Source organism: Saccopteryx bilineata, chromosome 7 (genome assembly GCF_036850765.1).
Source record: "Saccopteryx bilineata isolate mSacBil1 chromosome 7, mSacBil1_pri_phased_curated, whole genome shotgun sequence".
NCBI lineage: Eukaryota > Metazoa > Chordata > Mammalia > Chiroptera > Emballonuridae > Saccopteryx > Saccopteryx bilineata.
This window is the reverse complement of record NC_089496.1, coordinates 73,946,818-74,016,197: the sequence shown is the minus strand read 5'-3', so window position 1 is coordinate 74,016,197 and position 69,380 is coordinate 73,946,818. Positions and strand designations below refer to the sequence as shown.

At 52.3% G+C, this 69,380-nt stretch overlaps 3 protein-coding genes across 4 annotated transcripts in view; 2 read left to right on the top strand and 1 right to left on the bottom strand.

The window, feature by feature from the left end:
• Window positions 1-15,631: 15,631 nt before the first annotated feature.
• On the top strand, window positions 15,632-52,428 carry TMC3 (transmembrane channel like 3). The gene is made up of 22 exons (XM_066240384.1): window positions 15,632-15,714; window positions 17,005-17,151; window positions 23,405-23,480; window positions 25,754-25,835; window positions 27,739-27,845; window positions 29,489-29,587; window positions 29,688-29,830; window positions 30,723-30,870; window positions 32,148-32,191; window positions 32,746-32,893; window positions 34,942-35,051; window positions 38,263-38,341; window positions 39,636-39,881; window positions 40,964-41,092; window positions 41,343-41,410; window positions 42,428-42,556; window positions 44,138-44,248; window positions 45,209-45,334; window positions 45,884-45,962; window positions 47,099-47,141; window positions 48,977-49,262; window positions 50,017-52,428. The coding sequence occupies exons 1-22, from the start codon at window positions 15,632-15,634 to the stop codon at window positions 50,849-50,851; spliced, it is 3,318 nt and encodes a 1,105-aa protein (XP_066096481.1). The 3' UTR covers window positions 50,852-52,428.
• A 3,607-nt stretch (window positions 52,429-56,035) lies between these two features.
• On the top strand, window positions 56,036-66,117 carry STARD5 (StAR related lipid transfer domain containing 5). 2 transcript variants are annotated; one of them, XM_066238362.1, is made up of 7 exons: window positions 56,042-56,208; window positions 56,786-56,835; window positions 57,193-57,325; window positions 59,999-60,116; window positions 60,864-60,957; window positions 65,405-65,536; window positions 65,753-66,117. In XM_066238362.1, exons 1-7 carry the CDS (start codon window positions 56,110-56,112, stop codon window positions 65,802-65,804), a joined length of 678 nt encoding a protein of 225 aa, XP_066094459.1. In that variant the 5' UTR covers window positions 56,042-56,109; the 3' UTR covers window positions 65,805-66,117. The 2 variants fall into 2 exon arrangements, with proteins under 2 accessions (XP_066094460.1, XP_066094459.1); XM_066238363.1 differs by lacking the exon at window positions 57,193-57,325 and having other exon boundaries at window positions 56,036-56,206.
• A 40-nt stretch (window positions 66,118-66,157) lies between these two features.
• Window positions 66,158-69,380, bottom strand: part of IL16 (interleukin 16) — a 94,517-nt gene continuing 91,294 nt past the window's right edge. Inside the window, exons 16-19 of the mRNA XM_066238353.1 lie at window positions 68,002-68,103; window positions 66,963-67,221; window positions 66,602-66,724; window positions 66,158-66,502 (exon numbers count right to left, since the gene is read on the bottom strand). Coding sequence (XP_066094450.1) covers window positions 66,309-66,502; window positions 66,602-66,724; window positions 66,963-67,221; window positions 68,002-68,103 — 678 coding nt within the window. The 3' untranslated portion in view covers window positions 66,158-66,308. The remainder of the gene's footprint in view (window positions 66,503-66,601; window positions 66,725-66,962; window positions 67,222-68,001; window positions 68,104-69,380) is intronic.

The window sequence follows — 69,380 nt, the reverse complement described above, 5'->3', positions numbered from 1 at the left end:
TCTGTCTCTCTATCTCCCTTCTTCTCACTTGGAAAAAGAAGAAGAAGAAGAAGAAAAAAAAACTTATAGAACTGTATAGGGTCCCCATAGGATGATTTTAAAGGAAAGTAATTTTTGGAATTATCTGTTTACCAGACAGAAACACCCAAGTGAGCACGTAACTTCAGTGTGCGGGTTCTAAATCAAGTGGTAAGAAAGTGAAACTTAGGTAGATTCGGCCAGATGAGAAGTGACCTGTTGGGGAAGGACTGAAACCCCCCCACCCACCCAGTGTGACATGGACGTGACAAGGGTTAGCCGAGGTCACAAGCCCTCATGCCCAGATTAGTGCCCTAATAAGAGGAGGGAGACCAGAGCCTTCTCTCTCTTCCACACAAAGACACAGCAAGATGACTGTCTACAGACCGGGGAGAGAGCTCTCACCAGACGCTGAACCTCCTGTCGCCTTGATCTTGGACCTCCAGGTTCACGAAGCAGTGAGTATCTGTTGAATCTCACAGTCTGTGACATTATGTGACAGCAGCCTGAGCAGACTAAGGTGACAATATATATAGGGGAGGGTGCATGTATGTATTTTTCTGGGGAGAAGCCATAACCTGCATGAATGTGAAGGTGGTTTGAAGACTGAATAGGGGAGTCAGTCTGCTAGAGCGAACCTCACATTTCACTCCCTTCATCAGGGAGATGCCCAAGTTCTCTCCTTAGACCCTCCCTGCTTCTCTGGCTTCCGAGACGAGCCCTTCTCTGTGGCATCTTTTATTCTGCAGCACGGAAAACCTAGGGGCTGGTCAGAGAGGCTCTCGGAGCTGGTGGCAGCTGAGTGTCAGGAGGGAGAAATCCGCTTTGCCCGTGAGAACTCTCTTTGTAGAATGAGGTGAGCCATGGGTGTGGAGAGAGCGTTAATAGTCACATCCTGCCCCAAGGAGTGAAGCGAGTAAACGCAAATGAAACGGCATGTTCCAATAAGAAGGAAATACAAGTTGAAGAAAGACAATTGGCTGATGGACATATAAGAGATGATGTGTTTAGTTTAGCAACTGTGATGGTATTTTCCACCTAACAAATGCTCTAAGATGAAAATGGCTGTCTGGTGTTTGGGACACAAATGCTCACTCTTGGTCCTGGCTGGTTAGCTCAGTCGGTTAAAGCATCGTCTCCAAAAGACAAGGTTGTGAGTTCAATCCCTAGTCAGGGCACACATGGGAAGCAGCCAATGAATGCACACAACTGAGGGGAACAACAAATGAATGTCTCCTTCCCCTTTCCCCCTTCTCTCTATCTCCCTTCCTCTCTCTGTCTCTCTAAAAACAATCAATAAATAAAAAACTAAGCCTTGGCCAGATAGCTCGGTTGGTTGGAGCATCGGTCCAAAGCACAGAGGTTGCTGGTTCGATCCTCGGTCAGGGCACATACGGGAACAGATTGATGTTCCTGTCTCTCTCTCTCTCCCTGTCTATAAATGAATGGATGAGTAAATGAATGCTCACTCCTGAAATGCTCAGAAAGGCCGCCTGCGGCAGCCTTTTGATAGTACAGTTTGTGACTCAGTATCAACGTCTTTACCGTGTGCATGCTGTGCAGTTAGCCTTGGCCCTCAGGGCACCAGCCTGGTGGGAGCTTACATCGTGGGCAAAGGTTTTGCTCTTTTTCCCAGCTCTCCGCACTCTTGTCTCCTACTTAATGACCAGCCGCTCTGTCCCCTGCCCTCAGTGCACGTCCCTGTCCTTCTCCTGGTTAACCCTGCAATACACCCTACCCCTGTGAGATGTATTCTGGCGGACTCACCTGTCCACCCATGGGCCTGTGGGCTCACGGGGGCAGGGAGGGGTCTTGTTCCTCCGCGTTTCGGCACTTCCCAGCATACAGGAGGCCCTCTCTCTCTCTCTCTGGAGTAAAATAATGAATCCGTATCATTGCACAGGTCACTGTACCAGTGGGGATCCCCTTCCAAACGGCTGCATGGAACCCGCCCTGCTGGATTCCGGTTAACAAGGTGCGTTTGTGTTTCTCACGAAAAGCGCTGACCTCTCGGCTGCTCCTCTGAGCTGAGTTTCTGTCAGCCTCGTGTTCATGGTCCTATTGAGAGTGAGTGCAGAACTGAATTTTGCCACAAGATGGCGACGTTCTCCTAGTCCTGGAAACATCCCAGCTCCTGGGGATTCCTGTACAGTACTTAGAACTTTAGAATGAAATACCTTTATTTCACATCCAGACTCTGACCCCATAGATTAACTGGAAGAACTGAGGTGCAGGGAGGTCACAAAATCAGTGTCAGCAGATGGGGAGGAGAGGGTCTCCTGCTGACCTTAAAGAATAAACGGCTACAATGTGACTTGCCTGTGGACAGGGCCACATGGCCAGGGACCGGTAGGGCCAGACTAGTTCAGGGGTTTAGATGAGATTTAGAGGAACTCAAATCAACCGGTTCCCTATGGGGTGAAGGCGACACCACCGTTCAGTCTCTTTACCAAGGTGGCTCAGCACCTCCCGGACCCCCCGGGGATCGAGTGGAGGGCTGAGTAGTAGGGCAGTGGGCTGGGACCCTCCCTCTTCTCTCTGGCCACCACACCCCAGGCACCTGTCCACCTGCCACACTCACGGAGCGGGCGTGGTCTGGAGTGGCTGGTCATGCCAGGGAAGCACCCTTCCCGGTCAGGGTCACAGTGGCGGGGAGACAGTTCTGGCTTCAGTGTGCTGAGGCCAGCGTCCGCACTTGCACTGTCTCTGGATCAAGGTCAGAGATGGTCACTGCATTTATCCTTATTGTATCAACGTGAACCCCAGGGACAAAGAAAAACAGTTCACTTTGTTTTTATTTCAACTCCTCCTTTAACAGGAGCTCGTGTCTACAGCCTGCGGAGTTCAGGAGTAGCAAGGAGGGCACATTGTGAAGGACCAGTACCCTGTTCCGAGCCGTTCAATCACTTGGTTTCTTGTGTAGATGAATCCTGGATGGGCCCATGTGGCCGGCCCTCTCCACATGCCAAGTTGTGACTCTGCTGTTTGAAGGGACGCCCCGGGCTGGGGACTGGGTCTCCCATGATACAGAGGCCAGGTAAGTTACAGTGAAAGGTCGGCTGTGGCCTGCCCGTCCAATGGATTGATTATCCAGTGGGAAGTCAGAATTCTATTACAAGTGTATAAAAACTGTTTGAAAAGAAGCTTGGGGCCCTGGCCAGTTAGCTCAGTGGTAGAGCATCAGCCCGGCATGTGGAAGTCCCAGGTTCGATTCTGGCCAGGCACATAGGAGAGGTGACCATCTGCTTCACCTCCCATCCCCCCTCTCACTTCTTTCTCTATTTTCTCCTCCTCTCCTGAAGCCAAAGCTCTATTAGAGCGAGTTGGCCCCAGTCACTGAGGATGGCTCCATGGCCTCCGCCTTAGGTGCTAACAAATGGCTCCAGTTGCAACAGAGCAGGGGCCCCAGATGGGCAGAGCATCGCCCCCTAGTGGGCTTGCCTGGTGGATCCCAGTCTGGGTGCATGTGGGAGCCTGTCTCTGCCTCCCCTCTTCTCACTAAAATTAAAAAAGAAGAGAAGCTTGGTATGTGATAACTGGCTATGTTTGCTAACAGTGGCTTTATCGTGGAGCCCGTACTCCGGAGCTGATAGGTCACAGCAGGGAGGCAGTCCTGCCACTGTCAGCGGTTTTGTCCTGTGCTGACACCGGCCACTGCGGGCAGGGAGACACCCAGCTATACTCCCACCTGTTTATCTACATTCGGCCCAGCAGGCGCTGTAATTGCATTTACTTTATTTTCTAAACAATTTATACCAGGATCATTAAGCAGCAGGAACAAGCAGAGGTCAGAATATGTGAGTGGCCCTGGCCGGTTGGCTCAGTGGTAGAGCACTGACCTAGCGTGTGGAAGTTTCACATTTGATTCCTGGTCAGGGCACACAGGAGAAGTGACCGTCTGCTTCTCCTCCTTTCCCCCTCCCCCTACTCTCTCTCTTTCTCTTTCTCTATCTCTCTCTTTCTTCCCTTCAACTGATCTGAGCACATTGGACCCGGGTGCTGAGGATGGCTCCGTAGAGCCTCTGTCTTAGGTGCTAAAAATAGCTCAGTTGTGAGCATGGGCCCCAGATCGGCAGAGCATCAGCACTAGACGGGGTTTGACAGGTGGATCCAGGTCAGGGTGTGTGCTGGAGTCTGTCTCTCTATCTCCCCTTCTCTCACTTAAAAAAAAAAAAAAAGATGAAGAAGAAGAAGGAAAATATGTGAGAGTGACACTTTGTAGGTTTAGGCTGGCCACCGAGGTCCCCTCCATGGGCTCACAAAATCATATGAGACAAGGCTGTCATCCTCTCAGTCATTCCCTGAGCCAATATTCTTTATTTTTTAAATTTAGTGAGAGGAGGGGAGGCAGACAGACACTTGCATGTGCCCTGACTGGGATCCACCCAGCAAGCCCACTAGGGGGCAATGCTCTGCCCATCTGGGGCCCTTGCTCCGTTGCTCAGCAACCAAGCTCTTCTTAGCACCTGAGGCAGGGCCATGGAGCCATCCTCAGCACCCGGGGCCAACTTGCTCCAATTGAGCCATGGCTGCAGGAGGTGGGAGAGAGAGAGAGAGAGAGAGAGAGAGAACTGAGAGGGGGGATGGGGGAGAAGCAGATGATCACCTCTTCTATGTGCCCTGACTGGGAATCAAACCTGGGAAATCCACACGCCAGGCCAATGCTCTACCACTGAGCCAGCTGGCCAGGACCTACATAAAGTATTTAGAACTCTTCTGCATTAGAGATATGTCTCTTCTCCCCCAATTATTTATCTGTTCACCCATTTATTTATATGAACTCACAGATATTTATTTCATACTCTGTGTTTTAATCCACTACTTCGTTCTGTTGCCCCAATTATTCCAGCTGTGGCCACAGGGAGCGCCCTCGGACAGTTCCGGTGCCCTTTGGCACGCCCCGTCCGTGTGGACTTCTCACGGCCACTTTCACCCTCTGGCACTGTAACATGTTCTGGACTCATCTTCCGTGTTTCTCACCCCAGTGATAAAACCATCAGTTCTCCAAGGACCCTGCCTTTTCTTTGGTGAATGGTATTAGAAACCCCATCTGGGTACAAGATGTGCCCAGTGATCCTGGGGTGTGGCTGCTTCCTGGTCCTCCTAGATGACACTGTGAAGAAATATCCGTGTGCTCATTTGTCAAGAGTCACTTGACTGAACTGTGGGGGTCTGTTTCAGACTCTGTCTGTCCCATTGCTCTGTCGGCCTTTCATGAGCACCATACTCTATCAGGCTTCCCCAAACTACGGCCCGCGGGCCACATGCAGCCCCCTGAGGCCATTTATCCGGCCCCCCACCACATTTCCAGAAGGGGCACCTCTTTCATTGGTGGTCAGTGAGAGGAGCACTGTATGTAGCGGCCCTCCAATGGTCTGAAGGACAGTGAACTGGTCCCCTGTGTAAAAAGTTTGGGGACCCCTGGATGACCACAGCTTTATAGCTCAGCCATGAGACCTGGTAGTTAGCGTCCACAAGTTTGGGTCTTTAGTATCGTGTTGGTTAGACCAGATCCTTCACCTTTTTATATAAATTTGAGAGTGAGTTCACTGATACACACAAAAGCTTGCTGGAATTTGAGTTGGGATTTTACTGACTCAGTGAATCCGTTTGGTAAGAATCGATATCATAATAGTGAGTCCGTCTGTGTACATGGACTGTGTCTCCATTTACTTAGACCTCTGATGATCCTTATTCATTCTGCTGTTTTTCACATACAGATCACATACATATCTTGACAGATTTATGCCCCAGTGTTTCCCATTTGGATGCTATTGTCAGTGGAATTGTTTCTTAATTTCAAACTTCTGTTGTTCATTGTTGGTATGTGGAGAAGCAGTTGAGTTTGCGTAATGACCTTGTATCCTGCAAGTTTGTTGGACGTGTTTATTGGTGCTCCGGCTCTGTAGACAAGACTCAGACATGTGGGTAGAAACCTCAGAACAATGATTTCAGATCCGTATAAAGAGGCTTTAGTGACCAGGGCAGCCCAGAGGTGACTGGGCAACCTCGGGAAGTGAGGACCTCCCAGCCCCTGGAGGAGCTTGGGCAGGAGCTGTGTGGTCATGTGGAGAAATGTTACCGTGGTGACTGAAGTGTCAGTGCAGGAACTGCAGTAAAGGTCACAAAGACCCCGTCTAACCAAAGACTGTGAGCCTGTATGACCAGAGGAGGCCAGGGAGGCTATCACCACAGATATGAGAACGCTTTCGGATATCTGCGTGCTGCGGAGATGGTGCTGATAGTCAGGGAAGAGTGTACGCGTGTTTTTGTTTTGTTTTGGTTTTTTAAGTGAGAGGAGGGGAGATAGTGAGAACAGACTCAACCAGGATTCACCGGCAACCCCCATCTCAAGCCAATGCTCTGCCCATCTTGGGCTGATGCTTGCAACCAAGCTATTTTTAGAGCCTGAGGTGGAGGCTCCACAGAGCCATCCTCAGCATCAGGGGCTTATGTGCTCAAACCAATTGAGTCATGGCTGTGGGAAGGGAAAAGAGAGAGAGAAGGGGGGAAGATGGTCACTTCTCCTGTGTGCCCTGACTGGGGATCAAACCTGGGACTTCCACATGTTGAGCCAATGCTCTACCACTGAGCCCACCGGCCAGAGCATGTGCATGCATGTTTTAATACTACAAGGTAAGCCAGACTCCTCTAGCTGGCTCATTCCATTGAGGCTTCAAACCCAACCTCTGGAAGGAGCCAAGACTCCGTCCTTCACCTCTGTCCCTTATCAGAGGAGCTCGGGAGGCGCCTCACTGGGGAGCCTGTGTCCAGAGCAGCTTGTGGGGTTCCAGCAATCTCCCGACATGGGAAGCCGGAGAGGGGTCGGCAAAGAGCGCTGGCGTTCTTAGCCAGGTGGCCGAAACGATGGAGCCACTGGGAGAAATAGGCCATCAGGGGAGGGTGTAAGTAAGGGGCAGAGACAGGGAGGGCGGCCCTCACTGTGGACCTGCTGGGAGCGCCAGGTCAGAGAAGGACAGGAGGGAGCCGCGTCGCGGTTGTAGATGATGTCAGGGGAGCATGGTGACCCGAGGCAGGCACACAGGCGGGAAGAGGGTGCTGCGTATGGGAGGACCGGGCTGCGGGGCGAGGCAGCGGCAGCGGCAGCCGGTTTGGGAGGAGGTCCAGCTGCGTCGTCGACGGAGGAGATGGTTTGGAGCTTCAGGCAGATGTTGGAACCCCTGCAGGCAGGCGGGACTCCCGCAGTGCAGGCTTCCTGTAACGAGGACGGGAGGAGGCCACAGGTTTTCTCAGAAGTGTGACAGGGAGAGAAGTCTATGGCTTGAGCTGACCAGAGCCATGGTGGCGAGGTACAAACAGGCTCTCAGATGCCTGGGACGGGGTCCGATCCATCTTGTGCCCCCAGACCAGCCAAGGGGCTAGCACCTTGTGGATGTCAGTCCGCATTGATCGGCTGGTGAATTACTGAGTGAATGAGGCTGCACTCAGTGAATGACTGGGTGGGGCTCTCTTCAATGCTTGATGCAAACCTTCATTCAGCTTTAATCCGGCAATGTCTCCTGGGTTTTAGGAACCCATTGGGCCACAGCTTCTGAGGGCCTCATTTCTTGGACCAGCCCAACCTCAGCCTTGGACCTGTGTGTTTTCAGTGCCAGGCATCTGCATGTCCACCCCACCCTGTCCTCTGCTCTTTCCCGGGGTCCCTGCAGGTGTGGCTGGGAGATATGACTGGACAGTCAGGGCTCTGGTTCAGAACCTGTGTGATTAGAGGAAGGTGGCAACTCCCACCTGTCCCCAAAGGCCATTGCAACTCATCATCCCTCCACTATATTCTCAGAATAGTAATCTATTGGCCCTGGCCAGCTGGCTCAGTGGATAGTGTGTCGGCCCAGTGTATGGATGTCCTGGGTTCGATTCCCAGTCAGGGAATACAGGAGAAGCAACCATCTGCTTCTCTCTCCCCTTTCTCTCTTTCTTCTCTTCCCACGGCCAGTAGCTCGATTGGTTCAAGTGTCGGCCCCGGGCGCTGATGATAGCTCAGTTGGTCTGAGAGTGTCAGCCTCAGGCATTAAAAATAGCCCAGTTGATTCGAGCATCAGCCCAAGAGGGGTTGCCAGGTGGATCCCAGTCCAGGTGCATATGGGAGTCTGTCTCACTATCTCCCCTCCTCTCACTTAAAAAAAAAACAAAACAAAACCAAAAAAGAATAGTAATCTATCTCTCAAGACCCAGACCGAGCACTCTTCCTTCCCTCTCCTGCCCTCCCACCACTCAGGCCTCCCTGTAGCAGAGTAGTTACTCACTGTATCGTGACTCTGGCTTTGTCTGTGTGTCCTCCCACTGAGCATCAGGCTGCTTCAGGAAGAGGATCGTGTTTGTTTTGTTTTGTTTTTCACTTTGTCCCTAAGGAAGTGCACAGGACCAGTCACTGGCCGGGTCATTAGTAATGCTTATGAAATGTGCTAATTCATTTCTTACCTCCTCCTGTTCCGGCCAAGTCAGCTCACCCAGAATAGGCCAAGTGTGAGGACTCTACTTTGGCCTTGCTATTAAGCTGGAAGGAAGGGGACAGAGCAGAAGGACCAGGGACAGTGGGAGAGGAGAAGGTGCCGAAGGACTGCTGTTGGAGATGAGAAGGAGGAAGACCAGGAAAGGGTCAGCAAGCATGGCTTTCAGAATAAGTGAATCCTAGATCTCAGCAAGCAAACCACGGTTCATTTTCCCCCCTCGTGCATCTGTTGACTGCCTCCTCTATTTTATGGCCATTTGGAGATCATTTGAAGTCCATTCCGTAATTGTTCTCTTGCTAAGCTTCCTTTATGCAGAAAAATGATAATGCATTTAGGATGCTTTCAAAAGTCCCTGGAGCAAATTAATTAGTTTACAGGGTTGTGTCTAGTAGGGTAAACCGACCAGGAAAAACACAGGCCCTCTTTGTTAGCGCTGCAGAGTGAGGTCACTAGGAGGGTGATGTTTGCAGGGTCCTAGCAAGCTCCACCCGGGGTCCCTGTTGTGAACTGTGGCCACCGAGACACGTGGCACCGGGCCACTCTTCCAAGTGTCACTCTCAAATCAGCCGCACTGTGATGCCATCCTCAGTCCCCCTGGCCCGGCCATGTGCCAGGATTTTGTTGTCTGGGTAGTGCAATTTAACTTAAGATTTCCAAGTGACAGCATTCAGCGGTACATTTCTGTTTCCTACCACATCATGTGAAGTCTGCATTAACCACGGTTTCCAGATGAGCACAATAGAGACGCCCCAAGATCCTGTTGTAGTTAGCGATAGTCTTTCAACCACCAACCAGATTTCCTCCTTCTGACAACCGTCCTGGGATTGTCCACGGCGCAGTCCGGTCGGGAATCAGCCTGTGTTCTGGAGCTTTGGGAGCCCATCCCCGTGTCCCGGCCTCGGCAAGCTGCTTCCCTCCCACAGCCGACGGCGGTGAACGCGGCACCCCACTCGGTTCTGTGTGCGTAACAGGCCGCTGTTCACATTTGTTGAGTAGAGTCAGATGCTTTTTGGAAGGGGAGGCATTATTAGAGTACTTCCTGTAGCTAGATTAAAGAGCACACTGAGTGCTGGCTCATGCCGTTGGGCAGATTTGCACTAGACATTCTTTGCAGATCCTCTGCGTGGATCAGGTTAGTTGGTTTTCCAGAAGTCATTTCAAAGCAAGCTTTCATGATGAAGTTCAAATGACGTTTTAATAATGGGTCGGAACTTGGCCATTGCAAATCACCAAGCTCACGACAGGTTAAGTGAGTAACTGAGCGTCACGTGACCCCCCCGTGGCATTCTCAGGGTGTCTGCTCCATTTCAAGCTCATTTGCAGCTGGTGATGTGGGGCGGATGCAGCAACAACACCATCATTTGTTCTCATGTCTCTGCAAATGCGATTGTTATTCACATAATTGGAAGCAATCTATTCTTGGGCATCTTGTCTGAGTAACATTTCCCAGACCCAAAGCATATTTCTAAACTTCAGACAAAAGCTTTTAAGAGTCACTGGAACAATATAACAGGCGTGTAAATATATCTCAGAAATGGAAACGTCTGTCTAGTAAAAATCCAAAGCTAAAAACTTGATATCTTAGAAGAGGGAGCCTGGATGGGACTCAGACGTGCTCAGAGCATTAGTGTCTCAAAATAGAATTCATTTAGCAACGGGAAAAAATTGCTTTTTTGATGACATAGAGAATGAATGTGTTTATTCCTGTAAGCTAAGCCATCTGATGGTTTTTGTTAAAACCTCCTAGGATTTATAACAAAATTTTACTGCTCCTTTTTTTTTTTTTTAACTGAAAGGATTCATATGTTATACAAACAGGTTTTCCCTTCATTACCTTCCTCCTTCCACAACAAACATCCTGTCAGCATTGGTCTAGGAAAGCATAGTTTTAGCTCATTTTGACATTGGATCCTGATTTAAAAATATATATATATATATCCGAATTGTAAGCCTCTGAGGGATTTTTAGTCATTTTATCTATATACATTTGCTGGCAAACTTAAAATCATTTCAACATGTCCAAAGCCTCTGATCAGAAGTCAGAGGAAGTCAAGTGCATGCGGGGGCTTTGTCCCTTTGTGTCCCCTGGCCTCTCTTTCTCTTTGTGTCTCAGCTCTGGGAGCCTGGGGAGCCAGAGCCCCGGCAGGGACTGGGAAGTGAATCTGAGCCCCTGGTGCAAGGAGTGAGAGGGGCATGGACAACCTCAACTTAAACATGGATGCCAGGTGGCCTCCAAAGGGAACTTTTGAAAGTCAGACCAAGGAATCCATCAGACAGACAAATCTGATTATTTTAAGAACCCATTTTACCAACAATCATAAAAATGCATCCCATTAATCCCTGGCTGAAGATAGCACCATTGGAGCACATCCTATGTGTGCTCAGGCACTAAAAATAGCTCAGTACTTGAGCATCAGCACCAGTTGAGGGTTGTCGGGTAGATCCTGGTCAGGGTGCATGTAGGAGTCTGTCTCTTTGTCTCCCCTCCTCTCACCTAAAAAACAAAACAAAAAGAACACATCCCATTGATACCATGTAAAGAGAGTGACTTTCTTTAACAACATACTTAATTTTTTAAAATAATAATCCCTTTGTCCAATAATTTCACTTCTGGAAAACTAATTCTAAAGAAATGATGTTTTCTCTTATAGCAGAAAAAAACATCACTGGTTAAAAAAATATATATGTGTCTGAGGACAAAATGGATGTGTAAGAAATGAGGCAAAATTGCCTATTATGTGTTTAGATACAATCTTCCACTCAGTGACCCCTTGGTTAAATATGTCACAAAAAATTTTATTAAAAGCATGGAGATTATTTTAGATATAAAATTTATGGGAAAGTTTTTTTTTTTCTTTTCTTTTACTTAGAGGCAGGGAGGCAGAAAGATTCCCACATGTGTGCCGACTGGGATTCACCCAGCAAGCCCCCTACAGGGCAATGCTCTGCCCATCTGGGGCTGCTGCTCATTGCTCAGCAACTGAGCTATTTCAGCACCTGAGTCAAGGCTACATGCCAGGGTCCAGCCCCGGGGGGAGGATCCAGGGGCCCCACAGGAGGAGACGGCGTCGGCGAAATCGAGTGAGAGAGCCGAATTCTTTTCTTTCTCTTTATTCTCTGGTTAGCATTTACTGCCAGGCATCTCTACCAAAATGCTAGTCTAACATTACTTTTTATGCATACACACTGAGTTACAGTCACATGATATTTTGAATACATCATTGTTTTAGTTTCACTATGGTTACATATTTTTAGATAACAGTTAATTCATATCTATAAGCTACAAGTCAGGTAGTAAGTCATTCAAAGTACAGTTATACAATAGTAATAATAATATTGGTACAAACTTCTAAAAGATTAGTACTAATTAATAACTCTATTTTACTCTTGTTGTGAGTCAAGGGCACAGAAAGAGATAGCAGACGAAATCATCAAGGACTAGCAGAGGGCCACCGCTTGCTCAGGCAAATAGCCTTGAGTTCATGCAGTGTCCTAATTCTTTTCTCACAAAACTACAAAAGGCTTGCTATTAAGAAACTGACATAGTATAAAGAGTAATTTTTACTTAGAGATACATAGAGTGCACCTGCAAGATAGCTAGTAGCAACATAATATCAGAAGGCATTAGTTGCTATTGCTGCTATGAATCCCACCACATAACTCTCTTGGAAAATACAAAAATCTCATGAGAATGTTTTACTGAGAAAAGCCCAGCAACTGTCTTCAGTGACAAGTCTTTTAACAAGACATTCTTTACTAGCCAGCTGCATTCCTATCCAAGGCCACGCAACAGGCCACTCCACTACACTTTACCTAAGATTCTAATGTCTAGTTAAACTTTATTTATTTACTATATTCATATACTAGCTAAGTTCTAACTATATTCTTTCTAACATGATTAATAAGAAGAAATTCTCCTACAAACTTAACCCTTTATGAGGGATATCATGGCCAGCCTCTTATGTTTATGAGCCCAGTTCAAGGGGCTTACAGGCTTTTCTGTGCAACTTACACCTTCTGTCTCATTTCCAAAGAAATTACTACAAATCTACAGGGAAAGCACGGTACTATTATCCCTGTGCTACAAATAATAGCACACACCCAGAAAAGGGGGGAATATAAGGCCAGATTAATTCAAAAGATTAAAGGGGGGAGTATTGTTGTGCCTATCCTTCGCGGTGACTTTGTCAACCCGCAGCTGTTGGTCTTACTGCGGTGACTCTATCTTCTTTTTGCTGTGACTTTGTCAACCAGCAGTTGTGGATCTTCTTCTGCTATGACCTAGTTAGCCAGCATTAGTGGATCGGCTCCTGACAGCTACAGGGTCATCCTCAGCATCCCCTGGGGCCAACTTGCTCAAATCAAGCCATGGCTGTGGGAGGGGGAGAGAGAGAAAGAATAAGAGAAGGGGGAGAGGTGGAGAAGAAGAGGCAGAGAAGCAGATGGTCGCTTCTCCTGTGTGCCCTGACCAGGAATCAAACCCAGAACTTCCACACATCTGGCCAATGCTCTACCACGGAGCCAACTGGCCAGAGCTTTTAAGATTTATGTAAAAGTTAAAAGAAATGCATGTATACAGTAAAATTGCAAAATATATATGTAACAAAAAACATAGTTGGTAAAAAGCTAGCAGTGAATGTCACTCAGCAATATTGTTCTAGGTGTTTCTGTTTCTAATTTTCCTACTCTTTTCACCTTTTATTTAATGACTACATATTACTTTTGTGATAAAAAATGTTTAGAAATCTACATTTCTTTCAAGTTAGGCAAAAATATGGGATGATTGATTTATAGCAAAAGTAGTAATTATTTCTTAATTATCCTAGTTAATTTATGGTTTGGATATTAAAGATAGTTAAATATTTTCAAATAAATACATTTTAATTCAACCATACTATCAAATAGAATTATGTGAGTAAATATTAAAATAAAATACATAATTTGTTTTTAAAAATCCCTGTAGTATCTCACAGTTTGCTATGACCTCTTTCTACCCCCAAAACACAAATATATATATATAGAGACAAAAATGTTTAAAATAATTAATTGCAATAAAATTAATATAAAATATTTTAAATTTTGAATAAATATTCCAAAACAAGGCAGAAGGACCTCTAGAAAAAGGATGAAAAGAAAATCTTTGAAATGTTTAGAAATCGTCCATGTAAATAAAGATCTATAAAACAATTCCTTCCCAAAATAGAAATAATTCTATTATATATGCCATTTTGTCCATTCGATAAGCACAAATTTTATCTAGTGTTACTAGACAGGACACCAGACCAAATGGCCTCAGGCAGGTTGGCAGACAGGTGACCCAGCCGCAAAGGCCCCCAGGTCCACCTCTGGCAGAAGGCCAGACGTGGCACCAGGTTCTGCTTCGTCCCTGTGCCCTGAGCCCTCGGTCTGCACATCTTTCTGATAGCCCATGAGCCTCAGGACTTTGCCCAGGGCCCTGGCTGGCCTCTGCAATGAGAGCTGGCTGTTGATTTGTGTTGAATTCATGGAGGAATGAATGAATGAAGTCATTCTCCTAGGCCACACCCTGGAGGTGCTGGTGGACCTCCTGCCCGCTGGGGGCACCGCCTCATCAGCTGCCTCACCCATCTGCTGAGTCTGCTGTGCCTGTGAGGCAGCCTGTTCAACAGAAGAGGCCATTTCTTCTTATTCTGCACCTTCCCACTCAGTTAACGTTCAAGCAACTTGACTGCAAACCAACCACCCTTGTGTTAGAAAAGAGAGGTTTAGCCTGTGAAACTGGGGGAAAGTCCTGGACTTGGCGTTGTGTTTTTGGGCCGAGAATCCCGGTTTGCGGTCGTTGTTTTGAATGACTGGAAATGGGAACCTACTGGTGACAAGGACTCTGGTGCCGTTCTGGCTGAGGAAGGGGAGAGGAGCTGCTGTTCTCTGCTCCAGGCCCAGGATGGGCTGGCATCCCATGTCACAGCAGGTCGTCTGGTTTCAGACTATCTGCATGATTATCTAATCACCTTTAAATTCTTGTTTCCCACCGCAAAACTCTAGACAGCCTCTTGGTTTCTCTTAGCCTGCTAGGATCATCGTTCTGACTAATGTGACCAACTTAGTAAATGTAAACTATAATAAAATGTTAATTTGACCATTATTAATATCATACTGAAGTATTTAGGGGTGACGTGTCATTTCTGGAAACTACTTTTAAAATGGTGTTGGGGAGAATATATAGATTGAAATACAGCAACTGTGGCAAAATGTTACCAATCAGGGAATCTGGGATGAGAATAAACAGTATTTGTGGTACTGTTCTATCAACATTTCTGCAGGTGTGGCTTTTTTAGAACAGAAAACAAAAAGCTGATAAAAATACATAAAAACTAACTGTTCTTTTTTTTTTTTTAAGTGAGAAGAGAGGAGATAGACAGACTTTGGCGTGCGCCCCAACCGGGATCCACCCGGCAACGCCCATCTCTAGCTATCCTCACACCAACCGAGCCATCCTCAACACCCAGGGCTGATGCTGGAACCGAGGCACTGGCTGTGGGAGGGGAAGAGGGAGAGAAGGGGGAGAGGGAGGGGAAGAGAAGCAGATGGCCACTTCTCATGTGTGCCCCGACCAGGGATTGAACATGTCAGGCTGACACTCTACCCACTGAGCAACCCAGCCAAGGCCAAAACAAACTGTCTGACTGTGTCTCTCTGGTCCGATGCTGGCGAACGCAGTTGAGAATCCGATTCCTTCTGGGCCTCTTTCTTGAGAGGTAAAGGGAAAAGATAAGCAGTGCTTTGTCTTCTCCTTACATGTTTTGTGAACACCAGGCACGGTAACCGACGTAGAGTGTTTTGCGAACCTCAGAGCCCTGCCTGGGCACAAGCGGTCACAAATGTGATTACTTGGGCCAAGCCTTCCGCCTTGGCTGTTCAGAGTCCCGCCAATCCCTGCTGCCACCACCGCAACGTTCATATTCATAATTGACATATTCATGATTGACATTCATATTCATGACTGGCCTCTGACTTCTCCTCTGCTCAGCACAGCTGCAGACACAGCCCTGCTTCCGAGAGCAGGGACAGAGCAGCCTGCGGCTCCCTCCATCGGAGCAGACCCTGCCTGCTTCCCTAGCGCCCCGCCCGCCCCTAGTCATCACTGGGAACTGGCAGCTCCCATGAAGCTCTCAGAGGCATCCCAGCACTACAGAAGCATCCGGAGGAATGCCAGCCAGCTCTACCAGGAGTCCCTGTTGCTCAGGTGAGCCCGTCCTGGCCCTCTGCTGGGCCACCAAGGCAGGTGTGTGGGGAAGGGGAGCCTTGCTTGCCTCTGACCAGAGGACCAAGTTGTGTCCTGCTCTGTGCTCCTTCAGGGTGGACTCGGAAACCCCCTTCACCAGGTTCTGCACACTTGGGGTGGCAATATCAGCAAGTGCACAGAGGGAAATGGCTCTACCTCCTTCCTGACCAGGGGATCCGCGTCCGAAAGTGTGGAACCAACCTGGCTTTATCGCCGGCCAGACCCACAGACACACTTGATCTGTTTCTGTTAACTCAATCACAGTGTCGACAGAGAGGAGACAGCACTCTGTCTTAATAAATCAGGCAGCATCTGCTGGGAAAGGCTTCCAACTGGTTAAAAGTGGGGGAGTCTGTTCAAATTTGTTATATATTTCTAAAGGTATGTTAGATCCTCCATGAATTTAGAGGAATTGGACAAAATTCTTCTTTGAATAAGTGAAACAATCTAAATTAGAAAAAGCAATTTTTTTCTCTTTTTTTTCTTTACATGTGTCGTTGATCAAGTAGCCATCACAGAACACTCCTGTGTCCTCCTGCCAAGTTGCATTGAGATTAGTATATTAATTGTAATTGGGAATACATGTTGCTACATGTTGAAAAATTATTCTCCTAGAGAGTAACTATTTCCCTGATACACTTGTCTAGGTGAATTGGCTTAGCTTGTTTCTAGAGAGTAACTATTTCCCTGATACACTTGTCTAGGTGAATTGGCTTAGCTTGTTTCTTGTTCATAGACAGTGCTGCCGGGTCTGCCTCTGTTCTGTCAGATTTCAAATGAATTCAAGTAGGAATGCGGATAGAGGTCCCTGGGGGACAATTCGGTTTCTGTTTATTTCACATCCAGAGTGAGGGAGCAGCAAGAGTCCTGTCTCTATCTCTACGATTAGCTGGCTCTCTCAATGTGCCTGGAAAAGACATCATTTGCCACCAAAGGTGCTGTTTTGAGGAGTCGTTATCAGCCCCCTCTTGTTTCTTTATATGACGTGTTCTGAAAATATCTTTCATCCTGAGAAACCATTCACTTTTGCTGTCCCAACGAAGTGGTGGAATCCAGTGAAAAGTGTCCCCGTGGACAGCTAAACCACCGAGTTCTCTCTCTCCTTCCCCGAGCCCTCCACTCTGCACACACCCGTCCAGTCCCTCAGCTCAGAGGACCTGGGGCAGTGAGGGCGAGGTCTCTGCTGGAAGTCTTTCTACTAATCATCTCTCCCTCCACCCCTACCCCACACCCCCGCCCTGGTCCCTCCAGCAGCCTGGATGGCAGCTTTAATGCCGACGAAACTGGGGACAGCAGTGACCCAGAGCAGATCTTCCAGAACATACAGTTCCAGAAAGATCTCATGGCAAACATTCGCTGCAGACCCTGGAGCATGGGACAGAAGCTGCAGGCACTGAGGTGAGGGGCGCGGCCGCTGTCCCTGGTGGCAGCAGCTGCCCTGGCCCTGGAGCCCGGGGAAGGCCGTGTGCGGGGCCAGGCGCCCTCGCTGGCTGGGAGGGTCCTGCTGGTCTGGGCCCGGCCTCAGGGCCCTTGCCTCCTTTTTGTCTGTCTGGGCTACCCGTGCATGTTGGAGGGAAGCTTTTGGTTTCCTGTCTCCTTTTCAAACACTAGATTTTAGCACTGTGTAGAGATGGACAAAATAAGCAAACTTACTAGAGACGGATGTATAATCCAAATGAAAATTAATGTTAATTGTACGTGTTTGGTAAAAATTTCCCTCTGGTGGAAAAATCTCCATGGGAAGCCAGATGTCTGTACTGCTCGGAGCCTGTGGGGGTTGCTCACATAATAATAGCAGAGGGCTGAGACTAGAAGGCAGATTGCCCAAAACGGTAAGTACCACCTCTGATCACTGGCTATGTGATGTTGGCTAGTTTTCTTAGTTTATCTGAATACCAGCTCCTTTGTCCTTAAAGTTGGCGCGACGGGGAAGAGCAGTCCCCACCCCCTGCGGCAGAGTTCCCCAAATGTCTGCTGTTAGCAGCCAGGGTGCTTCCGGAGGCTCAGAAATCCCTGCGGCCCTCAGACCTCCTGAGTCAGGGGGGGTGGCCGCAGCCCCGCGTCTGTGAGGTGCACTCTGTCTGATTCCTTCGCGTGCTCAGGTGGGAGATGCACCAGCACAGTTAGTTCAAGGATTAAATGAGATGAACACCTCAGTGCTCAGCATTGCGTCTGGGATGTCGTAGTCATTCCCTGCGAGTGACTAGTGACCAGCGATCCAGACGCCTGAGGTCACAGCGAGGGAAGTTAGGTGAGTTAGCGGCCCTGCTGACCTGAGCTGCGGCAGTCCCCGAGACCCGGGCACATGCTGTGTCTGGATTAGAACCTGGCCCTAACTTACTGTTGACTGCCCGTCTAGATGCCAGACAGACAGTGCTCTCTCCCCCGTCTGTCCTGAGGCTGGTGTTTCTTCCCCTGAAATCACACCCTGTGAGATCCCCACGCCTGGCGCTGTCCTTCCAGTCTGAGGGGTGGTGGTGGTGGGGAATCCGGCCTTCAGATGGCACAACATGTGGCTACTGAGGTCCTGTCCGTCATCTGCACTCTCAGAAGCTTCCAGTCACCCTCCATGTCTGCGATCAGCTCTCTCTCTTCTCTCTCTCGGAGTAAAGGGGCGCTTTTCAGATGAGAAGACAGACAGAGACATCCCATGGTTCCCCTCAGGACACATGGCCTCTGAGTGCTGGAACTGAGGTTCAAGTCTGGGCTTCGAGCCCGGCTCCAGTGTTCCAGAACTCTACCAAGATATCGACACTGGAGCACTTTATCCATCCTTCCTTCCTTCCTTCCTTCCTTCCTTCCTTCCTTCCTTCCTTCCTTCCTTCCTTCCCTCCCTCCCTCCCTCCCTCCCTCCCTCCCTCCCTCCCTCCCTCCCTTCCTCCCTCTCTCCCTCTTTCTTTCCTTCCTTCCTTCCTTCCTCCCTTCCTTCCTTCCTTTCTTCCTTCCTTCCTTCCTTCCTCCCTCCCTCCCTCCCTCCCTCCCTCCCTCCCTCCCTCCCTCCCTCTCTCCCTCTTTCTTTCCTTCCTTCTTTCCTCCCTTCCTTCCTTCCTTCCTTCCTTCCTTCCTTCCTCCCTCCCTCCCTCCCTCCCTCCCTCCCTCTCTCCCTCTTTCTTTCCTTCCTTCCTTCCTTCCTCCCTCCCTCCCTCCCTCCCCCCCTCCCTCCCTCTTTCCTTCCTTCCTTCCTTCCTTCCTTCCTTCCTTCCTTCCTTCTTTCTGTCTTTCTTTCTTTTTTTTCCTCCCTCCCTTCCTTCCTTCCTTCCTTCCTTCCTTCCTTCCTTCCTTCCTTCCTTCCTTCCTTCCTTCCTTTCTTTCTCTTTCTTTCCTCAGGAGGGGATATAGAGAGACAGACTCTTGTATGCACCCAACCGAGATCCACCTGGCAACCCTGTGTGGGACCAATGCTTGAATCAACCAAGCTATCCTCAGTGCCTGAGGCCAATGCTTAGGCCAACTGAGACACTGGCTGTGAGAGGGAAAGAGAGAGAGAAGTGAGAAGGAGGGGAAGAGATGCAGATGGTTGCTTCTCCTGTGTCCCCTGACTGGGGATCAAACCCAGGATGTCCACTTGCCAAACCGATGACCCATCCACTGAGCTAACCAGTCAGGGCCCAAGCACTTTATTTAAAAAAAAAAAATGTGTCCAATTAGAATTTTTAAAATCATACAGAAATGCTGATGATTCATGAGTATCTGAACCCTAGGATTTTAAGCATTTTTGGTCTGCAGGCCGATTAGAGCAAGTCAGTTCTCTGTCCAGGCACTTAACAACAGAAGAACAGTCAGGCCTTCCGCGATGAAGCCTGCCACGCTCAGCCAGGCGCTAAGTGGCCCACTCCACGGTGCCAGCCAGCTGGTAAGCTCTGGAGGGCAGCTTGCCCTCTGAGCACCTGCATTTGTCATCTCTTGTCCCACATGTCTCTGCTGTCACCTTGAGGAGCTGCTGGGGCCAGAGTCACAGGTGACACTGGCTGAGGCTCTTCCCCGCGCCCTGCAGACGGGACGCAGAACACTGAGCCCTGACTACTTGGGGAATGCGGGAGGGGCGTTGCCGACACAGAGAAGAGCAGGGAGCTCAAGCCCTGGCTCTCAGACTTGACCACAGCCACCTGTCTGGGGACAGAGCACATTTTTCTATGCCCTTGTGGGGAAATGGGGTCAGTGCCGTTGGAATCAGCACTGTTCTATGGCTCGCCTCGTTTAGGTCCGTTTTCACTGCTCCCTCCATCCCCATGTCACCCCTTGGTCACAGCACCTGCCACACACCTGAGGCTATTGTCACTTTAGGGCCCTTTCCCCCTTAGCTGGTGGGCTCTCTGAGGCAACAACTCTGTTTCATGCGCCTCCTGTAGGCCATTATGCTTGATCCAAGCACGTGTGCAGAAAATGTTCACAGGAGAGACGTGAATTACTGTTTTATTGTGAAGGCCTCACTCTTTTAGATGCAGTGTAGGGTAGGCCGTCAGCCTTCCCCTCACCTGCACATCTGGTTCTGATCAGAAGGAAGCCAGATTATCCGGGCTGTGAAGGTGGGCTGGCTGCAGCATGGGCAGACAGGTCGAAGTCCCTGTGCCCGGTTAGGCAGTGCTTTGAAGGGACCACACTGTTTATGACAGGCTAGTTCCTGTCTCTCGGGGAAGAACCCAGAACTGGTGGGCGTTTCTCAGAGGCTGCCTGGGACCGACAAGCAAGAACGACCTGGCCAGCTGGCTGGTGGGACTAACACATGGAGTGACTCAGGAGGACAGAGGCCATGGACACTGACGTGGTCACCCAAGTGGTCAGCCTCGGGTGACGAGAGTCTCCTCAGTGTAGTGTTGGATGAGTCCCCTTGACAGTGACTTTCGTCTCTAAGAGTCCTTGACGTCAGTCTGTCCCACGGCATGGACATTTGTTTTCTACCCCTGTTGTTCATTTAGGTGTGACTTCAGTCCGTTTTTAAGGATTAACCATTTTTCGTCGAGATGTCAGGTCAGCCCACTGAAGGGTCAGTTAGCATGGCAGTGGTTTGCTTGCACTAAGTTGGGTGCTCTGTGGCTGTCTACACACAATGCTCTTGCTCACATTAAGCAGACACCGCCCTTTTGTTGAAGTGGGTTCTCTGAAGCTCAGCCTTCCCCTCCCAAGAACTGAGTGTGGGAGGCTGGGGGCCCAGATCAAGGGGAGCAGCCGAGAACTAGTGTCCGCTACCAGGGTCTCCAAACTGCTGAGTCCCTACACCAGCCGGAATCAGGGAAGGGCTTTAAGAAATTCTGTCGGGGCCCTGGCTAGGTTGCTCAATGGATAAAGTGTCCCAGGGCGCTGAGGTCACAGGTTCAAGCCCCAGTCAGGGCAGGTGCGAGAAGCTATCAGTGAGGACACAACTAAGTGGAACAACTAAGTGGAACAAGGAGCTGATGCTTCTCTCTCTCCCTCTCTGCCTATTTCCCTCTCCTTTCCTCTGTCTCTCTAAAATCAATAAAAAAATAAAAATAAACTCCATTGTAGTATGGTGATCACCAGAAGGAAAGGGGAGGTGGAGGAGGTAGAGGGGGGTAAGGGGCAATAAATGGTGATGGAAGGGGACTAGATGTTGGGTGGTGAACTCACAGTAAATATACAGGTGATGTGTTATAGAATTGTACACTTGCAACCTAGATGGTTTTCACCAATGTAGCCCAAGTAAATGCAATTTAAGTGTGTGTGTGTGTGTGTGTGTGTGTGTGTATATATATATATATATATACACACATACATATATAGGTCTACCGGAAAGTTCTGTCCGTTTTTGGAATAAAACAAAATACAAATTTTTGTTACTGTCAATAAACTTTATTAAATAGTATAATTGCCATTATTATTAATGATTTCTTGCCAGTGTGAGGGCAATTTGTATATCCCATTTTTGAAAAATGTTTTATCTTATGATGTGAAAAATTGAACCAGTGCTTGTTTGATATCTTCTTCATTTTTGAATTTTTTGCCCTTCAAAAAATTTTGTAAGGACAAAAATAAGTGATAGTCGGAGGGTGCTAAGTCCGGGGAATATGGTGGATGCGACAGACATGCTTCTGTAGCATTTCTTCCTTGTTGAAATTCGTAAAAATTACAGTGGCGTAAATGAACTTTATCAGTAGCCATGGGTACACTATCACTTCACACATAAGACTAACGTGAATCAACTTTGTTTTAATTTGCTACGTCAGTATGTATACATTAAGTGATAAAAATAGAGAGGCCCACGTGTGCCAAATAAACATGTGCTTAAGTGTCAAAACTTGTGAGCCTGACCAGATGGTGGCGCAGTGGATAGAGCGTCGGACTGGGATGCGGAAGGACCCAGGTTCGAGACCCTGAGGTCACAGGCTTGAGCGCGGGCTCATCTGGCTTGAGCAAAGAGCTCACCAGCTTGGACCCAAGGTCGCTGGCCCCAGCAGGGGGTTACTCGGTCTGCTGAAGGCCCACGGTCAAGGCACATGTGAGAGAGCAATCAATGAACAACTAAGAAGTCGCAACGCACAATGAGAAACTGATGATTGATGCTTCTCATCTCTCTCCGTTCCTGTCTGTCTGTCCCTGTCTATCTCTGCCTCTGTAAAAAAACAAACAAACAAACAAACAAAAAAAAACTTGTTGTGATAGAAACAGAACTTTCCGGTAGACCATATATATATATATATATATACACACACACACACACACACACACACACACACACATAAAAGAAATTCCATTGTAACTGATCTGGATATTCATCATTTGTATGAATTAATCCATTTAAACAGTAAAGAAAATCTGTTTTCCCAGTTTTATTGAGAACTAATTGACGTATATCACTGTATAAGTTTAAGATGTGCAGCAGGATGGTCTGATTTACAGGATTGTGAAATGACTACAACAGGTTCAGTTAACATCCATCATCTTGTGCTGATACAACCACCACAACAAAAGTTTTTCCTTGTGATGAGGACCCTCGCCCCCCCCCAACCTCCCTGTGCGCCGGCCACGTGCGGGCCACTGTCCTCACGCTGCACCCAACAGCTCATCTTATATATCATATAAGTCAGGGGTCCCCAAACTTTTTACACAGGGGGCCAGTTCACTGTCCCTCAGACCGTTGGAGGGCCAGACTATAAAAGAAACTATGAACACATCCCTATGCACACTGCACATATCTTATTTTAAAGTAAAAAAACAAAACGGGAACAAATACAATATTTAAAATAAAGAACAAGTAAATTTAAATCAACCAACTGACCAGTATTTCAATGGGAACTATGCTCCTCTCACTGACCACCAATGAAAGAGGTGCCCCTTCCGGAAGTGTGGCGCGGGCCAGATAAATGGCCTCAGGGGGCCTGATGTGGCCTGCAGGCCGTAGTTTGGGGACCCCTGATATAAGTGCTTCCTCACCTTATAACGGAAAGCCTTTTCCCGCCTTCCTCCGATTCCACCTTCCCCCTTTGGCAACCAAAAGTCTCATCTCTCAGAAAATACTTTCTAAGGGTATTTTCCAGTTACCAAAAGCCAGGAGCTGAGAGATTTGCTGACTCTACCTCCCCAGCATGTGGTCCTAAGTTGGGGGCCCCTGATCCTGTGGGACGTTCACATCTTGGGGGGGGGGGGTGACTCGCATGATGAAGTTGCGCTCACTGTCCTGTCTTTCCTCTCTCAGACGAGCGAAGGAGATCGTGCTGAGGTTTGAAGGGAGGCTGACCAGGACCCGAGGCTACCAAGCCGCAGGTGCAGAGGTAAGGAGTCCCGTGTGGGCGTCCCCCTCCTGTGGTCTCAGCAGGTGGCACCTGCCATTGCACCTGTGTGAGCCGTCAGTCGTGAGCGGATGCAGAGCGGGTCTGCTGGGCGGGGAGGTCTGCACTTCCTCACACCTGGGTTGTAGTCCTAGATACTGTCACTTCCCAGTTGTGTGACCCTAGTCATCAGAAATAGGTCTCTTCTGCTGAGAGAATGACTTCACATCTTTCCTGACTTCACCCCACCCACACAGACAGGTTTTCCTCACCAGATTTCTTATAATGAGAAAGGCACAGGCCTATGCTAATTGCCCGTTTTATAATACAGTGCTAAGGTTTTTGTTCCTAATTTTTCCCATTCAGTTTACTTAGAGCTAAACTTCAGTATATATGGAAATTAATCTGTCTATAAAGACATTATAATAATTTTCATAACTGTTTAGAAAACTAAAAAAAAATCACATCTTCTTCTGGGACCCCTACGTCTCAGTAGAGTGTCTTTTTTAAAAATCTCACGTTTCAGTCATTGACTATTTAATTTTCACATCAGAGTAATTATAAGATGTTTTGGCTTCTGTTTTCACCTCCCACCTCAACAAGGATTTTTCCACGTTGCCGTGCGTTTTTTCTCTTACCGTTTGCAATGCCTTTGCCGTGGAGAAGCGTGGTGTTTGCTCCCACGCCTTCCCGAATCCTGGTCATCAACAAATTGTGCTTTTCCATCCCGTTTGCCTCTAGAAGCTCCTTCGGCGCAGTTGCTGGAGGTTCCCCTACCGGTGTGGGCGTCAGGGCCACTCCATTAGTCCTCCGTTGCTTTTTTTTTTTTTTGTATTTTTCTGAAGCTGGAAACGGGGAGAGACAGACTCCCGCATGCGCCCCACCGGGATCCACCCGGCACGCCCACCAGGGGGCGACGCTCTGCCCACCAGGGGGCGACGCTCTGCCCACCAGGGGGCGATGCTCTGCCCCTCTGGGGCGTCGCTCTGCCGCGACCAGAGCCACTCTAGCTCCTGGGGCAGAGGCCAAGGAGCCATCCCCAGCGCCCGGGCCATCTTTGCTCCAGTGGAGTCTTGGCTGCGGGAGGGGAAGAGAGAGACAGAGAGGAAGGAGGGGGGAGGGGTGGAGAAGCAGATGGGCGCTTCTCCTGTGTGCCCTGGCCGGGAATCGAACCCGGGACTTCTGTACGCCAGGCCGACGCTCTACCACTGAGCCAACCGGCCAGGGCCCTCCGTTGCTCTTTAAGCTGAGCGTGGCCCCTGGGTCCTCAAACGTCCCAGACACGGGGGGGGGGAGGGGGGGTTCGCATCTCCGCCTACAAGAGCCTTGCTGCTTCATTCTGTGCCGTGGATTGAAACCCTCACACAGTTTTAAATTTAAAGAGCACACTGAGTACCATGGATTGAACCTTTTATCTTGTCAGATGAGGACATCATCTCCGAAAGAAAAAAAGTAACTTTTCCCCGGGGTGCAGCGTAAGATGGGTGACGGCGGGGCTCGAACCCCGGTCTCCGACCTCCTACCCGAACGCTTCTCGCACTCCGGGTTCTGCAGTGGTCCCCAGACGCCAGCGCCTCCCTACCCGACCCTCCCAGGGGCTCTGGGCGCGTGGGGGTGGGAGGTCAGGAGACGCCGGTCCTCTCTCTGGGTGGCAGGAGACAGCAGGGACACTAAAGCAGCCCGCGTGGGTGTGGCCGGCAGAACGGGAGAGGCCAAAGATGACTGCCCAGCGGTGACGGAGGGGGGTGTTTCTGGTGCAGAGAAGCCCTGCGCCGTCGCCGTGGGGCGGCCGCACTCCACGTGGGTTTTGAATCATGAGCAGCGGAGGGACAGTTCCAGGCTCTGCTAACGTTCAGGTTTCCCTGCGGCCGCCACCCCGGCCTGGGCAGACACGTCCGGGACGGCGCTCCCCCCACGTGTCGTCGGTGTCAGAACCAGGTGCTGCCTGCGTTCAGGGCGCTGTAATTGCATTTGCAGCCATTGCTTCTGCAATGATGTCATTTGCTTCCAACACAAGCCCAGATGGTCTGTGTGTTAAAATGAACAGCCTGCCAAGGTTGTGTCGGGAGCAGGGCACACAGTCCGCTCCGTCCTCCTTTGAGAAAAACCACACACACTTGAACTTTTAGCGATTGCATCTTACACGTGAAGCCCTGATTCAGGGCATCAGGTGTGTGTGTCTGGGAGCCCCTCCACCATCCGGAACCGGGAACCCGTAATCATCGCTGTCCTAATGAATGCAGAGCGCCCCAGTCCCTCCACTCCACTCCTTCCAGCTCTGGCGGAAGCTGGCTCGGCTGGCCTGCAACTTCGTGGTGCTCTTCGTGCCGTGGGAGATGAGGATCAAGAAAATCGAGAGTGAGTTTGCCCCTTGGTAGAGCAGGACTGGCGGGGGTGGGGGTGGGGGTGGGGGGCTGGCGCTCACCCTGCGTGGCCTGGGCTCAGGTACCCACGGCGGCCTGGGCTGGACATAGGACAGTGGAGTGGGAAGCAGTGTCTCTCCCCCCCACCCCCGGATGACACAGTCCCCATTCCACTGTGACTCCGCTGTCCTCTGTTAGTTCATTCATTAGACCAGAGAGATTGGGTAAGAACTAACACGGGCAACTGCAAAACAAAAGTACAAAAGTTTGCTTATTCGTAGCCTCTTTGCCTCCTTCTCTGGAAGACTGCCCTTGGCCTACATTGTTCCACATGGTGGGCCCATGTCCCCTGGTCCCCCTGCCCCGTAGGAGACCATAACTGACTGAGAGGACCCTCTGTCCATGGGGGACCAGCTTGCCCCTGTGGGTCAGGCTAAGCCAGGCTCCCGCTGAGACCAGTCCTCACTCGGTGCCCTCCCCTCCTCCCCGGCCCTTTGCCCCTTTCTTCCGAGAGCCCCGTCCTCAGCCTGTCACGGTTCCTGACCCTGTTCCCCAGGCTCTGTGTCTAGAAGACTTGAGTGTAGACAGAGCAACTTACTGTAGTTATTTACCCTGCAATGACGCCACCTAGTGGAAGGTTAGAAACTTCCTACATGTTGCATAATGGGGAGTATGTTACATAAACAGGAAAATTCATTTAATTGAACAATAAAGTTCATTTTATAGAAGAACATTTTTATATGTAAAACATACACTTGTACCATATTGAAAACACAAGATGCATGCTTTGAGAGATGCCAGTTACTCTAAAGAGTAATTCTAGTGGTGATTTTAATTGAGTGATGGTGGTGATTGTTTTTCCTTTGTGATGTTTTGCGTCTTCCTAGTTACCATGACAAGCATAAACTAGACTTGAAAAAATTCAAGAGAGGTTATTTTTTTAAAGTATGATACAAGTCTGCCTGCTCCAGAAATTCATCAAAGTATCATTCACACCCTCATTTTACTCCTTCTATGCTCCCTTCTAAGTAAAAATTTGTTTTTAAATACACTATTTGAAGCCTGACCGGTGGTAGTACAATAGAGAAGAGCATTGACCCAGGATGTTGAGGACCCAGGTCCGAAACCCCTGAGGTCGCTGGTTTGAGTGCACGGTCATCCAGCTTGAGCGTGGGATCATAGACATGACCCCATGGTCGCTGGCTTCAATCCCGGGGTCACTGCCTTGAAGCCCGAGGTTGCTGGCTTGAGCAAGTGGTCACTGGCTGGGCTGGAATCCCCTGGTCAAGGCACATATGAGAAAGTAATCAATGAATAACTAAATGCCTCAACTATGAGTTGATGTTTCTCATCTCCCTTCCTGTCTGTCCCTGCCTGTCTCCCTCTCTCTCTCTTGCTAAAATAAATAAATAAACAAACTATTTGAAAATAAGTTTAGATGTACAGAAAAACCATAAAAAGAATTCCCATAACCCTTCATCCAGTTTCCCCTAATGTCAACATCAGGAAAATTATTTCCGTTGAAGCTAAGAAAAATGAGTCCTTAGAAAAATCCTTGAAATTCGCAAAACTATACAAAATAAAAAAAAGATACGTGACAGTCTCAAAAGATGCTGATTCTTCTGAACTATATAAAATGTTGTAAATTTGGTCAAAGTATTTTAGATGAATATGTCATTATGGAAATTATTTTGTTAGGGATTTTTTTTCTCTCCATAAATGACTGGTATTTATTCATGAGCGTCTTGATCCATATAAATGACCATTTGGGGGAAACACCTTAATTTGGTGCAACTCTGGCACTTTTAATAAGAAAAACTGCAGTGTTGCTTTAGGGAGAACTTCCTGCATAGCAGGGGCTTTGTAGGAGCTGTGCTGTTTGTCTCATCTTCCTCTAGGTCATTTTGGATCTGGGGTTGCCTCCTATTTCATCTTCTTGAGGTGGCTGTTTGGAATTAATATTGTGCTCACGGTTATGACAGGTGCTTTTATTGTCATCCCAGAGGTAAGAACCAGCAAGCAAATGCTTTATCTTGAAATTAAGACCCTGGCTGGTTGGTTCAGTGGTAGAGCATTGGTTTGGCATGTGAAAGTCCCAGGTTCAATTCACTGTCAGGGCACACAGGAGAAGCGACCATCTGCTTCTCCACCCTTTCCCCTCTCGCTTCTCTCTCTCTCTCTCTCTGTCTCCCTCCCTTCTCTCTCTCTTCTCTTTCTGTCTTCTCTTCCCCTTCTGTAGCCATGGCTCAGATGGGGCAAGTTGGCCCTGGGCACTGAGGATGACTCCATGGCCTCATCTCTGATGCTAAAATAGCTCAGTTACTGAGCAACGAAACAACACCCCAGATGGGCAGAGTATTGCCAGGGCGAGGGTTTGCCAGATGGATCCTAGTTAGGGTATATGCGAAAGTCTATCTCTCTGCTTCCCCACTTCTTACTTAAGAAAAAAATTAAGAAGATAAACCCTTAGAAAAATCCTTGAAATTCTCAAAACTATGTCACGTAAAAAAAGATACACAAAATTGTGTATCTTTTTTTAGAGATGAATAGTGCCATTGGTTAATAAGCACCCTTAGAGCACTACCATAAAGCAACCGCTGTCGATGTCCTTGTGGGGAGGGTGATCGTGCGTCAGACCAGGCGGCACACATTGTCCTGTAAGGGGCCACATAGGAAGTGTGCTAGGCTTTGTGGGCCTGACAGCTTCTGTCACAACTCCAATCTACCGTGTTGTACAAAAGCAGCCACAGAGAACACACACACACACTAACGAGTGTGGCCATGCCCTTGTCCAGATACTGAGGTTGAGCTCTGTGTCATCCTGATGTGTCACAAAATACTGTTCTTCTCATGATTTTTTCCTAACCACTTAAAAAGGCAGAACTCAGCTCACAGGCCATACACAAACAGGCGAGGAGCTGGATGTGGCCTGTGGGCCAGCCCCCATTAAAATAAAACCTATTTCTGACCCTGGCCGGTTGGCTCAGCAGTAGAGCATCGACCCAGCATGTGGAAGTCCTGGGTTTGATTCCCGGCCAGGGCACACAGGAGAAGTGCCCATCTGCTTCTCCACCCCTCCCCCTCTCCTTTCTCTCTGTCTCTCTCTTCCCCTCCCGCAGCCAAAGCTCCATTGGAGCAAAGTTGGCCTGGGCACTGAGGATGGCTCCATGACCTCTGCCTCAGGTGCTAGAATGGCTCTGGTTGCAGTGGAGCAATGCCCCAGAGGGGCCAAGCTGGGTGGATCTCGGTCAGGCGCATGAGGGAGTCTGTCTGCCCCCCCCCCTGCTTCTCACTTTGGAAAAATACAAAAAAAAAAATCTATTTCTGAACTAAACTTCATCCTCAAAAAGTAGATGAAAAAAAAGTAAAGGGAGCCATTTCCCAAGCCATTTGGGAAACCCAGTGACCTCAACAGCTCACCAGTAGAAGCCACGTCCAGCCCAGAGACAGGACATCCAGGCAGGCCCTGAGTGGGCACAAGGAAAATCTGGCCACTGTGACTAATTTTCTGTCAGTGAAGAGCAAGCAAAAGCCCACCCCTCGAGACCTCTTCCATGTAGCCCCTCTCGGCACGTGGAGGTCAGCCGCCCCTCTCCTTCCGGCCCCTCCCACCAGAGCACTATGTGATTCCCTGTGCTCTCTCCCCAGCTCATTGCAGGCCAGCCCTTTGGAAGTACAGCCAGCAAGAGCATCCCCAAGGTGCATGAGGCATCGGCCCAAGACCTGGACACCGTCTGGTCCCTGGGGGTGAGGCTCGGCCGGCCACATGCCCGTCCAGAAAGAGGGAGGGAGCGACCACAGTTCCGGGCCCTGGGCTTCAGCGCTGACCCGAGCGCTGTCTTCGCAGGGTTACCTCCAGTACTCCGTCCTCTTCTACGGCTACTACAGCCGGGAGCGGAGGATCGGGAGAGCGGGCTACCGGCTGCCCTTGGCGTACTTCCTGGTGGGGATGGCCGTGTTCGCTTACAGCTTCATCGTCCTCTTGAAAAAGTATGGCTGCTCAGTTTCTCAAAATGTGCGCTAGGGGTGATGTGTGAGGTCTCGTGATCTCATCAGTAACCCCCATAAAGTTAAGGTGTCACTGTACCCATTGCACAGATGAGACCAACGCAGAAAGGGATGCTGATTTTAACTAACACTCACTGAATGCTTGCCGCTCTCTGCCAGGTTCTGTGTTGCCTCTGGAAAGACCAGAATCATATGGACTTTAGCAGTTCTTGTAGTTTTTGTTTGTTTGTTTTTTAATTAAGTAAGAGCAGGGGAGGCAGAGAGACAGACTCCTGCATGTGCCCTGACAGGGATCCACCCAGCAAGCCCCCTGAGGCAAGATGCTCTGCCCATCTGGGGCATTGCTCCATTGCTCAGCAACTGAGCTATTTTTGGCACCTGAGCCAGAGGCCACAGAGCCATCCTCAGTGCCAGGGGCCAACTCACTCAAATCAATTGAGACATGGCTGTGAGAGAGGAGAGAGAGAGAAGGGGGAATGGGGGTGGGAAAGCAGATGGTTGCTTTTCCTGTGTGTCTTGACCAGAAGTTCAACTTGGGACATCCACATGCTGGGCTGATACTCTACCACTGAGCAAACTGACCATGGCCAGTTCTTGTAGTTTTGGACAGTAGTGGGTAGAGTTACCCTCAGTGGGTCCCCTCCTGTGGCCACACACCATCAGTGACCTCCTGGCTACCATGGTGGTGGAATCTCTTGTCAAATAGCATCACCCAACAACAGGCATTGCCATTTCTGCACTGTTCAAAGGGGACACCGTGGGGCTGAATCCGTGGTGCTGTGACTCACACAGTGGCTCGTGTGGACACAGCAGCCCCGAGGGCTGAGCCTGTTCCTACGCTGCCCTCGATGGCCCAGGTGGTCCTGTTTTGTAGGATGGCGAAGAACTCCCGCACGAGCCTTGCCAGTGCCTCCAGGGACCACTACACCTTCTGCTGGCGCGTGTTCTGTGCCTGGGACTACCTCATTGGGAACCCGGAGGCTGCGGAGAGCAAAGCCGCTGCCATCGTGAACAGCATCAGGGTGAGTCAGGCCCACACAGGTGGCCGAGGGCGGGGCCTGGAGTCTGGGCTCTTCAGACCACAGCCTGGACTCTGAGAGCTGCAGGCCCTCTGCCAGACATCAGGTAGACCAGGACAGCCAAAGGGAGGTGATGTGCCTCCCACCTGCCCTACCATTTAACCAAGTACAGAAAGGAAATATTCTCTTCATTCTAATTTTTGTATTGCATCTTTCTGAAATTTCAATCTGTGTGGTTTTTTTGATAATTTGCATAATGGATTGCCACCATATTGCACATAGAGAAATTGTAAATGAATAGGCACGTATATGTGGGGGATATAAGCTATGAGTATGAACTTAGGAAACAGTGCAATTAGTCTGACCAGGCGGTGGTGCAGTTGATAGAGCATTGGCTTGGAATGCTAAAGACCCAGGTTTAGAGACCCGAGGTCACCGGTTTGAACACGGGTTGCTGGCTTGAGCGTGTGATCATAGACGTGACCCCAGGTCACTGGCTTGAGCCCAAAAGTCACTGGCTTGAAGCCCAAGGTCACTGACTTGAGCCTAAGGTTGTTGGCTTGAGCAAGGGGTCACTGGCTTTGCTGGAGCCCCATGGTCAAGGCACATATGAGAAAGCATTCAATGAACAACTAAGGTGTCACAATGAAGAATTGGTGCTTTTCATCTCTCTCCCTTCCTGTATGTCTGTCCCTGTCTCTCTCTCTCTCTCTCTCTCTCGGAAAGAAAGAAAGGAAGGAAGGAAGGAAGGAAGGAAGGAAGGAAGGAAGGAAGGAAGGAAGGAAGGAAAGAGAGAGGGAGAAAGAAAGAAAAAGACAGAGCAGGAAAGAAAGAAAAAGAAAGAAGGAAAGAAAGAGGGAAAGAAAAGAAAAAGAGAAAGAAAAGAAAGAAGGAAGGAAGGGAGGGAGGAAAGGGAAAGAGAGAGAAGGGGGAAGGAAGGAAGGAGGGAGGGAGGGAGGGAGGGAGGGAGGGAGGGAGGGAGGGAGGGAGGAAGAGAAAGGAGAGAGAAAACAGTGCAATTAAAGCCTTCAGAGACCAGGGTCCACCGAACAAGCAGGCACCACAGTGTGCCCCCTTTTGATCACTTCACACAACTAATTTCCTCTCCCATCTCTTCCTCCCGAGCTCCAATATCCATTTTCCACCTATTATTATATAAAACATTGATGTCAGTAGACACTTGAAGGCATGGTATAAGTCACTGGATAAGTAATTTCTGAGCATAAAATACACCCAAAGAGTTTTAATTGATGACAGTGCCTTCTGTGTCCTTCCCGAAGGAGGCGATCCTGGAGGAGCACGAGAAGCGGAAAAGCAAAAACCTGTATGTATGAGGCCCGCGCAGAGCGCATTGAGACGCCGGCTTAGTGAGGCGCAGAAACCGCCAGATTGCTCCATCCAACTCCCACACTCTGTCGGGCAGCTCGTCTTCTCCTTAGAATCAGTCCTTCCAGTAAAGTGATGTGGCGAACCCCATAATTTTCACTACCATCATCTGGGCATGCTTCCCTCCTCCCTGGGCCCAGCTCAGGGGCAGAGGGCTAGAGCTGACCAGCTTCCTGTTCTTTTATGTTCTTTTAGTTTGATAGTAAAACTAGCACCACTTTCTAGTTTGCTAAATTCTACAACGACTAGTTGTATTTAACAATATTCCCCCCAAAGTCAGAGGACACAAATTGTAACAAATTCGTGTTGACGAGCCTTCCAAGGTGATTTCTCAGACCTGACGTTCTTCTCAGTGTGACTGATAACACGAAAGGGTTGTTCCAGGGAGGAAGGCAGTGTCCCCAAAGACAAACGTGTCTGCTCATCCGATATCCCCATGGCCCTTTAGCCCGTGGTGAGTGTTCCCGTCCTCGTGCCTGCCTCTCCCCACAGAGCAGTGACCATCTGCCTGAGGGTCGTTGCCAACATCCTGGTGCTTGTCTCACTGGCCGGGAGCATCTATCTCATCTACTTCGTGGTGGACCGGTCCCAGAAGCTGGAGCAGTCAAAGAAAGAGCTGACGCTCTGGGAGAAGAATGAGGTACCCACACAGAAGTTGCAGCCCTTGGCCCTGGCCAGTTGGCTCAGTGGTAGAGCATCAGCCCTGCATGAGGATGTTCTGGGTTTGATTTCCAGTCAGGGCACACAGAAGCAACTATCTGCTTCTCTCCCCTCCCCTTCCCTTTCTCTCTCTCTCTCTCTCTCTCTCTCTCTTTTTCTCTCTTTCTTCTCCTCCCATAGCCATGGCTCTATTGGTTCGAGCACATCAGCACTGGGCACTGAGGATGGCTCCATGGAGCCTCTGCCTCAGGCGCTAAATATAGCAGCTTGGTTGTGAACATGGCCCATGATGGGCAGAGCATTGGCCCCAGATGGGGTTACCAGATAGATACCAATTGGGATTCATGCAGGAGTCTGTCTCTCTATTTCCTCTATTTCTTTCTTCTATTGGAAAAGAAGAAAGAAAGAAAGAAAGTTGTGTCCCCTCCATCCCCATGGCGTTCCTTAGGTAGGTGAGCTAGAAATGCTGCCCAGACCACCCCAGGTCCCCTGTTCCGGAGCGGGTGCCACTGGGACTCGGAGCCAGCCTGGTGGCAACAGGCACGGCCAGACGTCACTGGTCTCAGGGGGGGGGAGATTTTGAGTCAAAAACAGCATCCGGCATTTGCATGCTCTTCACCTCTGACCCTTTCTTTGCCCGCTCTGCTTTTCTCGAGTGGTGTTTCCTCACGGACACGTTTCCAGAAACAGAGTCACCCGCAGAGCGACGCTCCGGCGGCGTTGCTGTCCCCTGGGCGTGTCAGCGCTGGGCCAGTGCTGCAGCGCTCACCGGGTGCCCGTGTTTCTAAACACAAATCATGCCTCCCAACCAGCTCCAACCAACAACTTAAGGAAAAAAAAAAAAAAAAAAAAGGAACCTTTTCCTCCATTTCTGTCCAAAGGAAGGTTCAGGACAATTACATAATTCTTTTTTTTTTTTGTATTTTTCTGAAGCTGGAAATGGGGAGAGACAGTCAGACAGACTCCCGCATGCGCCCGACCGGGATCCACCCGGCACGCCCACCAGGGGGCGACGCTCTGCCCCTCCGGGGCGTCACTCTGCCGCGACCAGAGCCACTCTAGCACCTGGGGCAGAGGCCAAGGAGCCATCCCCAGCGCCCAGGGCCATCTTTGCTCCAATGGAGCCTTGGCTGCGGGAGGGGAAGAGAGAGACAGAGAGGAAGGGGGGGGGGGGTGGAGAAGCAGATGGGCGCTTCTCCTGTGTGCCCTGGCCAGGAATCAAACCCGGGTCCCCCGCACGCCAGGCCGATGCTCTACTGCTGAGCCAACCGGCCAGGGCCACATAATTCTTCATGTTGGTGACAAGGCGGCTGTCCTGGGTGCCGGGTTCACTGCACCTGGAAAGACAGGGAGGCAGAAACAGCACAAAGCGCCCTGCCCCCACGTCTGTGCGCAGACACACATTGTCCCTGGGGTTTAAAGCCAGTGTGGAGGTGATTCGACACATCCCATTTTTTATCCTCAGGGCACGATCGGTTTTCAGTCCGAGATTACCTTAGGTAATCTTTCCCCATCCTTCTCTCCTTGTATGCCATTTAGGTGGGTTATGTTATTATGGGTTTGGGTGTGGATAGATAAATTTCTGAAAGATGTTGCCAGAATTCTCTCTCACTTTAGCTCATGCTCCACACACTGGCGAGTCTCCTGCATGCGCCACGGGTGCAGGGACCAAGGGCTGGGCCTGACTCTGACGTCAGTCTTCCTCGTACCGGTGACCATCAGTCACCTCTCAGCTGTCCCTTCTCTGCTCCTGAGAGTTGCAGGGGTTTCCGCCTCCCACCCAAGGTTGGGGAAATAAGCGTATAAAACCGTGGTCATTGGAAACTGGCGGGAGAGCTGGCACACGGCACACCTGGGTGTGTCCAGGCTGAGGAGAGACCCTTGACGGAGTAACCCGTGACGAGGTGGCCTTTTGCAGAAAGCTAATTAGTAGAGATTTGAGGGCAGCTTCCCACGTGAGGTCAGGCGTGAGGCGAGCAAGGCATGGCTGTGGCACCCGGGGCTTCACCTGTGGCGCTCTCTCGGCAGGTGAGCGTGGTGGTCTCGCTCGTGACCATGCTCGCGCCGTCAGCCTTCGACCTCATCGCCGCCTTGGAGATGTACCACCCGCGGACCACGCTGCGCTTCCAGCTGGCCAGGTACCGTGGCCTTGTGGGAAATGCTGCTGTGCCGCCCTGTGGTGGGAGCCCAGGTCCCTCGGGGGCCAGGCCTTGCTTCAGGCCCCCAGAAAACTCAGCACAGAACCTCTCCTGCAGATGCATCTCAAGATGAGCAGGGTGCACAGGAGAGAAGGGGGCAAGAGTCGGAGGAGGAGGCCGGGGGTCAGGGAGGAGGGGGCGTGAGGGAGGAGCTGACAGAAACAGCAGACACAGGAGGAAGAGGACCGAGATGACAGACGTATGCCCGGTCCCTCCCCACAGGGTCCCCGTGGACTGAGGTGAGAGAGACTCCCGTGCTTGTCTTGGCAAGAAGCCAACCAAAAGCTCTTATAATTTCTCAAACCACAAGCTCTCGGGTTCTGTGGCTAAGCCAGGGGGCACACAGGCTGGGCAGGGGTCCCGTGGGGTGAACGCAAACCTGAGAGACAGCAGGCCGGTTGGTCTGAGGGACATCCTGGGAGTCACCCACTGGGGTCAGAGCAGCCAGCACATGTCTGCCTGAGAAATCACTCCCTCTGGGCTGGTCTCCTCACACATAAATTCAACCAGTAGGTTTCAGGGAGGACGGCCGGATGGAACGTGGGCAGCAGGTGCCCTGCTGGGCCCTGCTTGCTTGTCCCGAGACCCCCAGGGCCATGTCTGTGTCACCGCATTGGCTCTCCGACACTGAGCACATTCTACAGGACAAGCTCCTGTGACCACTTGGGCGGGGTCGTGCCTCCTCAGTGGTCGGCAACTGTTTTCTCCAAAGGACTGGAGAGTAGCTCTTAGGTGTTATTATGGGTCGTGTGGTCTCTGTCGCACCTGCTGAAACTCTGAGGCTGCAGTAAGGAAGCGGCCACCAATCCACAACCTGTGACCGAAAGGCAGAGGCGGACTAAGCTCGGTTGAGGCCCCAGGAGCAAAAGAAAAAATATTGGGCTCCTTAAAAAAAAAGAGAGAGAGAGAGAGAGAGAGAGAGAGAGACGGGCAAAATAAAAAAATATATGTTAACCATATTTTTAAATAAATAGAAAAATATTATGTACTATTAATCTTAAAATTGCACATATGAAACCAAACTTGGTGTCATTAGAAAAAGGTAAAATAGGGGTTTTGCGGGGCCCTTCGGAAGTCGGGGCCCAGGAAGCGCGCCCGGTGTGCCCCGGCCGTGAAACCCACCTCTGCTGAAAGGTTACAGCCATCCCTTACCACTGTGTTTACAAAGACAGGGAGGCTAGGACTTGGCCTGGAGGCCGTCGTTCACCACCCTCTGAAACCGTCATTTCAGACCTTGAAAAGAGCAAGAGGCTTTGGAGGCCCCTCCGGGCAGGGCCTCAGTCTCGAGTCTCGGCCGGTTCTGTCCGTCTGGGAGCCTGGTCTCCCCACTCCGCCCGGTGTGCACCTGGGGGTGCAGGGCCACCCTGGGTCGAGTCTCGGCTGGTGCTGTCCGTCTGGGAGCCTGGTCTCCCCACTCCACCCGGTGTGCACCTGGGGGTACAGGGCCTCAGTCTCGAGTCTCGGCCGGTTCTGTCCATCTGGGAGCCTGGTCTCCCCACTCCGCCCGGTGTGCACCTGGGGGTGCAGGGCCGCCCTGGGTCGAGTCTCGGCCGGTGCTGTCCGTCTGGGAGCCTGGTCTCCCCACTCCGCCCGGTGTGCACCTGGGGGTGCAGGGCCGCCGACGCCTTCCTCTGCAGCCGGTGGTGGGCGGATCGATGCGGTTATTGCATTTGGTCTAATAGCAATCCTGTTACACAGATTGGCCTCGTTACTCATATTCAGAACTAGAGAAACGGAGGCATCGAGAGGCATGCCCAGAGGGCTCCTGTTGGTAACCAAGGCCAGACACATTATCCCAGCGCCATTCACTCACCATCATGCCGATGACCTCTCAGCGAAGTGACCAGAGCTCCAGGGCACAAGACAGCGGGGCCTCACTGCCTTCAGTTCTTCCTGAGCCGGTGTCCACCCAGCTGGCTGGGACTCTCGCCCCGTGCTAGGGACTGTGAGCACCCAGAAGGAGCGGTCTGAGCAGGATGCCGCAGGCAGGCCTTTCACAAGTGCTCAGGGAGCCCCAGCGCGGTCCCAGTGGGGCCTCACTGCCTTCAGTTCTTCCTGAGCCGGTGTCCACCCAGCTGGCTGGGGGTCCCGCCCTGTGCTAGGGACTGTGAGCACCCAGAAGGAGCGGTCTGAGCAGGACGCCGTAGGCAGGCCTTTCACAAGTGCTCAGGGAGCCCCAGCGTGGTCCCAGCGGGGGCCCAGGCTGCCCGCTCGCTGTCCCCCTGCGCTCTGCTCACGCCTGCGCACAGGTGGCCAGCTCTGCTCCTGAGGATGGAAGGGGGCTTTGGGGTGGGTGGGCCTCTCACAGTTTCCGTTTGGAGTCTCCTGCACCGTCGAGCTGCTTTCTCTGTTCCCTGAACTGGCTGTGGTTTTCTGGTCCTCAGCGTGCCAGCCGCTGTCCCTGGGAGGTCTGTGTAACCTGCCATTTTCCCGCCTCGTCGCGTTTTTACAGAAGGTGTCTGTCTGATAAGAGTTAAGACTGCATCTTGGGAAATTCCAGGATGTGTTTCCAAAGCCTTCCAGCCCAGGGGAAGCTGGGATCACGACTCTGATCGTGGGCTGATCCAGGCAGCTGCTGGCAGGTCCTGTCCACTCAGCGGGGCCCCCAGTGCAGCTGCGCCCACAGCCCTTGCAGCCGTGGCCCCTCGGTGTGCTGACGGGGTCAGCCTGCTTTGCAGAGCTGCCCACCGAGCTCCGGCCTCTTTCTGACTGTACGAACCTGAGCAGGTCACCGAGCCTCCCCACCTTTCAGCTTCTTGTCCCCCAGTGGGCTTTAGAATGCTGAGTACCACACAGAGCCAGGGAATCAAACAAGATAATGTTTTGAAAATCACTTTATAAACCAGAAAGCATGACACAAGCACATGTAGGATCAGCACTTGCTAAGTTCTCACTCTGCCCACCCCGCCGACGGTGTGTGACCGCGGAGCCGGGGGCCGGGTCACGGGGCAGCCCCCCCTCAGGCCCCCTGCAGCAGGTGGATTCAGGAATTCTGTGTTTTATTACATACCCCCCCCCAACGTGGCTCTGAAGGAACTCGAGTGTGGCAGCCACTGTCTTAGCATTGCTGCGGTAGACACGTGTGTGTGGAGGCAGGTCAAGAACCGGGGACTTCTGTGGTCTTGTCTCTCAAGGGGGCTGTGCCTTTCAGGGTCCTTGTGCTGTACCTGGGGAACCTCTACAGCTTGATCATCGCGCTCCTGGACAAGGTCAACAGCATGAGCACCGAGGTGGGTGCTCGGCCCCGAGCAGGTGCCCGCCCGTCCACTGCCGCACACGCACACACACATACACACAGAGTCACGGGCACACACACACACACACACACAGAGTCACGGGCACACGCGCACACACATACACACAGAGTCACGGGCACACACACACACACACACACATACACACAGAGTCACGGGCACACACACACACACATACACACAGAGTCACGGGCACACACACACACACACACATACAGAGTCACGGGCACACACACGGACACACCCAGACAGACACACAGATACACAGTCTCTCACACACACACACACACACACACACACACACACACACACACACACCAGGCCCTCCTCCTCACTGTCAGCATCACTGCTTACACACACTCCCTGCGTCCCATTCAGAACTCCCCTCACTGAGGCCCCCCCACCCCCCCCACCCCCCGTGAGGTGAGGAGAGCAGTGCCATCTGCAGGCTTCTGGGGGCGAGAGACAGCGCTGGAAGTGCGCTAACTTGGGTCTTCTGATGACGGGTCCCTTTCTCCTGCCCCATGTCATTGAACTCCACCAGGAGAAGCAATCAACAGCTAGGCACAGGGGGTCCCAGGACGAGTGGCTGTGAGAACTTTTAGAAAAGTGGGAGGAAATGAACATTTCAGAGTAGACCCACTGTCCCATCCCAGTGGAGGGGTTCACTCCCAGCTCTGGGCCCGGAAGCTCCTTCTAAACCCGCCCCTCCCGTGCGGATGTCCCATGTGGTGGGGGTGGGGAGGCAGGGCAGGGAGGGGGGTCTCAGGGCTGTTTGCTGCACTAGCATTTAGTCCTGGGGTTTCCGGGGCAGAAGAGGCGACAGTCACAGTTCCACGTTCGGCTGAGATGTTGCACAGACTGGGTCCTGACCCACTGACTAGCAGCGTGACCTCAGGAAGTTTGGCTGAGCCTCTGTCCCCTTGTCAGTGACACAGGGCAGTCATTCTTGCCTGACATGCTTGTGAGGACTAGATGCTGTGACATGAATTAACCTCAGGCGACTGCTAGGAACCAGTCAGTACTCTCCTCCCGGCTCTGTGTCCCGTCACGGCCAGCTCTCTAGTCAGGCGGCTCTGCCAAGCTGGAGGCAGAGAGAGACGGGGACAGGCAGACAGATCGTCCCTGAGCAGTGCAGGGATGTCCTTGGGACCCACGACGGGTTCTGACTTACAAACACAAGGACGACCTTTTTCTCTTTCTTCCCTCCTTCCCTCTCTCCTTCCCTCCCTCCTTCCCTCCCTCCCTTCTTTCTTCCCTCCCTCCACAGGAAGCTGCTCCCCAAAATAGCACAAGCCACTGGCTAGAGGCCACCATCTTCTTTGCCACGAGGGCAGCCCCTGAAGAAGAGAAATGGTCCCCTCCGGGGTCGGGGACGGGGCTTGGGAGAAACAGCACGTGGGCCCCGGCCCTGGCCGGCATCCCGGCTTACTCGTCCACGCTCTCAGAGGCCAACCAGACTGCCGTCTCCAGCCAGAGCCTGCAAGGCCAGTGCTGGGAGACCTACGTCGGGCAGGTGAGTTCCTCTCTCCCGTCCTGTGACTCTAACAGCTGTCTGAAGTGTCATTGTCCGTATTCATAGAAGAGAAAAATAAGGTTCAGTGACTGTTTCGGGTTTTCTCGGTCTCAAAATGAATAATAACGATCAAAGATTCACATAGCATTGCCTATGGGCTGGTCCTGTTCTAAGTGCTAGTCCTTGTAAAAAATCCTGTTATCATCATCTTTATAGGCACAGGTGGGGGAACTGAGGCACAAGAGGTTAAGTAAGTGGTCCAAGGACACAGCACAGGCCCGACCAGGCACCTGCTCCAAGCTCTGCGCTCCCGACCGGTCCTCCGCCTATAATTTGCTCACGGAGAATCTCAGCCCTGAGGCGTTAGCTCCTGAAATAACCACAGGCCTCAGTAGCCCCCTGCAGCTCAGGCAGAGCCACAGGCCTTAGACTCTCTCCTGCTTTGGGGCACTGCCAGCGTGGTTGTCAAAATTCAAATGAGCAAGCGCTGAACACCGTTATGTGCTAGGAATGATGAGAGGGCCCAGGGCCTGCAGCCCATGGGAATGAACTCCCAGAGACGCTGAAGGTGGAGCTGGCAGGGCTGGGCAGGGCAGGGCTGGGCAGGGCAGGGCTGGGCTGGACTGGGCAGAGCCTGGCTGAGCAGGGCAGGGCTGGGCAGGGCAGGACAGGACAAGGCTTGGCAGGGTTGGGCAGGGTTGGGCAGGGCAGGGCAGGGCTGGACAGGGCAGGACAGGACAAGGCTTGGCAGGGTTGGGCAGGACTGGACTGGGCAGGGCTGGACAGGACAAGGCAGGGCTGGGCAGGGCAGGACTGGACTGGGCAGGGCTGGCAGGACAGGGAAGAGCTAGGCAGGGCTGGACAGGACTGGGCAGGGCTGGACAGGGCAGAGCTGGGAAGGGCTGGACAGGGCAGAGCTGGGCAGGGCTGGACAGGGCAGAGCTGGGAAGGGCTGGACAGGGCAGAGCTGGGCAGGGCTGGGCAGGGCAGGACTGGACTGGGCAGGACTGGGCAGGGCAGGACAGGGAAGGGCTGGGCAAGGCTGATCTGGGCACGGGACACCGAGGGCACCTGCATTTCAGGAGCTGCTGAAGCTGTCCATCATCGACATGCTCTTCACCGTGGCCAGCGTCCTGCTCATTGACTTCTTCCGGGGACTCTTCGTCCGGTACCTGAGTGACTGCTGGTGCTGGGACCTGGAGAGCAAGTTTGTGAGTGGGACACTGCGTCCCCTGGGGACATCGAGTGGGCCAGAGATGGGGTGGCCGAGGGAGAGTTCATGAGGGAGAGGGAGGGCGGGCAAAGCTGAGTCTCATCACACCTGTCTGCACCGTTTGCTGCGAGGGAGGCCGGCAGCGACCTCATATGTCCTAAGAGCACAAACCCCTCTATGTGGGCTGTAATGCCTGCTCTGTGCCGAGGAGGTAGGGACATATTTCCTAGATGTGTTTTCTCTTGTAGCCTGAATACGGGGAATTCAAAATCGCAGAGAACGTGCTGCACTTAGTCTACAACCAAGGCATGATCTGGTAGGGGCCGCGGTGATGTCTCGCCTTTGTCACATGGTGTCCGGGCACAGGTGGTAGTCACTGAGTCTGGGTGGGATGTGACTGTCATAAACACATTCCTTGGGGCGGTCTAGTTCTCGCCACTTGACCCCAGACCCTCAGGGTATCTCAGTTTGGATGATACGAGGTCATCCACCCTTTTATTAGCAACACGGGTTTGGGTAAAACACCAGACCCAGCTTCCATGTCTAAACTTTGGATAGTTACCTCTTCCATCATGATCGTGGGAGATTAAACGAGCTAAAAGGTATGAAGTCCCCCAAAGGTAGGGTTGCTCCCCTGTTATTTAAATCCAGAAATCGGAAACTGTTCATCAGCCCTCACCAGAGATGTGAGAGCTGGCCCCAACCGCAGCTGTCTGCCATTCGCCGGGTCCTCAGAGGGGCACCCCCTTTGCAAAGTGTGGACAGACGAGGAGGGTACTTTTTTTTTTTTTTTAAAGCTGGAAACGGGGAGAGACAGTCAGACAGACTCCCGCATGCGCCAGACCAGGATCCACCCGGCACGCCCACCAGGGGCGAGGCTCTGCCCACCAGGGGGCGATGCTCTGCCCCTCCGGGGCGTCGCTCTGCCGCGACCAGAGCCACTCTAGCGCCTGGGGCAGAGGCCAAGGAGCCATCCCCAGCGCCCGGGCCATCTTTGCTCCAATGGAGCCTTGGCTGCGGGAGGGGAAGAGAGAGACAGAGAGGAAGGGAGGGGGGTGGAGAAGCAAATGGGTGCTTCTCCTATGTGCCCTGGCCGGGAATCGAACCCAGGTCCCCCGCACACCAGGCCGACGCTCTACCGCTGAGCCAACCGGCCAGGGCAAGGAGGGTACTTTAAAACAGGGTCCCTACTCACCTGCAGAAGCGACTTGCTTTATCTGCAGAGAGTGGAGGGTTGGGTCTCACCCAGTTCTTTAAGCACAGGTGTGACCCCCCCGCCCCAGGGCTCAGGAGGAAGGGAACACATGCTCAGGGGCTTCCCTCTCGGTTCCAGGATGGGCTCCTTCTTCTCCCCGTGCCTCCCCGCCTTCAATGTCCTCAAACTGATCGGGCTCATGTACCTGAGGAGCTGGGCCGTGCTGACCTGCAATGTGCCCCACCAGCAGGTGTTCCGGGCGTCCAGGTCAGCAGAGCGAGGCCCGCTCCCCACAGAGAGCTCATTGCATTGCACCCGCCTGGTCCGGGGCACCCTCAGTGGTAGGCCGGGTGGGGGTGGGGGTGGGGGACTCTCAGTCCCGCCGGCGCTCCCATTCACTTCCCCCAGGAAGCAGCTGTTCAGGGCACCCCCGTTGGAATCAATCATTACACGTGTCTAAAATTTTTTTACGGAGGTTTAATGATCCGGTAGTAAGCACACCTGCATAAATACCCAGTTCAGTGAATAGTCACAAACTGAACAGCACGTAGATGGAGACAGCACAGGGACATCACTCAGATGCCCACGCAGCGAGGCCCAGTCACCACACCCCTCACAGCGTCCTTTGCTGTCCTTGTGTCGTGTCACGTGATGTGATCGCACACGCCAGGTGCTCTGACTTCCCCCCTCGGCACAGTGCCTGTGAGACTCACCGCCCTGAGGAAGTGCCCACGTCCTGATCCACACTGCTGCCAGTGAGCTCATGGGCGGTTCCAAGCTGTTAGCTGTGCGAATAATGCTCCTTGAACTTTCTTCTCAGTGTCTTTGTTGGGAAACACCGGAAGTGCGACCGCTGGGTCATGGGCCAGCGTCCACTCACACTCAGCCTACAGCACTGAAAAGGTTTCCCAGGTGGTCATGCTGTGGTCTGGGTGACCCACAGCAGGATAGGGGGTCTCAGTTGTCCTGCAACCTGGACAGCACTTGTTTTTTTCTTGTGTGTGTTTTTATTGTGGACAGTTTTGGTGGATTTATAACATGTTTTGAACACCCTAATTTAAGCTCATTGGTTTTATTTTGACATAGTAATTATTATGTGGGTCTCTATCAATGGGATTTCAAACAAATATCTAGTTAGATCTAGGTAGTATATATAGTATGTGTTAAAGACAGCTACAATGTATATATAGTAGATGTAAGTATCCATAGTAGAGAGAGAGAGATTTCACAAATTAGCACTCACCTCCTTGCTACATCTATGAGTGCTGATATTCCTTTTCTAGTTTAAGTAATTTTATTCAAGACTGACGGGGAGTGGGAGCCCCTACATTGATTGACCACTCATACTCCCCCCCAGAACTGCACTAGCATAGACTCAGGGCTTGATCCAGCAGCCAGAGGAAGCAGGGTAAGAGGCTGAGTACCAACCACATCCGAGTGAGAGAGTCAAGGTCATAAGCAATGGAATCCAGCCATCCTCAGACATAGCAGTGAGTTCAGCGCTGGGAGCAAGAGAGGAAACCGTTAGGTAAGGAGAAAGGTTCTGAGGGCTTTCCATGAATGAAGCTTACTACATGAAGACATGGGCTTGCCCCTCTCTGTCTGAGGTGGGTGGGCACGCAGCAGGTAGCGGGTCGGGCCGGGTGACCCATGAAGTCTCTTTGGCTCTGATTTCTAGTTCACTAAGCTGCCTGTGACCCTCTGGCAGCCTCTTCCTGGACAGTGATGGGTGGGCGCTTTCTCTGTTTGCAGAGTCGGGCTGTGGTCTCCGTGTCTGTTCCTGGGGCGTGCGGTCACTGGCGACTGGCCACAGAGTGCACCTAACAGGCAGCTGTCGATTCCCTGCAGATCCAACAACTTCTACCTGGCCATGCTGCTGTTCATGCTGTTCCTGTGCATGCTGCCCACCGTGTTCGCCATCGTCCGCTACAAGCCGTCTCTGCACTGCGGGCCCTTCAGGTGAGGGCGTGCCGGCGGGGCCACTCTGCCTGTGCCGAGTTGCCTTCTCCTCCGGCTCCCGGAGCGGGTGGGCAGCGCAGGACCAGAGGCGCACCCTGTCCTTGACAGCCAGCTGCCCTCTGGCACGGTCATCTCTGCGCCTCTTAAAGAGACACAGCCCATTCCGAATCAGAAAGGGCAACAGGCAACGGCAGTCCCCTGGGGTTAGAAAGAGGTGATCCTTGGTCAGTTTCCCCCCTCCAGGACTCAGGAAGCCTTTACTAAGAGATACTCCTGGTCACTCCTGCTTCTATATTATCTGATGTCAAGGCAGAAACCTCTGCAGTTACCTCCACTGAGCGCTTGAGTCTGTTGGGTTACAACATCTACTGAACATCTAGAGCAGGGGTCCCCAAACTACGGCCTGCGGGCCACATGTGGCCCCCTGAGGCCATTTATCCGGCCCCCGCTGCACTTCCGGAAGGTGCACCTCTTTCATTGGTGGTCAGTGAGAGGAGCACATTGACCATCTCATTAGCCAAAAGCAGGCCCATAGTTCCCATTGAAATACTGGTCAGTTTGTTGATTTAAATTTACTTGTTCTTTAAATATTGTATTTGTTCCCGTTTTGTTTTTTTACTTTAAAATAAGATATGTGCAGTGTGCATAGGGATTTGTTCATAGTTTTTTTTATAGTCCGGCCCTCCAACGGTCTGAGGGACAGTGAACTGGCCCCCTGTGTAAAAAGTTTGGAGACCCCTGCTCTAGAGTCTGGGTTTGTGCGCATCACTGAAACACACACTGTGATTACAGACCCACCTTCCAAGCTGCACCTTAACCAGATGCTGTTCCAGGGCAGCCGCCCTCCCAGCCACGCGGTACCACGTGTCTCGTGCCTTCAGGCACGCACTCTGGTGCCCTTACCGACTGGGGGTTGGTTGCGCTGTAGCCGACTCGGACTCCTGGCTCTCTTTCTTGCAGCGGGCAGGAGAAAATGTACGACATTGTGTCGGAAACCATCGAGAAGGATTTCCCCGCGTGGCTCAGCGCCGCGGCCGGGTACCTCAGCAGCCCCGTGGTGATCCTGCCGGCGGCACTGCTGCTCCTGTGAGTGCCCGCGCCCTCCCCGCCGGCTCCAGGCTTCGGCTTGTCTGGCCGACTAGCAAACACGGCTTCCCCAATAATTGGATAGATCAATGAGTTCATGCAGAAGTCACTTATGGGGCCTGAGGACCTAAGCAGGGGCTGTGACCAGGCCGCAGGTGTGGCACGTGGGCAATCACTGTGGCCCCTTGTCGGGGGCTGAATGCCAGTGTCTGCCGGTTCTCCAGAGGGTTAATCTCAGAAGGGAAGTTCCCACAACCTCTGAGCAGCGGCTACGTGCTTTGGGTTCAAGGGCGTGGCCCGCAGACCATAATGCCTCCCCCATGTCCACTCACTCTGTCCTTGTCACCGTTACCTGTGCACAGATCCAGGTCAGGAGAGGTGGCTGTGAAGAGCAAGACAAGGAAAGGGAGGCAGCCCCTTCCCAAGACTCATGGTTGAGAGCTGCTGACCTTTTGTCCTGGCGGGGGGTGGCCAGCTTCCTCCCCCACCCTCCCCAGCAGGGGCCACTGCAGCTGAAGTCACTGAGCGCCCTGTGCTCTTCTGTCCCAGCATGCTCCTCTACTACCTGCAGAGCATCGCGAGATCTCTGAAGCTCAGTAACCACCAGCTCAGGACGCAGATCCAGAACGCAAGTATCACCTCGTCTCTGCCATCCTGAGTGTGTGCGCCCCCTGGCAGGTCCCACCAGTAAGGGGACAGTAGTGAGGGCTTACAGCTTCAAACCACCACAACTTCTGGACACCTGGTAGGATGCAGGGCCACCCCTCTTCCCAGAGTCATGCCTAAGAATCCCCCCCAGGGACAGTGACAGCTCCCATTTGCCCCTAAACAAGCCCGCCTGTGTGTGTTTTGATGCCCTGAGCACTTCAGCGCCATCTTGTGGCCGTGCCAGGCACTCTGTAGTCAGGTTCTTCTGTGGGGGAGGGGAAGAGAAAGGACCCCTGGAATCTGTGTCAACGTGGCCATCTAAGCCCAAGGGCACTATTTGGACCCAAAGACCGCCTTTTGCCCATCTTTTAGGTTCTGGTGGTCCTTACCCTCTCTCCCATCTGGGCCTCAGACCGTGGCTGTCAGAACAGTCAAAGGGAGCCCAGCCCTCTCCAGTCAGTCCTTCCATGGTTTCCCCTCCTCCCCACACCCCAGCTGCTCCCCCAGGGCCAGCACCAGAGCGAGGCAGGTGAGGCACCAGGGTCCCAGGTCTGGGGAGGCACAAACTCTCAGGCTCACACCCGCCCTGTGCTCTCACAGCCCCAACAGCGCACAGCACCGTAAACACGGCCTTGGACGCCTCGCAGGCTTCTAGCCTGTCCCAGAACCCCAGGCCTTTTTTAGTCTTTCTTTAAAAACAACACAAATCCTCCCATACACATCAATTCATGTAAAGAAATAGCTCATTCCATACACAGTTGAAAAAGAAATGCATTTGGAGTGGCAAAGGGCATTTTTGCAGGAAGACATGTCTTCCATATTAGCGACCTACATTTGGTCCTCTGTGTCACTGGCGGAATCTCAGTGGTTGAGCCAATGGCTGAAGATAGAGCTTGCTGGGGATAAACTTCCGCTCTCGGGTCAGCGTTTATTCACCCAAGTTCACAGGCCTGAGTCCAGGGCACGCTGCCCCCGGGGGTAGTGTTCCGTCATGGTCAAAGGTGTGAGCCATGCGGCATCTGTCATTCCTCACCCCTCACCCCCCACCCAGAACAGGGTTTGTAACTGCTTCCTGCTAAATCCCAAACCAACATAGGATTATCATTTCTATTTTAGGCAAGATCTGAAGATAAGAAAAAGGTTGCCCAGATGGTCGAAGGTAAGGCTGAAGAAAAATGTGTGATGATGTCTCCATTGTTGGGCATTTAAACATAGAGCAGGCCCTGGCCGGTTGGCTCAGTGGTAGAGCGTCGGCCTGGCGTGCAGGGGACCCGGGTTCGATTCCCAGCCAGGGCACATAGGAGAAGCGCCCATTTGCTTCTCCACCCTCCCCTCCTTCCTCTCTGTCTCTCTCTTCCCCTCCCGCAGCCAAGGCTCCATTGGAGCAGGGATGGCCCGGGCGCTGGGGATGGCTCCTTGGCTTCTGCCCCAGGCGCTGGAGTGGCTCTGGTCGTGGTGGAGCGACGCCCCAGGGGGGCAGAGCATCGCCCCCTGGTGGGCAGAGCGTCGCCTCTGGTGGGCGTGCCGGGTGGATCCCAGTCGGGCGCATGCGGGAGTCTGTCTGACTGTCTCTCCCCGTTTCCAGCTTCAGAAAAATACAAAAAATAAAAATAAAAAAATAAAAATAAAAATAGAGCAGTTGAAGGTACATAACTATTAAAATTTCCTGAGAAAGTCTGGCTTCACTATTAACTAGGCACAATAAAATAATACCTAGGGATATAAATGTTCATTTAAATCTACAATTTTTACATTATACCCAGCCTTTGAGTAACCCCAAACGTGTCTGAAATCAGAAGGAAATTCTTGAAATAGGAGAGAAAGAGAGAGAAGTACACAGATCTGGAGAAAACCTGTAAGAACGTGTTTGTCTCGTTCATCTGGGTGCACGTCTTTCGGTGTCCTGCCTCCTCAGGCCTCTGTCCCAGTCCAGCCTCCCCGGTCAGGTCCTCTCTGTCCCCTCATGCAGGCCAGTAAGGACCCACACCCAGAGGACACACCCTCTCCTTCCATTGTCTCCACTGCACCTGGAGCTCAGAGGGAAAAGGAAAGACTCCCCAGAAACAGTCAGGAGTGGAGTCCGATGGCCTGCAGGGAGGAAGTGGCCAGGTCCAGCGCCGAGGAGATATGCTTCCCTGGAGACCACCAGTAGCTCAGAGGATGACCGGACATGAACACGGTGCCATCTGTATTCTCCCTCAGAAGAGGAAGGAGAATGAGACCCCGAAAGGGTCTGTGGGCTGACTCTTTTGTCTGCTTCACCTCTGAGCTAACTGGCAGGAGTCTGCTCCCCTGAGGGAGGATGTCTGAGTCAGAGCGTGAGGCCACGGTGACCCGCGCCTGTCTGCTGTGTGAAGTCGCTATGGAAAGAGACCGTAGCTCAGGCTCTTATTTTCCGCTGTTACTTCTCCAGGCAGCGTGAATAGGGTTAGTTCAGGTCATCTTCACAAACTAGGCTCTGCATGGGCTTCCTCGGGATAACAGTGGAATTGTCCAGTATCCACTTTCCAGCTCAAGACCACATGTTTTGTTTTCTTTTATTATTTTTTTGTCTTTGTTTTGTTTTTCAGAAGGCTCTATGAACTGTTTCTTAAAAAAACATTACCGCCATATAAGCTTTACTGTGTCCATTGTATAGAGAAGGGACCGGAGCCCACCACTGGGAACCGCCCACCACTGGGAACCGCCCACCACTGGGAACCGCCCACCACTGGGAACCGCCCACCACTGGGAACCGCCCACCACTGGGAACCGCCCACTCGGCCTCATGGGGGGTGCCCATTGATCACCTGCAAAGCCTGGGGGTTCCTGTGTTCCTCCCACACTCCCTTCCAGCTCCAGCTTTCTCTGAATTAGGACATGTTCGTTACCCATGGGTTCGGTGTATCTGCAAGTGACCACACTGTTTGCAGGCCCGACTGTGGGAAGTCATGACACTTGCAGCAGAAGCTCCCTGAACGTGCCCGCCCCTCACAGTGCCCCCTCTCCCTGCAGCCCGAATCCACACCCAGGAGGAAAGCACCAGGAGGCTGCCCAGGGACAGTGACCTCGGCAGCCAGCCATCCTTGACCCACGCAGGGACGCCCCAGAACAATGGCCATGTGGCCAGCTTGGACTCATCGAGCAGCAAGAGTGGCAGAGCAGAGACAGTCGCCCAACCCGTGCCCCTGAGTCCCCCATCAGGGCCCTGCAGCCCCGGCGTGGCTCTCCCCGGCGTGGCTCTCCCCGGCGTGGCTCTTCCCGGCATGTCCAGGTCCGGCCCAGAGCATGGCACCAACAGGTGAGTTCACCTGTATTATTGACGTGACCGTTTATGTTGTAGTTCTGGGCGGGCCAAGTTGTCAGCAAGACCACATCTGTGTCGAGATACTGTCCCCGTCATCTGCGTCGTGTGGGGTCAGTTGTTTGTCTCACACATGAGAGGGCCATGGAATCCACGCGATGCTCTCAACCATTAAATGCACACAGAGAATGCGAGTCGGTCGTGGATCACAGTGAACACAGTGTAGATAAAATACAAGGGGGCGGGGGTACCAGGTTGGATTTTTTGTTTAAAGACAATGACTAACCACCTGCAATCTTGCTGTACGAAGCTCTGTCTTCATGTCTCTATGGGGCCTCGACCAGGAAGAAGGGCCCCTGTAGGCCCAGCAGGCTCAGGGAGAGGTGACCGTGAAGCTGGACAGTGGTGTGGCAAAGGGTGAGGCGTGTGCTCCTGACATGCTCCCCCAGCGCCATTCCCACCGCGTGCTCCCGGCAAAGGGGCCCGTGCTGGCATACATTAGCAGAGCCCTCGGTGCCCATCCGAGAAACACACAGTCCCCTCATTACACTGAGGGCTCTGGGAATTCTGGCTGAGAAGAAACCCGTTCGGCCGTCCCCAGTGTCATGGGCGTGCAGTGAAAGGCACCCTAGAACACTGTGGAACCCGGTTCAGTGACAACTCCAAGCACTGCTATTCTGGCTGCCAGGGCTTGGACACTGTGAGCTCTGACCAAGCCGAGGCCATGAGCTTGACCCCCTCTGTCTCACAGGTATCCACGTGGTCCACGTGCAGCCACAGGCGACCGTCACAAGAACAGATCCGGCATACCTGTGACGTTTACAAAGCACATTGGAGATGTCCGCTCAGAAGCTCTTTCCCAGAAAGGCTTTGAGCACATCAGCCCCCGTCTCCCCAGACTGGGCGCCTCAGCCTTGGTGCCACACGCTCACAGGCCCCACGCCCCCAGATACTATCTCGTTAATGAACGTGACTCTCACAAAGAAGTTCGTCCAATACTCTGGCCAGAAGGGCATTTTCAGATCGATGCCTTATGGGACGTCGTGGAGATGGACCCCCGGAGCATGCGGAGCTGTGTGTCCCTGGCTCCGCCGCGGCGGGCTCGCTCTCCGCAGCTGAGTGAAGACGAGGAGGAGATGCTGAGTGGGCGGTCCCTGCATCCCCGCTCCCTGGCAGACCTGCATGGGGCTCCTCACTTTTGTGTCAGCGACAGGTCGGGAAGCCAGACCCTGGCTCCTGAGCACCAGGGACGAGGGCACTCCAAGTCTTGGAAGGACAGCTTTGATGGTCACCTGGATGGGCCGATGTATGTGCAGAAGAAGCCACGCACCCGGGCTCTCCAGCACCCACAGCACCCTCTGAGGTCCAGAGTCAAGCCCAAGGCCGAGCCATCCCCCACAGAGTCTGATTCCATGTCGGCGGCGTCCAGCAGTGACCCGCAGAACAGCAGCACTGACCAGTACCTCCAGGTCACCCACAGGCACGGCAAGGTCCCACGGGCCGCGGGCCGGGCCGGCAGGCGGAAGGCAGCATCGAAGCCAGAGCTGTCCATGAATCTAAATGACCTGGTTTGTTCACGCGTCTAGTGGATGCAGCTAGTGTTGCATTCACAGAGGTCAGAGGGCTCCTGGGGACCTGGTGTGGACGGACAGTGCCCCCTTCTGGAGAGCGAGGCCAAGTGTGCGTGGTGGGAGGCAGACCCATGGGGCGAGGCCCAGAGGGCCGGCTGCCCCACAGCACGGGGCCTTCATGGGCTCTCCTGGCGTCACATTGGGCCTCGTTTCAAAAACCCTCAGTCCTTTGCCTCCATCCAGGGTGACCATAGCCCCTGGCAAGCCTGCCAGCTCATGCCGGTGCAGAGGCCTCCCTGAGAAGGCTGTGCCTGTCCCGACCCTGAGAGCCCACCGTCTGTCCCGAAGCACTGCCTCCCAGCACAGCCCAGAAGCAAGGCGGCTGTCCTTGAAGTTACCACAGCGCTGACTTAGTTCGTGTGAGTAGTCAGGTTATCGACGACAGGAGTAGCTGGAATTTATCAAGAGCCGGCTCTGCTGCTTACCAGGCTCTGCGTCTGTACGAATGAGTCAGGACACCGAGTGGAGGGAGCAGAACCCGCAAGGTTTCTTGGTTCTTTAAACGGGGAAGGATGGGAGCCCGGCAGGCTTCAGGCTCAGTTGGATCCAGGACGTTGAGCACCCTCGGGATTCTGTCCTTCATCTCCCACTCTCCTTGTTTGCTGACTTCATTTTCTCCCCCGGCCAGCTGGCTTCCTCCAGGTGGTGGGTGGGGCGGGCGTTCACGGCCACAGGAAATCCCAGGCTTGCAGCAGCAGCAGCCACGAGGCCCGGGAGGCCTCCCTCCAGCTTCTTCTTCATGGCGAAGGCCCTCTTCATTGTCACTATGGGAAGTGGGCAGCAGGTAACCAGACGTGCACGCCACTTCTGTTTCTGTGACAACACTAGTCACTCTGTAAACTGTCTTTGAAGTTTCTGTCTCCTCCCCCTGACTGTGAGTGCCTTGGGGACAGGAGTACTGTTCATTGATCTGTGCATCCCCAGTAACTGAAACATCAAAGATGAGGCATGCTAGAATGCCACAGGGGCATCCCTTTCTGATTGAGGTGCCCCCGGGTGTCCAATGGCAAGGGTCTGGGGCCGTAGCATAGGGCTCACCAAGACACTGGGGGGGCTCTGTCAGGAGCGCAGGACCACAGGCACTGACAGCACAGGAGTGTGGCCAGTACACACCCAGTGCTGCATGTGTGTGTCACCTGTCGGTGCAGCACAGTCACGTGCACTCCAGCACTTAGGGGGCGGCTACTCTAAAACATGCTGAATAGTACCAAGGCTAGTTGACAAGTACTCACGTTATTCCTAGGAGCAGTAATAGTAGTGATAAAGTATTGCAGATATAATCCAAGTCCATGCTCATCCCCACACTTAGTGTCATTCCCCTCACACCACTACCAGGAGTTTGACGTGTGTCTGTGCCATCTGTCGTTCATAGTTACATCCGTGTGTGTGTGTGTGTGTGTGTGAATACAGAATATAGTGAATATAGGCGTCCATAGACCAATCTGTATCTTACTGAGAGAAGTACGTGTTCTGTACACATTTGTATGTCAGAGTCTGTTGAAGAAATACCTAGATCCAGCTCACTAACTATAATTGACGTGTAGCATTGCATCATACGAATAAAGTGCACAGTATTTATCCACTTGTTATTGAAGGACATTGAAATCACATCTACTTCTTTAGAGCTAAAAATTATGTGGCACTCAATATATGTATGTAGCTCCTGTTCATGTGCTGACACCACCTGAGAGGTGGGCGCTGGCACCCCGAGGGAGGACCCTTTGCTCCCAGGAGGTGGGCGTGTTCAGCCTCACCACCTGCTACTCTGATGGTCTCCAGGTGTCCAGACCCAACACAGACTCACTGTGCAGGCGACAGGAGGGCCATTTGCCTCTCAGCCTCACCAATACTTGATATTGCCCCACAATGTCACTTTTGCCAAGCCAGTCAGGGGGGAAAACACATTGCAAGTTATTTCAATCAACTCACATTTGTTGGGGCAGCACCCAGGCTGGGTGTTCCGTCCACAGTGGCCACCAGTGCTCGCCCTTCCCTAAGTTGCACAAGAGTAAGGAACATGTCTATGCTTTCAAAATGCCCTTGTGTAACTCCTGTCACAGACTTCCTCTGGCTTGTAGTCCACAGCGCGGGGAGATGGTGTGTGGGGAGACCAGTCAGAGGTCCACCAAGACTGTGAACCACGCTGTTAAACATGTCTCCTTAAAATGCCTGTAATGAACTCCAGGTCTCCGAGATCAGCACACACGCATCCATGAAATATAAAGAGTGACCTCCTCCTGATGAGGGTAGTCTAGTAAATATCTTGGTAACATAAGGATACCTCCTTCGGTCACTCCTTATGCTTCCAAATTGGCAGATGGCCGCCAACGTAGAGAAGAGTTTTTCTGCGCGTCCCTGGAGACTGACTGCCCTGGTCTGAGGGGTCCTCTTTCCTAGCTGCTCTGTGTGTGTGTTCTTGTGCTGGTCGCTTTTCTTTTCTTTTTTCTTTTTTTTTTTATTTACTCTTTGCCAGGTTCGTGGCAAACACTGCATGTCCTCAGGGGAAGGAGAAGGCAATAAACCTGAGCAAACATGTGCGGCAAACAGACGTGTGCCGGCACTGCGCTCACTGGCCAAGCGGCCTCGGGTGCCTTCCGTGAGCCTGGGGTTCCTAACCCGTGAAATGGGGAGTGTAGCGTCTCCCTCACAATGCCGGGGTGTCGTTGGGAGGGGTAAAGGGCATAGCATGAGTCCAGTGCTTAGAGAGTGGCTGGCAAGTAGCGTGTGGAGTGACAATTAGCTGTTGCTAAGTGAAGAATAAATAAACGTGTACATGCACTGCCCCCAGCACCCTGGGTGGACTAGCCACACCCAGTACTGGCCTGGGCTGACTGAGTCAGTGCGCATGCGGTTCCTCCTCCGGTCAGAGCAGAGCAGCAGAGCACAGGGCTCCATTATGGGGGTTTTACAGTTGGAGCACGGGTGCTTGGGCCCATCCCCTCCGTGGCCTGGGCGAGATCTGCCCCAGACTTGACGGGAGGGGCCCTGATCACTGGCACTGAACCGAGCCCAGGCATTCCTGCCCCCCCCTCACCCCCCCCCCCTCCCGCCAGCTCACGGCAGGTTGCAAAACAGGTAGCTGGGCGGCTGTGTGGGCGTCCCCACCCTCCTCTGCGCCAGCTACTCCTCTTTCCCATCCACCTTCAGAACCAGAACAGCCCAGAGGCCAGAGGCGAGCCCTAGGCTGCCCTGAGCTCCCCCGCCCCCTGCTGCCAGTCTGTCCTTACCTCTGGAGCAAACAGTGTGCTCCTTCAGGTAGTTCAGCCACCCAGGGCTTCCCATTTTCTGGCAAAGGCTCTTAAGAGTGCAAAAAACAATTGTAAACCCTCTCTCTCTCTATTCCAATAAACATAAGAATGCTTAAGTGGTGTCTAACAAAAGGCACCTTCTACAGCAGGAGTTACTTAGGAAATTCTAATGAACCCCTAGCCTGACAGGATCTGGATTTGCAGATTTATAGAAATACCCTACATTGATTTAAAAAAAAAATTTTTTTTTCCATTGATGGGGGGAGGCAAAGAATCAATTTGTTGTTTCACTTAGTTGTTCCATTTAGTTGTGCGCTCACTGGTTGCTTCCCATATGTGCCCTGACTGGGGTCAAACTGGTGACCTGGGTATACCAGGATGATGTCCTATTGATTTTGTTTTCTTTTACAGAGGTTTTGTTTTGTTTTTTATAATTTAAAAGTCCCTACATGTTAGCAATTAAAATAATTAAATGGTGCATGATGAGACAAAATGATAGGGAATGTCCTTTGCACTAACTACTCTCTGCTGGTAACTAAGTTTATTCTACACCTTTCTGGAACTGAATATTTATATATAAACACACACATATGAGCACATTTCGAGTTATTTCTTACTCAAGATATATATATATATATATATATATAACATATAATATTTGTGATGTAATATGTGTTTCTTGTGTGCCAACACCATTCTAATTGCTATTCATTTGTTAAATCCTTTGACCCATTTGCCAACTGTATGAATGAGTGCTAATATTTTTCTCATTTGTCAAACAAGGGTGCTATGATCTGGATTAATCAATTCCTGTCAAGGTCACAGTGAGTAAGTGGTGGTGCTGAGATTGGAGCCTGCGCACTCTGCCCTGAGCACCGTCCTGCCTGCAACACTTCAATGTACAGCTTTGACATTCCTACATATACATACATATGTACATTCCTACATGTACATATATATAAGTGGATATTGTTCTTGTCAACACACATAAAACTGATTTTTGGGAGGAGGGAGAATTTAGAAAATATTAAGTTATTTTTTTAAAGTTAAGTTCTAAATACCATTTATTTCATTTGTGGAGAGTGCATTGCTCTTGGTTAGAATAGTCTCTCATGTCAGCGTCTGTTCCCAGCCTCTCCTGGGCGCCAACCCCTCTTCCTGCATGGTGCCAGGGTATTTTAGTAGCTACATAATATTCCACTAAATGAATACCCTGTAACTTTGTTTAATCTATTGAGAAATGGAGTGTTTCCAGTTGCAAGATGAATCTTGTATGTCTTTATACAGGAGTTGCTGGATGAAAAAACAAGTTATAACTTTAATGTATATTATTTTGCTCTCAGAAGATTAAAAAAATTTACATGCTCCTCTCCCTATTCGCCCATCAGATGGGTGTAGAAAGTGTCCCCTTCCTCGCTAGGACGGAGCTGCTGGCCCTTTTATCAGCCATGTTACATTAGTTTTCTGCAAAGGATGTGCATTCTTTTGGTCCATTGGGTTGTTTGAAAATGTATTTGTAAGAACACTTGGTATATTAAGAAAAGTTAGTTTTAGTTACAATATGCTCCTGTTTTTCTCTCAGGTCATTATCTGATTTTTATGATATTGATGTGCCTAATTTTTTAAATATGGTTAACTTCGCAGTCTTTTCTTCTATGGTTTCTAGGAGAACCCGGCTCTCCACCATGCCCCGCCCTTGCAGGGTCTCCAATTCCCAAACCCCTCCCAGAACCGTAGGGCGGAGCCGGGATTTGCTGGACCCGCCCTGGGGTGATGTGTCCTGAGCCGGTCCTTCGATATCCGGCCCCTTCCACTCTCAGAGCGGGGCGGGGTCGACCTGAGGGCCAGGGCCAATCATGAGCCGGGAGTGGGGCTGGGGGCGTGGCGCTGCGCTCCGCCCAAACCTAGGCTTTCGGAGTCAAAGGGGCATTCACTCCCCCCCCCTATCCCGCATTCCTGGGCGCTATGGACCCCGCGCTGGCCGCGCAGGTGGGCGAGGAAGTGGCCGACAAGGTGCTGCAGTATCGGCAAGACGGGTCAGGCTGGAAGATTTGCCGGGAAGGCGTGAGTGCGGAGCTAGGCGGGACGGGTCGTAGGGCCTTTGCTCACTGGGACCAGGTGGTTGAGTCCCCGGGCGCCTCCTCTGCCTGCTGCATCGGGCACTTCAGTCTCAGCGCTGGATGGAGGAGATTGGGGGCAAGGAGGGAGGGAGGGGATTTCCTTAAATATATATATATATGGTTGTTGTGCTTACAACTGGAGGTAAGTATCTGCCCCTTTCCTAGATTAACTTGTCCAAGGTCACCTGATGTGTCGTGCTGGGACAGGCGCTGTCCGTCACAGCGTAAGCCCCTCCCTTTGTGGTCCCAAAAGGGTGGCATGGGGACAGTTTTGCTTCCTTGACAGTTCTGGTTTTTAACAAATGAACGCCAACAGCTCAAGGGAATAAAATGGTGGCTTTTAAAAGTAGTTTGTAAACCACCCAGAGCTGTGGGGGTCAGCTAGCTAAGAACGCGCTCCGCCATGTGTCAGATGGGTCACCCTGGAGAATCTATCTCCTGAGGCTTTGCGTTCCCTTCAGTAAGGTGTCTCCCAGAGCCTTTCTGGCTCTGAAGTTCTCCGATTCTTTGCCTTTTGACAGAACGGAGTGACAATTTCCTGGAGGCCATCTGTGGAGTTTCCAGGGAACCTGTAAGTGTTTGTCTGGTTCAAAGCCTGTCAGATGGCTATGCCCTCCTGGTGGCTCTGCGGCTTTCCCTCCTGAAAGATTCTGATCAACCCCTCACCCTACAATCAACTCACCAGTTCTCAACAAGAAAAGTTCTGTTTATAAATCATTCCAAGCAAACTTAACATTTTTTTTGTGAAAGGTTGTTATTCATTTCTGCAGGTCTGGGGTTGGGGAGGGGGCAGGGCTGGTCAGCGTCAGCCCCTTCTCTGCAAGGCTGTCCTGCAGAGCGATGATGGCGTCTGATCGTTGCTCCTAGTCCCAGCATACACAAGTTTGAGGGAGGATACCCTGGGGTCAGAGTCCTCTGTGTGCCACAGGTACCGGGGAGAAGGCGTTGTGAACGGTCCACCAGAGGTCGTGTGGGCCTTTGTGAAGCCACTTGCTGGGAGCCTCCGAGACAAGTGGGATGAGAACGTGTCCAGTTTTGAAATTATCCAGAGCTTCAGCGATGTAAGTCTAGCAATGTTAGCCCCAGGCAGAAACCTGACCCATCCCCTCTGCAAGGGGGTTGTGACAGCTTTTGGCAAGGGGGTACCCTGAGAACCCCTGTGCCCAGGCAGCACAATCTGCACTGGTCCCGGCCTGGGCGTGGGCACAGGTAGGAAACAGTGTGACTCAGAGAAGAGGGACAAGAGTCTTAAGAGCTGAGGGAGCATGGCAGCGACTGACAGAGAAAAGCAGGTGGCCGTGGGCTCTGGGGAAATGGGAGCAGGGCCTGGATTTGACCCATCAGCTCTAGTCTGAAGTGCTCTTGATGGGGCCGTGATAATATTGAGGGTCTGGGCCACAGGGTCAGGATTCTCAGCCAGCTTCAGGGCTCTGCCAGGGAGCAGCTTCTGGATGACAGTTTCCCCAGGGGTGACATGCAGCATGTAGGCTAGTGACGCTGGTTGGAAGCTTCTGGAAATGTTCTATATCATCGTTCAGCAGTAGACGCAAGCCCCATGTAGACAGAGAGCACTTGAAAGGTGCCTCCTTTGAGGAAAAGGTTTGTTGGTTTTATTTCATTTCTGTCACTGTAAATAGCCACATGGAACCAGTGGGCACCTGTCAACCTTGGGATCCTCTGTAGGTTTCAGAACCCGCCTCACTTTGATTGTAGAAGTTAATTAAGAAGGGGGAAAAAAGTCATAGCTAAAACTGAACAAGTCACCTTGGAGAAACGGTTGTCACCACCTGATCGGAAGACATCTTCACTTCGACATCTGTGGACTTGGCACCCTCTTGGGTACTGACACGGATGGTGTTGTGAAACCTTAAGCAGTCACTTTTGATTGGTTGGTCAGTCAGTAGCACCTGGCGTTCTTAATTGTTGACCAACATCACATTTCACTCCTGGTTAATTCACTGGAGTGAATGTCAAGGGTTCCGGAGGGTGGGGCACAGCCCGGGAACAGCAGGTGAGGTGAGGTCCTGCACAGTCCAGGCCGACATGGAATCACACATAGGGAGGCCACCCCATTTTGGTTCTTTCTTGATCTCTGACAACTTGACAAGGAGAGTCTCAGATGCGGCCAACGTGTCTGACGTATGTGAGCCTTGCTAACCGCCTCCATCACAAAACAGCTGCCCCAGACTCAGAACCAGAATTAGAATCTGTTTCTTCTCTGTATGTTTGCAATTGCTTTTAATTTATGCAAAGTAACCCCCCCCATTTCTAATAGTTAAATAGCTTTCCTTTAAAGTAAACTAATCCCCCTGGCCGGTTGGCTCAGTGGTAGAGCGTCGGCCTGGCGTGCAGGAGTCTCGGGTTTGATTCCCGGCCAGGGCACACAGGAGAAGCGTCCATCTGCTTCTCCACCCCTCCCCCTCTCCTTCCTCTCTGTCTCTCTCTTCCCCTCCCGCAGCCAAGGCTCCATTGGAGCAAAGTTGGCCTGGGCGCTGAGGATGGCTCCGTGGCCTCTGCCTCAGGCACTAGAGTGGCTCTGGTTGCGACAGAGTAACGCCCCAGATGGGCAGAGCATCGCCCCCTGGTGGGCGTGCCGGGTGGGTCCCGGTTGGGCGCATGCGGGAGTCTGTCTGACTGCCTCCCCGTTTCCAACTTCAGAAAAATACAAAAAAAAATAAAAGAAAATAATCCAAGTTTTAAAAAGTGAGCACATTTGGATAAAAACCTTAGATGAGTTAACAAGGACAGGGGCTTACAGAAATAGCAAAGCATCATAACAACAGATATGAACATGCTGTCAGATGCCTGCTGTTGAGGAAATGTGGAATGATGCTCTTTAAACATAATACAAGTGTAATAACAAAAAGTACCATGTGTAGAATGTTCTTGAAGGTACAGTGGCGGCCTGTTCTTTAGCATGTTCAGACTGGTGGGACCTGAGAGAGAAGGCCTAGAAACTGGAATTAGGTTACCGGAGCTGCCACAATCTTGATTAAAATAAGCACTGTCACTTAGTAAGTCCCTTTTCAAGGTGCTGTGAGAGCTGTCTGCTCTCCACCTGTCAGTCATGCCCCCTTCACCCACTCCTGTCTGGGCCCCGCTGACCTGGGCTCAGAGGCCTCACAGTTGCCCTCATGGCTCCTGGGTAACCAGTAGTTTGCTGAGCCTGTGCACTGCAGAGAGCTCGCCTGTGCGAGTCCCTCTGTGCCCAGTGTTCTCACCTCCTCGGCCAACTTGCCGGCGGATCTCTGAGAAGTAACACACCATCGCCACACCTGCTTGACAGCTAACATTTAGTTGACATCTAAAATTTTCACCATGAATTCCCAAGCACGTCATTTTTACACGTAACATATCTGGCGGTTTGGAAACAAAACAGAACATCCTTCTTTTTGACATACCTAAATAACATGAAGATTTTTTTACCAGCATCCATTTAACAGTTCAGGAACAAGTTTTCCTTGGTCAGAAATGCTATATATATTTTTTTGCCTGAACTCAAAATTCTGTGCCATGTAGCCTACCCAATTTTATCCTCACACATTTATTCTTGAAAACCATCACCCTGCATTACAAATATGTATGTAAATTGAAACTAAAAATTTTAAATACATGTTTCCTGTAACTGTAAGACTCTAGGCATTGGAAAAAAAATCCACATTGAGATATGATTGTAATGTATTAAAACAACATTACCAACATTGACGTGGCTGGACGCCCCTCGGCTTTGACAGACGCTGTGCGTGACCAGGACTGCCACCCCCTCAGCCGTCATGAATCTCATTTCCCCCAGAGACTTTGTGGACTTGGTGCTGGTCAAGACATACAAGGATGGGACCATCAGCTCCAACGGTGAGTGGCAGTGGGAGCTCTGGGCCTTCCCTTCTCTGCGCACCTCACGCACCTTGTGTGGTTGGGGGTTCTGTGTCGTGGCTGTCGGAGGCGGGACAGTTCACATACCTGCCTGTTTACTATTGAGTCACAGGGCTGGTCAGCTCCCCCGTTTGTTCTTGCTGAGGCTCACGATTGTGCCCACACTGGGCGTTACAGTGTGGTTTCTCAGAACCTGGGGGCGCAGCGATTCCCTGAGCCTGGGGTGGCTTCAGGGAGCGGAGGGCAGAGGCCCCGCCCCTGTTCGTCCCATGCCGCCCCCTCCGAAAGCCGCAGGCCCCGCCTCGCCTGATCACACCTCCTCCTCCTTCTCTTCCTCCTCCCCCTCCTCTTTCTCTTCTCACCCCCCCTCCTCCTCCCCTTCCTCCTCCCCCTCCCCCTCCCCCTCCACCCCCGCCCCCATCCCCCCCTTCGCCTTCCTCCTCGCCCTCGTCGCCCTCCTCATCATCCTCTTCTTCCTCATCCTCCTCCTCATCCTCGTACCCCTAAGTGTCGCATTCTGAAATGTTCTTTTCTCTGCTGTTCTTGCTGGGCTGGGGAAGTGGAGTGTGTGTGTGTACCGGGACAGTGCGGTGGGGGCAGCGGAGGCTCAGGGCCAGGTAGAAGGGTCTCTTGCTGGCTCCCTAGTGTGGCCCTGTGGGGGCCAGAAGGCATGTCAGCAGCCCTGTCTGACTTTGCGGCTCTCCGGCCCTTTGCTCTGACTTCTAGCTGCCCACCTGGAGCATCCCTCGTACCCTCCGCAGCCGGGTTACGTGAGGGGACGGAACCATCCCTGTGGCTGCTTCTGCGAACCTGTGCTGGGGTAAGGACGGTCTCCTGGACGGAGTGACAGGCCAAGAGCCGGATTGTGTTCAGTGGGCACAGGCAGTACGCCGCCCCGCAGCTCTGCAGAGCCGGATTGTGTTCAGTGGGCACAGGCAGACGCCGCCTCACAGCTCTGCAGGGCCGGATGTTACAGAGCGTGGCCGCCGCTGTCCGAGGGGGGTGATGCGAGAGGCTCAGCACGTGGGAGAGACCATGGGAAGCGTTATTGTCGTTAATGTGGGGGATCCTCCCTCTAGTGCCAGCAAGCTAGGCGGAGCCATGCTCCCGTTTAGCAGATGAGGCAGCTGAGGCTGAGGGAGGTTGAGGGATTGTGCGGGGGTCACGGGGTGGGGAGTAGTCTTTTCCTTGTGCGCTCTGAGCTCCACCCAGCAGCCTGGTGAATGTCTGAGAGGTTTGTGGTCCACACTCCACACCTCGCAGTGCTCGTCTCCCTCTCCGTGGATGCGGTGAAGGTGCTCAGGCCAGAGTCCGGCTCTGAGCACTCCGTGCATCAGTTCAGGGATGGTTCTGTCTCCTTGTTCTCACGGGTCATGGCCAGGTTTTTACAGTCTTCTGTGTAATAACCTGAAGGTCACTGGTTTATCCCAAGAACCACCCAGGTTGACACTGAAATTTTGTACTGTTCCTGGCAGAGAGACGGGCAAGTCCAAAGTCCCTAAGGTGGGACAGGTGTGGGGCGTTTAGGGAATGGCAGGGAGGCTGCGGGATCACACTGGGCCATTGTGAGGCAGGTAACCTGGTCAAGGAGGTAGCAGAGGCCACAGCTGTGGGCCCTGTGTGGATGGTAAAGAGGCCACTGGAGAGTTTTGAGCAGATGAGTGTGGGGTTCAGGGTCAGTGCTGTGTGAGGTCAGAGAGCAGGGGATGGCCAGGGAGGGAGGCGGCCTCTGGTTGGGATGGGCTGAGTCCGGAGGGATGCACGAGAGGAATGTGTGCTGGTCTTGGCGAGAGTCTGCAGTAGGGACAGCAGTGTCACCCTGTGGCCCAACCCTTGCTCGGGGCCCAGCGGGTGATCCAGGTGTTGCATATGCACAATCTCACTGAGCCTTAGAATGGACAGTACTGTAGTGGGTGCCGTGACCTAGGCCAGCCTTCTCTGCACAGATTTGGGGACACTGCACCACCTCCCCAAACCCCCCCTGTGCCCTTTCTCGGAATGATTTGCAAACAGGACCTTCAGCCTGACCCATGTGTACTGCCCACAGAGCCCAGTGCTCCCCCAGGGGACAGCACAGTCACGGAGAAAAATGTCTCCAGTCCAAAGAGGGACACTGCTGAGAGAGATGAAGGGTGAGTCCGTCCAGGGCAGAGAGGCAGTGGGCGGAGTCAGCGGGCTGGAGGAGGAGCCTGTATGACACTGAGGCTCTGCGCAGAGCTCAGCATGAGGTGAGCAGAGGAGAAAGGAAACTGTCCAGATCAGCAGGCACCACCTGTGTGGTTCCCCTGCTGGCCTCCTGGCCTTGGGAGGGAGAGAGGGTTCTAAAGAGTCTCCACACCAAGCCCCTGAGCTACATGATGTCAGCAAACATCTGATGCACAAGTAAAATGCTACCTGGAGTTCTGGGGACAGCTCCACTGAAGTAGAATGCCAGATGCGCTCCATGGAACTTGTACCTTTGTTGTTCTGGCCATCGGGAGGGTGTGACAGGGAGGACCCCTTGTCCCTACCAGGTAGTGTCCTATCTCCTCCCATGTGTGCCCCTCCCCAAATCAGTCTGGCTGGTGGTTTCACCATCCTCTCTGCCCTGAGTGAGAATGTTACTTTTGTAGACCAGGGAGGTCAATGGAGTTGCTAAGTTGATGACAGGGCCCGGCCCCTTGACTGCAGCCCAGGTGCCTGCTGGGTGCCAGGCTTCTGCCTCCCTCTGGGCTCTGGCACTCCTCACCAGAGTCCCTTAAATGAGCCCAAGGGATCTGTATCCTCTAAGTCAGCAGTTTCCACATTTTGTTGTTGAGCAGACTCTACCCATTTGTATGTTCTTGCCTCCCTCGTCGAATGTGAATTGACCATATAGGCCAGGGGTCCCCAAACTACGGCCCGCGGGCCACATGCGGCCCCCTGAGGCCATTTATCTGGCCCCCGCCGCACTTCCGGAAGGAGTACCTCTTTCATTGGTGGTCAGTGAGAGGAGCACATTGACCATCTCATTAGCCAAAAGCAGGCCCATAGTTCCCATTGAAATACTGGTCAGTTTGTTGATTTAAATTTACTTTTCTTTATTGTAAATACTGTATTTGTTCCCGTTTTGTTTTTTTACTTTAAAATAAGATATGTGCAGTGTGCATAGGGATTTGTTCATAGTTTTTTTTATAGTCTGGCCCTCCAATGGTCTGAGGGACAGTGAACTGGCCCCCTGTGTAAAAAGTTTGGGGACCCCTGGTATAGGCATTAGGTTGATTTCTGGGCACTCTATTCTGTTACATTGACCTATATGTCTGTTTTTATGCTAGTACCATGCTGTTTTGGTTATTATGGCCTCATAGTATTGTTTGATTTCAGGTGGCATCATTCTTCCAACTTTGTTCTTCTTTCTCAAGACTGTTGTGGCTATTCAGGTCTTTTGTGGTTCCATATTCATTTTTGGAATATTTGTTCTAGTGTTGTGAAACATGCCATTGGTATCTAGATAGGAATTGCATTGAGTCTATAGGTAACTTTGGGTAGTAAGGACATTTTAATGTTGCTAATTCTTCTTATCCTTGAATGTAGTATATATGCCTCCACTTATTTGTATCTTCTTTGATTTCTTTCTTCAGTATCCTATAATTTTCAAGTATAGGTCTTTTACCCCTTTAACTGAATTTATTACTAGGGCCTGACTGGTGGTGGTTCTTGGAACGGGCGTGTCTATCCACATCAGTCCATCAGCCTGGGACACTGAGGTCCCAGGTTCAAAACCTCGAAGTTGCTGGCTTTAGCACAGGCTCACCAGCTGAGTTGTGGGGTCACTGGCTTGAGCATGGGATCATAGACGGTCCCATGGTTGCTGGCATGAGCCCCAAGGTCACTGGCTTGAGCCCATAGGTCACTGGCTTAAACAAGGGGTCACTGGCTTGGCTTGATCCTCCCCACCCCCCTGTGAAGGCACATATGAGAAGCAATCATTGAACAACTAAAGTACTGCAACTACAAATTGATGCTTCTCGTCTCTCTCCCTTCCTGTGTCTCTAAAAAAACCACTATATATATATATATACACACACACACCGTATTTTTCACTCCATAAGACGCAGCTTTTTTCCTTCAAAAGTGGAGAGGGGAAAATGCCTGTGTATCTTATGGAGCAAAAAATACAGTATTTTATTAAATATTTTCACACACCATTTGGTTCAGAATATTTTTTTTCTTATTTTCCTCTTTAAAACCCTAGGTGTGTCTTATGGTCAGGTGCATCTTTTGGAGTGAAAAATACGGTGTGTGTGTGTGTGTGTGTGTGTGTGTGTGTGTATTACTAGGTTATTTTATTCTTTTTGGTAGAGTTATAAATGTGACTATTTTCACTTTTGTTTTATTTTTTTAATTTTATTTTTAGAAGGACAGGGTGAGAGAAAGAGAGAGAGACACCAATTTGTCATTCCACTTATTTATGCTGTCATTTGGTTAATACTTGTATATGTCCTGACCTGGGATCAAACTCGCAACTTCAGCATGTCGAGATGATGCTCTAACCGACTGAGCTTCCCAGCCAGGGCCTGCGATTGTTTTCCTAATTTCTCTTTGACACTTTGTTAGTGGTATAAAAATATTATACTGTTAAATATTTTTCAGGCTTTAAGGGGTTTTTGTTCATGTGGATTATATGTATCAATATGTACTATATCTGAAATTTAAAATGGGAAATTTAAAAGATGCTTTTAAATAACAAATTCATTACAATATTGACAAATATTTTTATGAAAAAGAACTCTATTTAAAAAGAAAATGACAGGAGTGGCATTATTTTGTATTTTGCCACACTCCTGAACGTCAGGCCTCAGAGCTCCTGTCTGCTTGTCCATTCGGAGTTTGTGACGGCCTGTGTGCAGCCTCTGCAGACACATTCACTGTACACTTGTGAGAGAATGAGAGTGGAAAAGGCAAACTGCATCTTAGTGTTGCTATGGGAATTGTCTTGACCACGCAGACCCCCTTGAATGGGTGTCTGGAGCCCCCAGGACTTCCCAGACCTCGTTCCTCCATAGGCGCCCCCTCCCAGAGTGCATTCGCCTCATCTGGTGCCAGGAATCAGCGACCGTCCTGGGCTGGAGGGTGGGCTGCTCGCTGCTTGCTGACCACGGAGTCTGCCACCAGAGCCATCGCACCCTGCCCGCGCCGATCCCGGGGGCCCTGGGCAGGACGTCACCGTCCCGGCCTTCTCTCTGGCCGGCCTGCCTGGTCTCGGTTCCTCCACAGACGTGTAACCCAGCTGTGCTGTCACCTCACAGGGAGCCCAACAAGACCAGGGTGGTCACCTTCTTCCAGACGGACCTGAGCGGCCTCCTCCCGCAGAGCGTGGTGGACGCCTTCTTCCCCCGCAGCATGGCCGGCTTCTACGCCAACCTTCAGAAGGCACTGAGGTTAGTGCTGCGCCCCGGGCTGCTGTGGCCGCGCCGCCTGTTGTGTGCGCACCTGTCCACGCTGGGCGTCACCCGTCCTTCGGGCTTCCTGCTCCGCTGCTGGGCGCCGCCTGGCCTGGGTGTTGCTCTGCAACCACAGCTGCTCTGCATGTGTTGCGTGTGAGGGACGGTCCTTTCCAAACAGCCTGTAACCCTCCCCTCCTCTCCACCTGCCAGGCGCACACCCGCTCCCACAGAGGGCACGCAGGACGCGGCGCCGTTCCAGTAACGAGGCCCATGGGCGCCCAGCTCTGGCAGTCTGCAGGGACCCTTGCCCCGGGCACCCAGCCGCCGTGTTGAGGAAGCCCAGGCCACAGGGAGAGGACCCGCGAGTGTTAGCGCCACTCTGAGTGAACGTGTGGCCCCAGCCAGTGCCCGGCGGGCAGGACCGAGCTGCCCTCCAAGCCCTGTCGTACTGCAAATCCCTGGCATAGCCGGGTGGCTGCGTGGCGTGAACCACTGCCCGGTTATGAGGCACGGAAGGTCCGCAAAGCAGGACATGGGTTTCATGTCAGGTCGCAATACATCACTTTATTTTCAGCGCCACAGTGTTTGCATTGAGCTCTGTACACAGTCCCTGTGTCAGCCACCCCGCGTGACTGCCTCCCCTCTGGGGCAGTGCTCTGGCTGGTCTGTCCCAGACGGTCCGGACCTGGGCAACAGCCCTGGGTGGGGGTGAGCAGTGCCCCTGAGAATTCGTGTGCTGCTGCTGGCTCTGGCGTCTGTGCTCTGCCTAAGGGTTTCCAGCAGCTGTGGTCCCCTGGGGCTGCAGGCCTTTCCTCCTGATGACAACCGTAACCGGCCCGTCAGGCAGTGCCTTGATGACATTCCACGCTTCGAACCGTGTGAGGCCCTGCACGGCCGTGCCGGCCAAGTGTAAGAGTTCGTCTCCTGGCTGGACCGTCTCAGTCTGTCCCGAGGCTGCCCCTGCGATGAGGGAGAAGGGAGTGTATTCACGTGACGGGAACCAGGAAAGGTAGCTCCTACCCGTCACTGGGGAGAAAAAGAGCCGGACGCACAGTGTACCTTTGAAAATCCGGTTAACGGTGAGAGGCTTGTCCCCGTGCAGGGAGCCCTTCCCTCCTTCCAGGCTGAAGCCCAGCCCCGCGGACGTCTTCTCCAGCACCACCGAGTGGATGGTGGCCTCTGCTGCAGAGGGAGAGATGGGGATGGTTAGGGATGCTTTTCTCCTCGGGCCCGGGTACCCTCAGCATCCACGGACCTGGCGTGTGCCGCCTGCCGACCTTGTGCATGTCCGTGCACAGATGTGTGTCTCGAGCGACATGTAGGGCCAGCCACAAAAGACCGAGCAGCCCCGCCAGGACCAGCTCCGCAGGGACCAAGGTGATGCGCTCCCTGGGGCTTCCACCGCACGGGGGGAACCTACTGGATTCCACAGAGACGTCACTGGCCGCCGAGGCTGAGGCCGCAGAGTCTGTGGAGGAGTTCAGGTCGGGCGTGGCCTCCAGCGCCGGCTTCCGCGTGACGATCACAGCTTGCCTGGGGTCCCGAGCTTGGCGGAGGATGGCCAGCGCATCGCTGTGGGTGACCCCTTTGAGGGACTTGCCGTTGATGGAAAGAACCTCGTTGCCTTTCTGAATAGTCCCTTCCTGGGAGGCCAGCCCATTGGGGAACACTCGGTGGACCTGCGGCAACAGCAGGAAGTCAGACCCAGTCTCGCTGCAGCGTCCGAGCCAGTTAGCCCAGTGCAGAGGGTGTAGGGGCAGAGACGAGGAGCCAACGGAGTCCTGAACGCGGGCAGTGTCGCCACCCCTCCGCTCGGAGCAGAGACCCCTGATGACAGTGGACAGAGTGCCCCAAATCCTTCTCAACAGTGTCTTAGGCTCTGTACTCTGACCCCAGATAGCATGCAGTTAAAGTCCTTATCATACCTGCTCGACCTCAGCACTGCCCAGAAAGTGCCCCCTCCAGCATGGCCCCCAGCCGGCCATCAGGGAAGCTTCAACACCATCCAGGTCAACATCCCCACTCCCTGTTCTTCAAGGGGGCCAAACCCAGGAAGCACCACCTTTGGAGGACCTGCCTTCCCTAGACCCTTTCCGTGCCGGTGTGCCATGACACATGTCACAGCAGGTCCTCGGGCCTGGCTGCACAGCCCTCCGTGAGGCCCCGTGGTCACAGTCACCCCGTCTGTGTGTTCGGTGTGCACAGCTCACGAGAAGTTCTGATTTAACAGGTCTCGAGTGAGGCCAACACACCTGTGACTTCTCTTTGAGCTCCACATGGGACTTAGATTTCCTGGGTCTGTTACTGTCGTGTACGAAGTACAGACACCTTTTTATGTGCAGGGCCATGATGAGGGTGGATATGGGGTCGCCTACGTTTCTTGAAGAGCGTGGCTCCTGCGCTGAGCGCCCGCCCTGGCAGGCGGCCCACCGCCCGGGACCTGTTGTGGGGCCACTCACCGTGATCACCTTGTTCTCCAGGTCCGCACCCCCCGCCAGGCTGAAGCCGAGGCCGGCCCCCTCCTCCTTGTGCAAGATGGTGACGTGGATACTGTCTAGTTGCTGCAGGAGGAAATAAGCACAGTGAAAAGCATTTCTGTGCAGCAGCGCGTACAGTGCACAGTGCGAACGTCTCGGGCTCAGCTCGTCTGTGCTCTCGATTGCAGCGCCTCCTCACACCTGGGTTAGTGCCTGCTGAGCGAGCGGGGACTGTACTTTCTGGAGTCATGGGATGCTTAGAAGAAACACTGTGTGTAAAGCCACAAGAAGATGTCTCTTCCTCCCCCCACCCCCACCCCCACGTGCATGACCAGGAGTGGGTGGCACTCAGGTGTGGTGGATCCCCCCAGGACTCCTGCCTGGGGTGCCCCTGCGGAGCTTGGACAGTCCCCGTGCTCCGGGTCGCATGTGCACATGGGGCCGGGCCAGATCACGTAACTGAGCAGGAAAGGCACGGGGACGCGGCGTGACGGGGACTGGAGCCTGGGGCGCACAGCAGCTCAAGGGGCCGGGGTCGCCACGGTGTTCCTGCTCAGAAAAGGGAGCCAGAGCCTCAGGTTCCGATTCAGGTTCATAACGCTGAGAGTATAATGATGTGTTAAAGATCACCATGTAGACCAAATAAAACACCTCGGCTGGTCCGGGTGGCTCTGGGCCCCCAGTTTGCACCTTGGTGCTGGGGGATAACCTGTCCCAGATACAACTTGCTCTGACACCAGCAGGGCACCTGTCGTGCTCCTAGCTCCGGAACCCTCTGGTGTGAAGTCCCCAGAGCCTCCCTGCCCCAGCTGTACCCCAGCACTGGCCCAAACCTCCTAACCTTTACCCAGGAGGCAGCTTACTTGCCCTGTGAGAGGCCCTTGTCAAGCTGGAAGCAAATGCTGCCTAGGGGTGCCCTGGCAGGACAGGCCTGTCTTCACACACTCTCTGCCTGTTATTTCTGCTGAAGAAGGCCCTGGGGACCGTGGAGGTGGCACTGCCCAGGGCGCCTTGTGGTCCCGGTGTGCCTAGGCCCTAACCTGGGGGTGCAGCCCTTCGACGGTTGCTGCTCTGCCTCCCGCCCGGTCAGGGGGTCCCAGCAGAGAGCCTGCGCAGACCGGGAGGCCCAGGAGGCGCGGGGCCTGCCGCCTGTGCTGTCCGAGCTCGGCCTGGCGCTGCCCAGCCACTTCCTCTCCACACACCTGTGGGCCGTGCTCAGAAAGTGTATAGGAAGTGAGACTTTCAAAATGACTGAGGAGCAGGGGCCCTGGAAAGCCCTGGGGTCCTGTCACCTCTCGGGGTGCTAGAGCTCAGACAAAGCAGCAGCTCCCTGGAGAGACAGGCGGGCAGGCAGTTGTGGG

Coding starts and splice junctions, on each gene's coding strand:
- STARD5 (XM_066238362.1), top strand. CDS start 56,110: ATGGACCCCGCGCTGGCCGCGCAGGTGGGCGAGGAAGTGGCCGACAAG. Junction 56,836..57,192: donor GTGGAGTTTCCAGGGAACCT/GTAAGTGTTTGT, acceptor TGTGTGCCACAG/GTACCGGGGAGAAGGCGTTG. Junction 65,537..65,752: donor AACCTTCAGAAGGCACTGAG/GTTAGTGCTGCG, acceptor TCCACCTGCCAG/GCGCACACCCGCTCCCACAG.
- TMC3 (XM_066240384.1), top strand. CDS start 15,632: ATGAAGCTCTCAGAGGCATCCCAGCACTACAGAAGCATCCGGAGGAAT. Junction 17,152..23,404: donor CAGAAGCTGCAGGCACTGAG/GTGAGGGGCGCG, acceptor TTCCTCTCTCAG/ACGAGCGAAGGAGATCGTGC. Junction 23,481..25,753: donor ACCAAGCCGCAGGTGCAGAG/GTAAGGAGTCCC, acceptor CACTCCTTCCAG/CTCTGGCGGAAGCTGGCTCG.